Genomic DNA, 72,089 nt, shown 5'->3' with positions numbered 1-72,089 from the left:
GCCGACTGACACCCACCGCTACTTCGATTATTATTATTAATCACATTACTATCCCTATTTTCATAATTATAATTCTACTGTAATAATTGCTGCTGTTATTATAAGTAGTCTTATTATATGAATCATTTATGTCATATACATTGAATGTGTTGTATCTCTGTTATGCTGTTCATTCTGTACACATGACATCTATTGTATTCTGTCCATCCTGGGAGAAGGATCCCTCCTCTGTCGTTCTCCCATAGGTTTCTTCCTTTTTTCTCCCTGTTAAAGGGGTTTTTAGGGGAGTTTTTCCTGTGCTGATGTGAGGGAAGGACAGAGGATGTCGCATGTGCGCAGATTGTAAAGCCCTCTGAGGCAAATTTGTAATTTGTGATTCTGGGCTATACAAAATAAACTGAATTGAATTGAATTGAAAAGTTAGCTCATAAATGTGATTTAATAGGGCTTTCATTTTTACATCCTATCAAAATGTCCTAATAATCTCTGGGTGACAATCGTAGGTTGTCTGATATTAATATAGAGGGAAATTAGTTTGTAACTATGTAACATTTCATTTTAAATTTTATCTGAAATTGGTCCATGAAGGATATTTTGAAGGGCTTTAATTCTGAAATCCTACACGAGAATGTTTTGATATTCTCTAAGTGACACCGTGAGGTGGTTTGCTATTAATCTGAAGTGACATTAGTTTGTAATCATATACCATTTCTTTTTAAATCGAATCTGAAATTACAGGGACGTTAGCTCATGATTGAGATTTTAAAGGGCTTTCATTCTGAAATTCTACATCAGAATGTCCTGATATTCTCTGATGTTGTCTGCTATCAATCCCAAGTGAAACTAGTCATTTAGTGTAACCTTGAAGTTGCTAAATTTGATGTAGTGTACTTACATTTTGAGTTCATACTGGTCTTTGGAAATGTACTCTTTATTAATATATTTAAGCTTTGTTATGTATTCATTTAGTTTCATTTATGTTTTGATTTTTTTTAATTAAATGATCTATCATTGACAAGCTCACTGACTGACTTTTTGAATGAATGAATGTGACATGACCTATCACTATATTTTGAAGTTCTTATACCGTAATACCTAGTTTATACGCGTACCGCAAAACACAGTGAATTACAACATGCAACTGTACTGACAGTCACAGAAATAAACATTATAATCCTATATTTACCTTGCTCAGGACTCGGTCGAAGCCTGGATTATCTACCATCGCTCTCATTATTTGTTTTAACGAGTTCAAGGACAGTGACACCATATTTAACGCTGTTCAAATAAAGGCTGTCAATGTCAAACCGCCTCAGGAAAAACTTCTGTTTACCGCAGACCTCACACCGGAAACTGTTGGGTTCGATAAATCGTCCGGGCGAAATTTGCAGCTAGTCTGCTAACCGCTAGCCAAATTGTATTTGTATCAATGGTTGTAATTTAACAGCTCCACATCAATACCAATATGTGACGATATTCATTGGTAACTGCACATGTAATCTAGAGTTGTTCACGTTTAATTATACAAAGTAACGGTTCTATTTGGCTTCGCTGAGATTTGTTGGAACGTAATAACCAAATATGCCCGGAAGCATTTCACTGGTGCACCTGAGATAACTTGCAGAGAAAAAAACATGGACCAATGTTTGCAATAGTCTACTTTTCCTCTGTTATTCTGCAAGTAAAAGTAGTTGGTATAAAACATGGCTTCCAACACTTTATCCGACTCGGACAAACCATCGGTTTCTAATGTGGAACAAAACAGAAAACGCCTCTGCGATGAGTTTGCTGCAATAACAGGGACGGATAGCGCTGTGGCTCAGTGCTACCTGGCTGAAAACGAGTGGGAGATGGAGGTACAGTACACAAATGAGGCCTGCAGTTTATTACTGATTAGGTCAGCCTCTAGGGCTAAAAAAAAGTGCTAAAACATGTGAACAAATCTTTTATGTATGTCATAAAAATCTTAAGGCAGTTGAACCCTGATGGACATTTCCCATTACCTTTATACCAGAGAGCTCTGAACTCATTCTTTGAGGCTGATTTGGAGAAGGTGTTTGAAGAAGATGTTCCAGATGGTGAGGAGGGCCCCAAACCAAAGAGGCAGAGAGTTGAGGAAAAACCTCCTCGAGACTGGTAAATCTACAGTTTTCCCTCCTTTGACACTGTCCAAGTTACTTTAGTGTGTTCAATAACTCCAAATGAATTAACAGTCTCTGAAAAATTTCCAGTATAGATTTGACTGAAGACAGTCCGGCCTCTACACGCAAACAGTCAGAAGAAGACGACGATAAACTGTCACTTATCTCCTGGAACGTGGACGGACTCGATACAGACAACCTTGGAGAGCGTGCCAGAGGCCTGTGCTCCTTCTTAGTCTTGTAAGCTTGTGTATCCACAATGTTAATCCTTCGTCTGCATCACTTTCTATATTTTATTTAGTCTGTTTATATCAGAGGTCAGCTGCAGAGCAGATGGAAAGATGGCAGATAGCATTTTAAAGGTGAATCTTGTTTTCATGTAGATACACTCCTGACGTGGTGTTCCTACAGGAGCTCATTCCACCTTATGTTCAGTACTTGAAGAAACGGGCTGTCAGCTACCTAATCATAGAAGGTACGTTATGCTCAACAGGCCTTTTTTGCCAATTCCCTTCTTGGCATGTCACAGGACGAAAAGCAGAGCTGCAAATAATACAATTAATAATGGCTGAATTCTATTTAGCTACCTCCTCAACCAGGGTACTGGTCTTGTGCATGCTGGCTCACTGTCACACTGTCTCGGCTTACTGGGACATTTGAATAGAACAGAGCCTGTGCTTTTCTGCTATGATGAGTCAAAATGTCTGCTGTGTAAAACACCTATGATGTAGGTATTTTCACCGGAGATTTGTCTACATTCCTGTTGCAGTGCACTCTACTATTTGTATAACCTGATGGCTGTCTGGTGGTAAACAGTATGTTGAACTAAATACAAAAAGTAATAAACTGAGGCTGAGACTAGAAGTTTAAACTATCATCTGAACTTTTGCTGACCAGGTGGCGAGGATGGTTACTTCACCGGGATGATGCTGAAGAAGACACGGGTCAAATTTTTGGAGAGCGAGATAGTAACTTACCCTACAACTCAAATGATGAGGAATCTGCTTGTAGCTCAGGTTAGTTCAAGGATAGTTCAGTCCAAATACAAAATGCCATGTTCAGCTCACCTTAGTTGTTACAAAGTCGCCTTTTTCCTCTTTGAAATCAGGTGACATTCAAAGGCCAGAAGCTGTGTCTGATGACGTCCCACCTCGAGAGCTGTAAAGGCCAAGCAGAGGAACGGATGAAACAGCTGCGAGTGGTGATGCAGAGGATGAGAGAGGCCCCTGAGGATGTCACCGTCCTGTTCGGAGGGGACACAAACCTGAGGGACACTGAGGTCAGTCATTTGTGTTGGCATAGCAACAATGGTGTTTATGCTTACATTTTTGGTTTTTAATTTCCCTTATACATGTAGTCACACGGTGTCCCTCTTTAAAATGATGGCCCCGGGCTCCATCTCAGGTTGCCAAGGTGGGTCTGCCCTCCGGTGTCTGCGATGTGTGGGAACGACTGGGAAAGCAGGAGCACTGCCGCTACACATGGGACACCAAAACCAACAACAACAAGTCTGTCCCTTACATCAGCCGCTGCCGCTTCGACCGGGTCTACCTCCGCCCGGCCGCCAAGGACGGCGTCCCACGCCTGGCCCCTGACCACATGGCCCTGGTGGGGCTCGAGAAGCTGGACTGTGGACGCTTCACTAGTGATCACTGGGGAATCTATTGTAGCTTCTCTGCTGCGTAGAAATGCACAAAACAACTTGAAACACGCCAGTTAAAAGTTTAAGATCAGCTAGTTTAGTTTTTTTTGGGTCAGTACAAACACATTATCTGTTAAAGAAAATGATCTGCGACTTCTGAGGTGGGTTAATTGTATATTTTATATTTTGATTTGATCAGTTTTATCTTCTAAGTGTCTATTATTGGAGCCTTTGCTTTTTTGAGTTTTTTTGTGTAATGAAATAAATGAAGACAGCACCAATAAATGTTGCAGCACTGTGTATATGTAGTATTGATATCTGAGCACTAGAGAGCACTACAGAGTTCAATTGCAATTGTTAAAAAGGTGACGTTTTCTGATGGCAGTACTGAGTTCAGTATTTACATAAAAAGAAAGAAATATCAGTCTGAATCTGAATAGTGACTCAACTTGATGTTAAGCACTACATCATATTAATTTAAGCTATATGACCCCACAGCAAACTCCTCACAATTGTAGGCAAATTCAAACATTGACAATTTTTCAATTCATTTGCAGCTGATTTAACAGTTTGAAACATGGATCCAAAACCATGAGTGCAGCCCTTATTCATATTATTAATAAAACACCTGTGGTTATCGTGCCCATTCATAAAATATGTGTTGTGAAATAGGCATATTAGATTAATATGATTAACTTGCACCTATAATATACAATTCTCTATTATGACCTCAGTTCTACCCCTGATGTGACCTCCTCCCCACAGTCTCTGCCAGCACATTGTCTAGACGTGTCCCTCTCCTCTCTCTGTGATGCACTCTTCAGATCTGAGAGTATGTTTTCATGTTTGCTCGGCAAACAGACAGCACAGTTCCTGCAGCAGTCACACAGAGTGAAAAAGAGCTGACCTTAGGAGAGGACACAGATGCGACTTTCCCCGGGAGCAGGCGTCATCAGAACAGGCCTCCCTCCCCCGTTTGTTCCCCGCTCGATGGTTCCTGATTAACAAGGACACATGAGCTACGTCTGTCCAGCTCTAATGAATTCACCTAAAGGCATAAACATGTTATCTTTAAAAAAAATCTTAAATCCTAAGGTGATGTCTGGAAATGTCTTATTATGTCCAACTAAGATTCTAAAACCCAATGATATTCACATTTGACAAAGAAATGCACTAAATACTAACATTTGAGAAGCTTGAGCTATGGACATGTTTTTCCTTTTTTTAAATGAAAAATGACAACATAATTAATCATCAAAATAGTGGCATTTTTCTATCTGTTTGATAATTGATTCAATCCTAGTTTTTACTTCAGTTAAAGTGGTACACTTTTTTTGTTTATAGTCCAGAATATCGTACTGCAATTAACTCATAAAAATAGATTAAGGGTCAGCATGGATGGTCAGAGACAAAGACATAGTCTACAATAGAAATAAATTAATTTTAGCTTCAAGCCAGTACAGGGCTTGAAGTTAAGATACATTTATTTCTAGCAGTATGATGAGCAGCAGAGCTGTGTCAGATATCTGAGTAAAATTGTTCTCCATGGTCCTGCACTATTTTGCCCTATTTGTGTACTGAGCAGTTTCCAACGTTGGCATAGAGGAGAACCGCAGCAGGTCATGTATGGTACAGATGGAAGCTGTCCGGGGCCAAAAAAGTGGTCATGTGATCTTTCCATCTGCCTTGAGCAGCATTCCTCTGCCAGAGGCCTATCAACGTTTCCTTCCTCCACAAATCCATAAACATCCGCACCAGAAGTTTCCCTCTGGAAAGGTGTGCAGTAGTCCAAGATCATTTCACGTATTTTTTTCTTTTACAATTTCACTCTGACTAGTGTGTATGGTTTTGTGTTTTTTTAAGCGCAAACAGCATCACAGATGTAATTTTTGAAGCTTTCCTCCAAAAGCGTAGCCCTCAGTGAGATCTAAGGCTTTCATTTGACGCCCGTCAAAATGAATGTTCTTGGTTTTGTGTGGACGTATCCGTGTGCTGGCGGAGAGGCTCTGGGATGAGGTTTGTCCTTTGAGGCGGGGTTGGATGATGATGGATCGGACACAGCTCTGACCCGAGCCCGGAAGAGATCGGTGGGCTGTGTGAAGAGCAGCAGACAAATATTTACTGCAGCTCCTGGTAACAGATGGAGAAATAAAACCTTGTCTTGTCTGTTGTTGTGGCTGAGCTCTCTATCGGTTTTTGTATTTTTTTTATGCATTTGGGGTGTGAGCAGATGGCTGTAGGCTACCTTCCCATTGTATGTGTGTGTGTGTGTGTGTGTGTGTGTGTGTGGTTACATGGACAGAGCACTGTTCACAAGCAGGATCTATCTGGACCATGTCTGTCAGACACTGTCCACACAGACACCCACCCCCACCCTGTACAGATAGTTTGTCACAGGCAGGGCAAGGGCAAGCGTAAGTGGTGCTCTACATCACCACCGCCAGATCCATCACTACCTCACTTCAAAATCGCTGTGACAAACTGCCCCAGAAGCCAGCATTATTTCTGGCGGTACAGTGCTGCTGCTTCTGCTGCATATTTGAGGACTGGCAGTTATTTAGAGGTTTGCAAGATAAGGGGAATACTTCTGAGCAGGGACATTTTGTCTCCCATCACTCTCAAAGGGTTGAGGATGAAGCCAGGTGATATTAAAGGGACTTGTGTTAGGATTTGGGGTGATGTTAGGATGTGGGAGGGAAAAAGGATTTTATGAAATATGTGGCAGCTCATCAAAGATTGTGGGGATTTGAAACGTAATCAGAAACACATTTCTGTGAAAACATCTGTTGAGAAGTCCGTTTCCCTACTGATACCAAATACTTTAGGCTGCTTAAATCCAACAAGGTTGACAGAAAGTTTAGTTAAAGCAAGCAAGGAGAGGAGTTGAATCAGAATTAGACAAATAATCCTGAGCTATAAATTATCAAACAAAAATTGGACTAGAGAGTTGGAGGAGAAGGTTGATCTCATGTTATTGTTGCTAACGATGTTATCTGTAGATTTATATATAACATGAATGTGAAAGTTTTATCAATCTTCTTATCCAACTATTCCAGAAAGCAAATAAGTATATATTAACTATTCCTTTAAGATCAGGTTTGATTTAGCTTTTCTGTTGCAAAGAGTAAGCACTTTAACTCAGATTAAAATTATAGAGTGAAAATCAATCCATACATTTCCATAAAAGGCGTGTTCTAAAAATATATGTAAAAAACAAACAAATAAAGTAAGTTAAAAAAACAGAAACAAAGAATGTGTAACAAAATCTGACAGGTTTTATTTTTTCTCTCTCATAAATAACACTGAACAAGCGTAGTACAGTGATAAATATCAATATTTATACACTGTAAAATTCTCTGTATTACAAAATACAGTATATGTGTAATGCACTTGATACAGATGGGAAGTATTGCATTTCATAGCACCAAACGAGACCCTTAACGTGACCCTTTAAGTTTATGATTTCACATTTTACGCCTCCTTAACAGTCCAGTTGTGTGTGCAGTTACATCCCAGATTCAGGTCTTGTGTGGGTGTCTATGAAATATACTTCCCTTAGGAATCAGTTGTTGCATAACTATATCTAAGTTAAATAGAGCCCACCTAGGAGGAACCAAAGCCTTTACTGTAAAACTGGGCATCTTCCCACAATGTGAAGTTTTCAAAATCCCAGTTGACAGACTAAAAATATTATGAAGTGTGCCCACGGTGGTCGATCAAGTTTCATGTACTTGATTTTAGTATTAAACATGGTATAATGTCCACTTCTTTAACACTTCTGAGCAGAACAGCTTCATCAAATCACACTTTGTTTGGAGGGTAGAGAAACTTCTTTAAAAAATATCCCTGCTGTCAAGTGAAAGCCTTGCGTATTTACAGAAAAATAATTCCCATGCCTTTGAAAAATGAGAAACAGAGAGTTGTGAGTAGATTTTATAAACCTTGCAGGCATAAAATGTACTCATCTCCCTCTACGTAAACTTTCAATTCAAGTAAGAAACTGGAAAATGTGAGTTGGATTCAGAAGATTTTCACGCGACAGAGTGAGAGGTCGATCGCTTAACTTCAATAAGCGACGAGCCGGTTTAGGGACCCTCCAAAGAAGGTGCTATAAATCTGAACAAGCTGTTCTGATCACATTTATTGTGTTTCTTTCACATAATTGGCAGCTCAGAAATTTTCTGTCAGAGGCAGCGGGAGGTAATAGGCAGGTTGAACACTGAAAACACAAACCTGGGAATATTAATACTCAACTTCACAGAGAAACATGGATCAACGAAAAACTCAAACGCAGTTTCAAAAGATAAATAATATTAAAGAGAAGATCTTTAGCTTAGGGAGTAAACCGCTATTCCCAACACTTGGCAACAGGTCTTACTGGTAAGACTGGTCTATCTTGTTTTTTTGCTTTTGACTGTCAAACATTATTGCTGAATTCGGACATGATGGGGCCATTTCAAGACACATTTAGCATGACATTAACTCTACAGCTTTCGAGAGGACTGACTGCATGGAATGTGTATGGCAAACATTAAATCTGGCTTTGAAGAAAGAAAGAAAAAAACATTAGTACGAAAATTAAAAAACAAAATGTTTTGCCAGCATTACAAATATAGGGATATAGATGAATATTTCATATAGGAGCCCTTATAATTCCTCAACCAGACTTTGTCTGAGGAGCAGCATCACAATAATTCATGTAGAAAATAAAAAAATATTATCACATTCATCACCTAGTGTCCATGTTGTGTTTGATTGTCAGCTTCTGAGACACATCACCTTCAACTTTTGACCAACCAAACCCATTTCAAATTGAACTTATCTGTATGAAATATGTTTCTAGTGGACTTAGCCAGAGAACCTACTGCATGAGAGCTTTTTTGTATTATTAAGACTTAAACATAAAAGATGTTCACAGATAATTACTATAATTACCACCACCATTAAGTAATAAAATAAAGGATAAGTCACATGTAACCTCAACTCAGGCGGGGCCAGTGTCATGGCGTCTGATAAGCATTATCAAATTATGGCACATGAAAAATAACAGCCTCTTTATCTCATCTATCTTACTCTTCTATAATGTAAGTAAAACTTTATATAAACACAGACTCAGGTTTGTGTTATTTTGATGCATGAGAGCATTTCTGATTAGTTTGGTTTCAGCACAGAAATAGGACATTCATGCCATTTTGTCACCGTTTTTTGTCATATTGCACAGAATTGTCAAAACTACCATCTTAAGCAAAACCTATGTGATGAAACTAATGAATAATCTCACGGCCAAAATAAAAATTTAAAATAAAACAATTGTAAAATCGCATCAAAATGAATTATAAACATCGACAGGAAAGCTTGACATCTCAGTTTAAGATCAGTGTGGTAATCTTTCTGTAGCAGAACATGTGGTGCGGTGCTACAGAGGAGCTGATCACACCGCACTTCAACTTTCCTGGCAGAATCATTCCTGAGTTTCCTGCTGTGAAATCTGCTCTCCTCCCCAGCTGTTCTTATTAAAACTGCAGAAGCGCCAAAAAATGATCTCCAGGCAGAAGAGGCTGATTCAGCTGATGTGGTCCTAAGCCAGCAGAAATCACATAGTAACACTCGATGAGAGCTTTCCTACTCTCTCCATAGTCCAAAAATAAGACACTTTAAAAAATGAACTGGACTAAAAATGCCAAATATTTCAAAAATATTAATAAGGCCCTTATTATTTGTACTGTGAATAAGCTATGGATGAAGAAAACTAATCGGATGTAGTATGAAAGAAAGGTGCATAGGTTGGCATTCTTTTGACACTGAAATGGAAAAACAATTCCTTGGTTCTGTAGAAAGCTCCAGATTGCACATTCATAGTGTTAGCAGGCCGGTAATGCCTAGCTATTGTTTTTAACGACTCACTTACTCACTCAGCCACCTATTATATCTCTTAACATCATCATTTCATTGACATCTCTTGTAAGAATAGGTTAAGAAGTACCTTAATCAAAAAAGAAAACGCCCAAGATGATGTACCACAAAACCACTTCCATCAGCGCCGTTTCTTCATAAGGTGAAGGTCCCACACTTCTAAATCGCCGCACCTACTAAAGACGTACGCTTTCGGGGTTTTCACTCAAGGGTGGCCAGAGTATGTTTTTGGAAAATGATAAACCACGCCACCAACACATTTCAGACACCGTCTGAACAATTTAGGGAGCAAGTCGCACAAGCTTCTACGTCATGGGTCGATTCGTGTTCACACCACATTAATGCAGTTTCCACTGCCTGCTGTCGCCCTCTTGCTGCAGTAGGTGAAGCCGCTGTGATTGGTGGAGGAGCCATTCATGTGTGATGACTTTAGCTCCATCTGGCAGGCGGCGATGGCTGCGTTGAGCTCTACCTGTGCCCGGTGCACAACGTAGAACATCAGGCCGATGCTGATGACGATCTGAAGGGGAGAGGAGGAGGAAGTCACAATCAAAATGCAGCAGTTTTTTTGAGGCTTATATTTTTTGTTGTGATGGTCAAATTAACTCCATAATATTCCCTGGTGTTTTGAATATTTTCTGGATTGAAAAAATTGCTCCCCTAATAAGAGTTCAATGAGGCAAGACAGAAAATATTTGATATACCTGCATTCACAATATATTGCAGTGCATTACAATCACACTTTTGGTATAAAAAAATTAACATAGTTTCTACACAAAACATTGTTGGGTATGAATGCACCGATCCGGCATCTTCTCTCCATATACCAGTTCTAGTTGGTCATATCAGGGTCTGCCAAGACTGCTACCCAATCTGACACCAATGTTCTCTTATTTGCCAAAAATAATATCTGTAGGCTACACGGCACTGCATCAAACTCAATCGTTTTAATTTAAATCCTAGTTTGACATTTTGGCAAATAAACTCAAATGAGAAGCACATTACCACTCATATATCGGTTTGACGAATATGAAGGTACATGCCTAAAGACGGTTAGCTTAGCACAAAGACTGGAAAATGGGGAAACAGCTTCCCTGGCCAAGATTCTGACTATTTTGTTTGTTTCTGTATTGTTCATTGAATAAATATAATTTTGTATTTGTTTCCCACAACCAGTGTTAGAAAAAGCTTTTGTGTGATTTAGGTCAGTTGTCAATTTGGAGCAACAGCTTTGATTTCTGCATGAGACACCGTTACCTTGTTAATCTTTAACTGACACTTGACCTCTGACCCCTGTGAACTTGTCAAATGTTGAATGAAGAATCCACCTTTGATGTCTTAGCACTTGTGAAGATTAAATGAAGTTGAACAGGTGTTGTAGATGTGGTGACCGCTTCAAATGACCTTTGGGTGAGCTTAACAGAGGTATGGGCATATTTTGCATAACTACATGAGGCTTAGCATTCCGCTAGACGTTTACATAACTGAAGACTTAAGGGAGGAGCAGATGCCAATGCTTGTGCACTAGGATAAGGTTGGACAGGCAAAGTAGACTGTATGTATTTTGAATATAAGGGCGGAAAAAAAACAATGCTCCACCTGCATAACATGTCACTTATTTTGAGGGTAAAACCCAAGACACTCTACACTGACTTTTTAAAACCAAACCAGGGTTGTTTTAGGACATTTATAAAATGATTATCTTCACATTTAATGTATTATCACCATCAGCTCACCTGCAGGCTGAACACAAAGTAGCCACTGACGCTCTGCTCGGCGATGACGTCTTCCATGGTGCGAAGCGTGGTGCCCAGGTAAGAGTTGAGAAGCTGAGTGGGCAACAAACCCACAGAGGAGGCCACCAGGTAGTTTGGCAAGGACACGTCTGTGATCTTAAAATAAAAGAAACATCTTACAAACTTAGAGAAAGGATATTAGCACCAAACAAGTACGTATTATGTATTTAAGACTAGGGTTGAAGTTCAGTAGCATTTCCTGCGCAGTTTCAGCTGAATGTAATGATGAATTTGCTTTTTTAATCCAAGTCCTTGCACGCCATTTGTTGAATATGTCTAGGTTAACTTTCATCAAAGAAAAATAACACAAGATAGAAATTATATTTTAGAACTTGATATTAAAATAGGTAAAACTAAAGCTTATTGACTACCTCCATGTTTTGTCGTTTCAAATTTGCTAATAATATTAGAGAGGAGATAAAAGTTTCAACAAGAGTCTAGAGATTTGAAGTTTAAAAAAACACTGAAACCAGATCAAAGATGGATATCTGAACCAAACACTATTTGATTTATATTGTAGCCATTTTTAACCAACCTGCTCTTTAACATATGCAAGACATTTGTACTAAGTGTGTAAACCATTTACTTAAACATTTAAGAATGAAATATATGTACTTATAGAAACTATAATAAAGGGTGGATGACCATCCTGATTTGAGTGCAGCCACGTCATATTAATTCACACTTTAACAAAAGGAATTGCCCTGTAGATAAAATCCAGTAGCCAATAATCATCCTAAATAATGATAAGACTTAAAATACCACACCTTTTGGAGAAAAAAAAAAAAGATCACAGCTACAATGTCATTTTAGGGAAAAGCTGATGCAAATGTATTCATATTGAGCAAAACAAATAAAATCTGCAGGTAAAAGTACTATCTTGTGTATTTTCCCTAAACTACGACGTATCTCAGTACAACCATCTGAACATAAACAGGGGTCTGCGTAGATGTCACCCTTGAAGAAGTGATGACATAAGCCAACGTGTGAGGATGTGACCTTGTCACTGTGACTACACTGTGGCAGATAGCGGTGTGTCAAGGTCTGTGGTGTTTTGCTGCAAGACACTGCCTGTCCAAAAATGATATTATTCAAGATCCAGCAAAAAAGTGTCTGTTCGCAGTTCTAAATCCTGAACCCTCTCCTGTTATCACAGTAGCCTGGATTACATTTCATAGGACACTGAGGAAATCAAAACCTGGTTAATCAAGATAATGATATCAAATTGTTTATCATAAACACGTTTAGTTGAGCATTTTTTCCTACACACGCTCGTGCATAAGGCCTTTCTCCTTGAAAGATGAGCACTGATGTGTCTACACCCTTTGTCGACACAATCAAAGCGCCTTCACGTGATCTCAGCGACATGACATGTGAGCTTATGAGAGCTGCAGACAAAGAAAAGGAATGCATTCTCTCTCAGCCATCATTCTCCAGTAGTGGCACAAATATTCCCTGAAGTCTCCTACCAGCCAGGCATCTTGAGTATGCAGCTGTATTATATACGACCAGGGAAGGGCTGTTTAGCCTGTATTTTTAAAACCATTCAGAGAATTCTCCCTGAACCTGCTACTCGTTTGTGCAAGCCTGTGTATCAAGATAAACTGCAAATTCAAATTAAAAAAAAAAACACCCCATCCTAGGCTTGACCTGATTTATTCAGAGCAGCGGCAATGCAGGTCTGAGTTTGTGCTCGTAAACAAAACAGGAAGTAGAGTGTCTTGACTGCACAGAAAATTTCAGGATTGCTACTATGATGTTGTTTCCCTTTCTGTCCCTGGACTTACACTGGGTTTACCCTTTTGAGTGAAGGGTGAAGAACAGGGTGTAACTAAAGGCTGCACAAACATGTTGCCTGTAGTTAGGGTCCACACATGAAGAATCACATGGGGAATTTCCCCATCAGCTCATTATGACGGCAGAGGGATGGAGCCGGGCCAGTGAGAAGTAATACAATGTTTAAAAATGCACATAGGGACTTGAATATTTCAACATTGTCCTCAAAGGATTCACAAACTTTTTTCCTGAGCTGTCCCATTGTTTTGCTTACTACTGCAGCCTTGGTGTCGTTTTAGGTTACCCGCTATAATGTAGCACCATCCACTTCAGCAGAAAGAAGTGGGGTGGGGGTATGGTGAAATGTAGCCTCATCTACAGAAAGTGCTTACCAAGGTCAGAGCAGACTAGGGCTGTAAAGTCCTAGTCGACTGGTCGACTTATTGGTCGATACGTTCTGGGTCGACCAATCAGATTTTTTGCCGTGTTAATTTCATGAAGTCGTCATCAGGAGGAAAGTACCAAGTGCTAATGGGGGTGTTTTCAGAGCCCTGTTCCACAGGAAACAGCCTGTCTTCAGAGAACACCCCCCTTGTTTTCACTGTGTTGGATTAGCCCAACCCACTAGAGAGGTAGATTGAAGAAGGTCCATGTTATTCAACGTCCGGTGGTTTAATTGCTGAATATTTATTTTTATTTTGAGCGTTTCATTTTAAGTTTCATCGAATGTAAAATTTGCAAACAACAGTTTGCATATCACAGCTCGACTACAAACATGTATCATCTAAAAACGGTAATATTTCAATATTATAGCCTATTAATATCATATTAAACATATTTCAATATTTTAGTCTAATAATCGTTTATTCGTTTTATAACTGCAGGATCCCTCCGATACACCAGACCAGCTGATGTTATCCTCCTCATCATCCAAACGCAGACATGATATCACAGAAGGAACTGTCAATTTCATTGCTCAGGATATGAGGCCCATTGGTGTCGTGGAAGACCAAGGTTTTAAGAACCTGTTAAAAGTTTTAAGAACCTGTTAAAGGTTTTAAGAACCTGTTAAAGGTTTTAAGAACCTGTTAAAAGTTTTAAGAACCTGTTAAAGGTTTTAAGAACCTGTTGAAGGTTTTAAGAACCTGTTAAAAGTTTTAAGAACCTGTTAAAGGTTTTAAGAACCTGTTAAAAGTTTTAAGAACCTGTTAAAGGTTTTAAGAACCTGTTAAAAGTTTTAAGAACCTGTTAAAGGGTTTAAGAACCTGTTAAAAGTGTTGGAACCTGGATATTCAGCGCCAGACAATCATGCACTAACCGCAACATACGAGGGACTCAAAGATTTAGATGCTTTATTTTTGATACATGATCTGGGATGTTTAATAAAGATAATTTTCCCTGAATTGCCTTTTGCGTTTAATTGCCTTCTTGTGCTGATATCAGTATATATTTTCGGTAATCATGGGCTATTATATTGCGCAGATGCACGTGATGCCTCCCCCCCCAGCCAGCTCAGGTCTAGCTCACGGTTTGTTTCACCTTTTATTGTGTAGAATAAGATACAATATAAAGATACAATTTCAGCTAGGCTAAATAACAAGCAATCGGGTAGGATAAATTACGAGGTGTACAGTCAGGAGACTGAGCTGGGTTGGAAACCCTTGCAAGCTGGGATGTAAAAATGTAGCAGAGGAGGCAGGCAAACGGGGGGGATTCAGCTTATTGGCCTGCTTCTGTCAGGATCAGCTAAACTCCCCACTGAAGGCTCCATTCTGACCTTCACTTCTCCAGCAGGAAAAAAACTGAGGTTTGTGTGTGAGGAGAGTCACACAACCTCAGTCCCACTGGCCTTGAATGATGGTTTACATGTTAAACCTGCAATAACTGATTGTTTTGGCAGCTTGGAGGCAGCAGAAAATAGTTGAGAACACAACATTGACATCATGTTCTAATTTGTCACTTAACTTGTGAGCAAACATTTGCTAATTTACACATCCAGGAGTTACAGAGGAGCTACAATAATACTTGAGTGTTTTCTGGCCACCTACCAAGTCTAATACCCTACTTTTATTTCTGGATCTGTAGCTGCTAAATGCTCGATGCTATGAGAGTGGGGAGAGTGAGTGAAATGAGGCCAGACCTTTGTCCAGAAAGCAGGTGCATTAGTAAAAAATGGTTCAAAGAGAGCAATCTCAAAAGTTATCTCAATGAGTCAAACACAGACAGGCTGCACTTTCAAAGACAAACAGCTGTCATAAAATGAAACTAACCAACAGCATTTAACAAATTTGAACTGGCATACAACCAAACATGACCCACTTTTCTAGCAGCCATCCTTTTTCACAAGTGTTTGTTTGTTTTTCCCTGTAGACAATGACCCAGAGCAAGCAGAAGCAAAAAAAGTGTTTTAAAAGGCTGTCAATTGGCCAGCTTTTTATTTTGACCCTGGCAAACTGATTGTGGAGTACCCATAATGCCAGTGACAGTGGTAGCAGGTGGGCAACACAATGTAAACTGGCTGTCCCTTTGACTTTGACGCCTCGTTTTCACCTCCGCAAAATGGAACAGTAAGTTGACTGCTGTGACTACTGTTAAAGCTACACCCGTGACCTTGCATAAGTGAGACACTGCAACCTTTGCACAGAGAGCTATGTGCCAGCTATGGAGCGCAAAGCATGAGCATATGACAAACAGAAGACTTTTAAGTTTTACCGGTGAACTGCCGACTGTAGCCTCGGCCAAATACAGAAGAAGCATTTTTAACTTCACAAACTTCGTTTAGCTTGGAGCTCAAATTGAATCCTAAATTCAATTCGCAGCAGTATTTTTGATGTACCCTCACACACACCTGCTTGAAAAACAACTTGTGGAAGAATTACTTTCTTAAATTCTCAATTTAAAATGTCAACACCTTAACAGTGGAAGAATGAACTTCATTCATTCAGACTCATCTTTCCTTCAAATTAACTAGAAAATGAATGATCTCCAGTTTCCAACAGCACTTCCGCAGGTCAGCTCCTGAATCATGCTAGACTCCCCGCTCACTGTTCAACTCTACTGCCACAGCCCCAGCCCCCGGGCATCTGATTTTAAGATTCTTCTCAAATACCAAACTATTGGTCAATGTGCAACACAAACGTTTACTGCCTACAATGCCTCTTTTTCCTACAGTCAGCTGATTCCTGGGACTATCTCAACTCGCTGTTGTCTAATGACTATTTACACTTATCTGAAAGTTTTGTCTTGGTCATAAATTCTGAGCAACTTGCTCCAGTGTCAACCGCTTGGAGCTACAACGAATAATCAATGAATAGATCAGCTTGTTGACAAAAAATGAATTGGCGACTATTTTCATCAATGTGTTAATGCTTTGGATTTGATGCTGTTGTTTGTCCCAGGTGATAGCAAATAGAACATCTTTTGAACAGTTTGTCGACTACAACAAGAAATCTGAATACATCTCAATGAGCTGTGGGAAATTGTAACAGGATTTAGTTTTACTATTTTAAAGAAAATATTATGGGGATGAATCAATAATGACTACTGTTAAAGCTACACCCATGACCTTGCATAAGTGAGACACTGCAACCTTTGCACAGAGAGCTATGTGCCAGCTATGGAGCGCAAAGCATGAGCATATGACAAACAGAAGACTTTTAAGTTTTACCGGTGAACTGCCGACTGTAGCCCTACAACTGTCATTAATGCAAATTCAGGACAAAACCATTTCTAACATGTAGCAGGGCCCTTAGGATGTTTGTTTGTACAATACTATTTAATCAGGATTTTGAACATTAATAATTGTACAGATGAACACACTGTTCTCTTTACAATAACGCATAACAAAAAGATTTTGGAAAAGGCAGGCCAACATGCTAGCATACAACAATAAGAGTAAGGCGCCCTGCAATGACACCAAACTAATTTTCCCTGTAATAATTATTACACTTGTGAAACACTTTAACAGTTACATAATTATGAATAAAGTTTCTAATATTTTGCACCCCTATGCTTGTAAATAGGGGTAGACAAACATTAGTAACAGCTTACAACATGATGAAATCAAATGTAAAAGTTCTACCAGCTATAGCCTCAAAATCTACCAGAGACGGGTCAAAACATCTGATAGTCAGAAATATTTTGAAAGAGTTGAATAAAGTGAGTGTTTATTGTAGGGTGGTTATGAGTGTGTACGGAGAGCTGTCATAAGCCAAAGCCAAATACCCAATACTCAAGAAATGACTAAGTAAATCAGTCACTCTAGAAATTCTAGTAGTTCTACAACTTGCAATTACTGTGCTTGTGAATCTCCCTTACGTCATCGTATCTTTCGCATTCCAGCCTCAGGCCTGTACATCAACTCCTCATGCTTGAAGCTATAAATGCCTTTCAAGCGGCCATCTTCGCATTCATTTCTGGATGTTTGTGTTACTGTGGTTTCTGCCTTCAACGCTATTCTGATTCTCTTCTTGCCAAATATTTTTCCATAAACACAGTGCAATGTTAAAAACAGCATAAGTTAAGGAGAATTGAACTGTCTCGATTCAATCACTTACACCAAGTCTATGAATCCAGCTGCTTTCTTTTAAACAGTGTATTCTGCTTTGGAAATGAGATGTTGTTTAAGTAGGATCAATTCCAATTTAACTGGAATAAATGGATCATTGTCCTTTTTGCTGAAACAAAGCTAGTTATATTTTACTAACTTTAAAGTAATACACTGGTTGAGAGTCAATTTCACCAGCCTTATAATTCAACTGAAAAATATGTACTTGCATAAAGATAAAATAAAAAAGCCTGCACACACGCAGATTTTGTAATCACATTTTTTTAGATGGACGTTTAATCACAGTCTGATCTTCCGTCAGATAGAAATGTTAGATTTGTATGGATGTATATAATCACGTGCACATTAACAAACAACACAGAGGATACAAGCTGGTAACCGCATGAAAGTTCCTGTTGTGCAAAACTACTGCTTGGGAGTTATTGCAACTCCAGTGCATTGAAGGTTTAACTATTTAAGCTTTATTTTCCTCATCTTTGCAGCCTTATTATTTCAATATTTTGTTTGAACAACCGTATGAATATTTTTTAGGAGACAAGCTAATGTAAGATAATTAGGTTATGTGAAGGGAAGTGAGGCACTTATAGCTCCATGTGAGAGATATTGTATGATCTGGTGCGAGACAGTGATTAGTGCTTTTTCTGCAGCAGTATCGCTTGAAACACACAGGAGATCTAAGCCTGATTGGCTACATAACATCAAGTTCACCCTCAGGTTGGTATTCTCCATTAATCATTCAATTACAGCTGGCATAACATTTTTCGTGTTGCATGACCTCCCAGCTGATTTCCTACAATATAGTAACACAGCCCTCAAGGCTTTTACCAATTGGAGGTATCAATGAGTTGACTGAGACGGGTAATCAGCGAATATAAATTATTCATGTGATGTATGAAGGTCAAGGGCCTCAGGTTAAGTGAAGGAGTGCAGCTTAAAGCAATATCCTGATAGTGCTTAGCTTTATAATGTAGGTCACATGGTGTTTGTTGCCTTGACCAATTACTTCAGATTTACCTGAAAAATGATGTCCATCTTTTAGTCGAAACCATTGTTCCACATATTAAAACCCAAACTAGGACTTTAAATGTGATACTGATAGTTGGAACTGATAAAATAATTTCTGTCCTGAGGCGACAATAGAATCCATTTCATTGAAGCACTTCCTCATTCCACAAGAAGAATTTACATTCTCTGGAGACTGGTAGCAGGTCACATATTATGTTCAATATCTAAAATTCATCACAACAACATCTAAACACAATACTCTTGGTCTCTTCCTTGTGGCTGATTTCCAGCTAATTATGATTTATCCTTGTGGTAGATTGGCCTAGAAATAAGAGCAGCATTTACTTCTAAAATCAAAAAGGTCACAGGTTTGGTTCTCATGACTGCAATGATTTGTTGAAGAGTTCTCAAGTAGGTTAATGCGATCCCCTCCTGGCTGTTTCCGTGCTGTGCACTTTCTGCTTAAACCCATATGAGTTTACAATGGACACTCTATGACTGTCTAATGTCCTTCAAAACTGAAAAGAAAAAGCTGGTAATAGTGTTTTCATACTCACCGAGAAAACTGCATTTTGGAGCCCAAATGGTATAGGGGTGAGTCTCGCTAAGGCCACAACTTTGAGTCCACTTCCTCCTTCCACCACTCGAATGACAGCACTGAGCTGTTCACTGTTCCCAACCTTGTTCAGCACCCAGTCAGTCAATAAACGTTTGCACACCAGGTGTGCCACAAAGGTCCCTATTAAAACTCCCACCATAACTAGTCCCATGCCCAGCACAAAGCCGTAGAGGTAGCCAGCTGCCACATTAAGAACAATGTATCCCCATCCACATGGGAACGAAACGATAATCAAACCAACTATAAACAGCAAGGCTCCGACGAGGCTGTCCAAGCTCTCCACCCAAAGCAGGAGGTCCTTGAGGTATTGCCGAACGAGTGCAACCGAGGAGAAGCATACAGCCGTTAGGATGCATGCCAGCAGGGCGCTCTTGAAGCAAAAGGTGGTGATACAGCATGGGTGTCTGAACTCTCCGCTGTTGCTGAAGGTCATTCCTCCTGTGTCACTGATAACCTCAGGGTCTCCATCTGCCTTCCCTATGCCGGCCCCTGTCTCGTCAAAGGCGCTGCATATCAGGATGTCAATCTTGCCACACTCATCCGAGGCGGTCTTCTGCAGATAGCGGTTCAGCTGAATCTGCGCCTTACCCATTGCTTGCTTGACAAGCTTGGAGAAAAGCTGCACAGTCGTGGACCCCGACATGGACATGTTGGCCCTAAATTAAGCTCTGGGAACCAACAGAAAGGCTGAGATGAGATGTCCGATCTGGAGATGGCTGTGACGTTTGAGGTTTCCAGACAGTCTTTTAATTCCGGCGCAGGTCCATGTCTGGCAATATCAATGTGTTGAGCTTCAACAGAGGCATGTGTCCATGAACGTTAAGAGGGGGGCTTCAGCAGTGGGAACCCACTGCTATGCAACTCTGAGAGCAACCGTGAAGTGAGACATACAGATGAAATCCGTCACTCTCCTTGGCCATTACATGAATTATCCAATTACCAGTGTTTATCTTGGATACACTAGCTGGACAACGTGCCAGTCCAAACACTTAAACGTGCCAGTGTTGTGGTCTCTGTGTGAAACACTCGCCATATTCAGAGTTGTAACCCCTCAGCTCAGGACAGTGGCGAGTCAGTGGAGGGATGGAGATGCCAGGACAGGAAAGCTGTGGGTACAGGGACAAAACTATACAGTTATTCTTTGGTGCAGGAACATCAACTTGTCTTACTCCTCCAGCAGCGCCATACAGCGGACGTGAACGCACTAGCATGAATCACTGCAAGGCTCACTTACTTCTGTCGCTAGCTAACGCTACATGCCGTTAGCTCGCTGCGTTATTAAAGTCCACCGCTGCATTTCAGAGACGGACCCGCCGAGAGCCTCCTCCTGTATAACAAAGCCACAAATAACACGCAGGAGTCGGTCAAACAGTTTACTCTTTCTCCGGAGGCTGGCTGTTGTTGTTTCTATCGTCTCCTTCCTTGCACACTAGAAACTGCTGCTGTTGACGCCGTTAAAGCTATTCATACACCACTGTTTGTGTCCCAGAATGCCAAGTGAGCCCACCACACGTGACCGACCCTTTGACTGTCTCGTCCAATCAGAGCGCTCTGGTAACATCGCGAGATTTCCGCGGCGTTTCATGACAAATTATGTTTGTTTTGGATCAATTATCAATTGTGGTTGGATTCTGCTGCCAGCTACTTCTACCACATAAGCAGAAAAGGCTGCTATGATGTCAGGATGTGGGACTGCAATGATTTAGATTAGATAAATAAATAGGGCATTAAAAAAATCCAACCACACATCCAGCTCAAGAATGAGAAGCAGTTTATAAAGAGATAAAGATAAATAGGTTTTTATTGTCATTGTAGTGATACAACGAAATTCCGCAGCTCTCAGCTAGCCAGCAGCAGTGTATAATAATAATATACAAGAATTAATCAATTAGGAAGCAGCGGTGTAAGATATTTTATTTATTTATAAAAGTAGCAATACCTCAATATACAATTATACTAAATACACCTATACCTCAAAATTATTTTTAATATAGCTTGTAGAAGTGGAGCTCTTATGATTTTTCATACTGTGGGGTTGTTTACCCTTTAACAAAGCATCATTTTTTTAATGCATGTATAATGTGTAATGTTTTATTGTTAACTTGTGAGATAAAAGTATTAAAAAGTAAAGTAAAGAAATATAGGCTTCATATTTACTTTACCTGTGAGAAAGGATATATATTTGTAAATTATGCTGACAATTAGCAGTCTTAAAAGAAGTACACACATACTTTTCCCCAATAAAAGTAATGCCACAACGTCCAAATACTCCATTACAAGAAAAGGTCTTGCAGCCAAAAAGTACACATTATATAGATTCACTATATTATCATATAGTTTATATTATTGGATTATAGTGACAAATTAACATGTAGGCAGCATTGTAGTTTTATAGGTGGATGAGATGGAGCAAATTTAACTGTTAATGTAGGCTACTGTTGGGTTGTTTAGTACATCATAATCTATAGGCTACTCATTTGTTGATCAGCTAAACCATAGCTTTGAAAGAACTTGTGTTATTCTAAAATATAGTAAAGCAGAAGTATAAAGTAGCATAAAATAGAAATGCAAAGTAATGAACTAGCATCTCAGAATAATTGGCTTCTTAAGAACAGTACTTTGCAATGTAGGCCTTTTTAGATCCATTCTAACATGGGAGACAAGTTGTATGTATAATCATTTATGAAATCATATCACATTCACAAAATTGAATTCATACATTTTTTATTTAAAAGAAACAGGATTTGTAGTATGCAACAGAGTGTGAATTGATATTCTCATGTATTTTTTGAAAGCATAGAGTATAATATATTAGCCTGAGGGGTATTCCCTTTCTTGGCATGCTCACCATAAATTCATAATGAGAGGAGTGAAGCAGACAATATGTGCATTCATGCATCTTCCACCACTCACCGCCTGGCTCTCCCCAGCTGTGGGTAAATAAAGTTATTTTGTGGTAGTCCTCAAAGAACTTTCTGTCGCCTCCACTTCATTCAAAGGCTTTCATTTTGAATTCATATGTAGATGTGGATATATTTCATTCAATGGTTCACATTCAAAGATTTGACTTGTAGACTTAGTTAGTTTAGTTTGTCAATAAGGTGATGAATGCTGTGCTGTTGTAGCCTAACACTCCACTAGATGGAACTGTTATACAATTTTACTACACATCCAAGTAGCTTGCAGGGTTTATTTATGAGTTGGATTACTCCGCATTTATGTAGAAACATTTAGCACTTGGCAATCTGATGCAATTCACCAGCAGGTTTTATTGTTTCACAAGTTAGGCTATTTTGTTTGTTTCTTTGGTGTCTCTCACTAAAGTGTATTATCCTAATTTACTCTTCCAAATTGATGAAGGTTTGTAAAAAGCTATTTGTAATGCTTTTTATGGTGTTGTAAATGTTACAACTTCATCAAATAAGTCAATATGAAAATAAATAAGGTAACAAATGCCATGGCAATTAAAATCCAACCAGGGGAACTTTCAGGAGCAGCAAGTTTAAATGTGGAAACCCTGAGAGTTACAGTTAGTTTTTATCGTTCTATTTAAAAAGATGGCAGAAATGATTGCTGTTTCACATTTTATATGAGTACTTTTTGCCTGGCCGTTGTATTTTTTAACAAAAGTTTCTATACTTTTTTGCTATATCAAGCATTCTTTTCTGGGCCCTTTATGCTATATGTGCTTCTCATTTAACTGTAGCTATATGTTATACGGTAGACATATAAATTGATCAGAATCAGAATCAGCTTTATTGGCCATGTATGCGTAAGCATACAAGGAATTTGACTCCGGTTTCTTACAATCACTAATACAAAGAAACAGACAAATAAAACAAAACAAAAATACAAGGAGATCCAAGAGGAACAAAGGGTAAACATTTAACTATTATGTACAACATGTCAATAAAAATGCAGAAGTATATGCATGAACACAAAAACAGCCATGTTATCTGTCACAGTAAACAAATGCTATAATTCAGTGATCTGTCAGAGGAAGGTTATTATCCTATGCACCACAATGTTATAGTGCAAAACAGAATTTGCATTTGATTGACACTTTGCTTGCTCCAACAGAGATACAGGTCTGGACTCATCATAGCAGCAGCTGTCAAGTATGACAGGGACAGCCAGTAAATAACAGGAAGAGTAGTGGTGTAGCTTTCAAAATAAAGAGAAAAAGATTCAGTAAAAGTGTCGGTGTGTATAGAAGCAATGCAAAGAATAGCCTCAAAAGTACCCAAAGAACAATATAGATCATATTAGACGGAAAAACGTGAGGAGCGAGGAGATCAACCTACTTATGTCATTGTATTATACGAAGCAATAATGAATGGTTAAATTGTGAAACAATAATCCGGAAGTTGTGAGCTTTATTCCGGCTGACTTGACCGCCTCAGATCTCTGGACGGTGTTAAGCAGTCGCTCTTTCTGACCACTGGCTTTGATCAGATAAGAGGTTCAAGCGGACACATTACTCAAGCTACATTTTGGAAGATGGATTGTTCAGAAGAGGTTCAGTCTGTGTCTGAAGAGCCCAGAGCTCAAATGGAGCTTAAAAAAGGAATGTCGATTTTCATTGATGTAAGTACTGTAAAACATTTTTAATCATTACTTTTTGTAAAAAAAACAAAACAAACGTATTTCATCTCCACAGTTGTTGCAAAAACTTGAGCATGATGCAAGGCTTGTTTGATAAAAAAATCAAACAACAAAAAAATCTGGGAAGCATGATAGTTGTTTTTTTTGCTACTACAGGCAATAGATTAATATCTAGATTAATATCTAGATAATATATATATATATATATATATATATATATATATATACATACATATAATATATGTATATATATCTGGGAATAATATATTCCCAGATTTTTTTGTTGTTTGATTTTTTTATTGCATTGGAAGAAAGAGGTGCTTTTACTTTTTAAATTTATGTTTCAGTGATTTAAGTAGATATTTTGGATTACCAAAGTTAACGTATCCCCAAATGCAAGCAGGGAAGAGAAGGTTCTTTTTTTATAGATTTAATTAATTTGACAAGGCTGACCTTTTAATTTGGCGTTATGATGTCAGGATTACAAAGGCTTGCAATCCATTTTTTTTATTAGCGTTCAAAACTAAATACCAAGTTAATAAAATCTTAAAAGTCTTCTTGGTTTGACAAGAGTCATGGTGTTATTCATACTGATAAATCTAGCTAAATTAGACAAAACGTAATATTGATAAACAGAACTTTTTGAACCTAAAAATGTTTTTTAAAGTGTTTAAGAGTAGTTAAATATTCCCACACTTGTAGATCTCCTTCAGATTATCATCATTTGAATATTAAAACACATATTATATGAATATCATTACAGCTAATGATCCATTCTAATGTGCTTTCCTTCCCCTGTATCACGGCCCTGCTTTCTGCCTTGGCACCACCTAATTATATTCCTCCCCATTCCTCCACTCTCTCATTTGCTTGTGATTTCTTAACGATGAACCTGTTGGCTGCCTTCAGTGTTTGACAGAGACAGAGGATGATGCACAGATGGGAACCAAGAGTTATTACAGGGGGAATTCGCCATATAACAACAAAGGTCTCACTGATGTTGAATAGGTGCATGCTTCCATTGTTTCTGGACATCTCCTAAAGCTTTTGCCTCGGTCAGGTGTGAGTCATTACAACACACTGACTCCAACCAGTAGTTTCAGCCTGCAGCAGGTTAGATGTGATTTGTCTCCATGTGTGCGTTTCTTTATGATTTTGATGCTACTGTGGTGCCAGATTCCCCCTTAAGGAAAAAGGCCTCTCAGACTTCTATTCTTAGTTGAATTTATTCATTTTACTCATTAGATGTAATTGATTACTTAGAATCAGATGAGATGAGATGAGATGAGACCCAGCTGAAGTTTTCAGTGTGAGCTGGTATCTGAATGACCGAATCCAATCAGCCCACAATTTCCAATTGATTTCCAATATTGTAATTTGCATGAAAGTCAAACATGAGTTAATAAGAACAGAAAGAGCAATTGTTTGGAAAGCAGATAAAAAGAGGGCTAAATCTAACGATTATTTTTCATCATTGATTAATCTGACGATTCAGTGTTTGCTCTATAAAACATCAGAAAGCTAAAACATCCTATTAAATGAGCTTAAAGCCCAAGGTGATGTCATGAATTGTCTTAATTTTTCTATGAACCAGCAGCCCAGAAGCAAAATATATTTATTTGACTATAATTTGAGACAAGAAAAAAATTATAATCAATAAAATTTATTAATCACTTATCAATATGTGTTGAAGGCATGGAGAGATGATTCATTTTTCCAACTTTATACATTTTCGCCCTTGTTTATGTGTGTGTGTTATTTGTCAACAGGGAGGCAAGGCTGCTGCATACAATTACCTTACAGAGACAAATGTAGTTGCAATTCATTTAATTGATTGATTTTAAAAATTAGAGATTGACAAGAGATGACTAAATCTTACATCTCAGATAGAGTGAGATTGAGTTTATACGTTGGGGAAGGCAGAAGAGGCAACACAGTCTGATTAGCAGGAAAATTAGAACAAATTATGTAAGAGAGAACACACAACAGACTGCCAAGAGCTAGAAGAAGGTGGGTGGACAAATTACGAATATTTTTATCCCTTTGTAGAACAGCGTTTAAATCCTTAGGCTAGGAAAATCCAAACATAGAAGAAAATCATTTTAAAATTTAGATCTTGTACATTCATTGTTATGCTGTCGGTATTAGCCTACAGCAGTACCCTATGTGTAACAAGACACATGTTCTAATTCTTCTCCACCAGTACAAACCTGACAAGAAGAGAAAATGGGCTGTGCTATTTTGAGGTGGTTTCGAGCCTTTTTAAGCTGATGTGGTCATTGCCACTCTGCCTTTCATCTCATCTGGACTCTGGGACAGCACTATCAATAATTTAATGGCACACTGCTTTTGAGAGTGTGATCGATGATTCCCAACCCCAACCCCCCACCTCTCACTCACACATACACACTTTTTGACCTTTGATGATATCCCTCTTTTCTCCTTTTCTCTTTACAGATTTTACGGAGAGCTGATAAAAACGGTAAATATTTCACCAAAAGCTCCCTCCAGACTCTCTCTCTCACACACACACACACACACACACACACACACACACACACACACACACACACACACACACACACACACACACACACACACACACACACACACACACACACACACACACACACACACACACACACAAACACACACACACATTGTCTTTGGCATCACTTCAATCTTTCTTTCTCGTGTGTGAAAACCTACTTTCTCAATGAAATTCTGATCATGACTCTCTGCTGATACTCGTTCAGTTTCCATGGAAACAGGAAACTGACCATGCCCACTGAGATTCAGTATTAGAGCATTGATGAAGACAAACGTTGAATAAAATTGAACCAGTTCAACATTCTTATCATGGCAGTTCACGCTTAATGACTTAGAGGTGCTCAGCTGGAGGTCCACGGCTAATTCTGCTATTGTTTCACCTCCACCATCTTGTGCAGCTTTATCCTAATGTATAAACATACAAAATAGTTCATGTTGTTGTTTACTAGGTCAGCATAGTCTGGATTCAGGAAACTTCCATCATTTATTGCACACCGGCCATGCACTTTGATTAACTCTGTCTCTCTGATGTATGTGTGCAGTCAAAAATAAGATAAACTGCCTTTACATTACAGTAATAACATTTTTAAATACTTGCTATAAATCATAAAGATAACATATATTTTTATGTTCTAAAAACTTTTTCCCCAAATTCCTGTTTATACGAAACTTCCTGGAGTCTCTACTGGTTGTCTGGCAACTGTTCCCTAACAAGAAGTAGTCTGGAAATGATCAACACCTGAAACAGTGAATTATTGTTTTTACACTTTACTTTTCCCGGATTGCACATACAAGATATAATGTCTTAATAAGTGAGCTTTAGAGGTAGTGATAGACAGATTTTTTTTTACCTTTGGACAGAGGCAAGCTAGCTCTTTCCCACTGTTTCCAGTGTTTATGCTAAGCTAAGCTAACTGGCTGCTGGCTGTGGCTTCATATTAAGTGTACAGAGGTTGGCATTAATCTTCTCAACTACCAGCAAGAAAGTCAAGTAAAAAGTAAAATATTTATATTTCTTACAAATCATTTTTTTAATTATTTGTTTTTCTGCAACATATTTGTGTTATTTTATATTTTATCACCAGATTTTCAGAGGACTACATTCTACCATTGTCTAAGTCAAGTCTCATGTTTGAGATGAAGTTTCACATAATTTCCAACTGAGTTTATTTTCTTAATCATTGATATTATTGATTTGTAAGACCAATACATCAGATTTGGGATTTTATTTGTTTCATTGTCAGACACATCTTCAATATAACCATGATTAGAATGATATAAAATCATGCACAAATTTAACACTGTAAGAAATTATTTAGGGACCCACTTAAAGCACCACCTGTGGGTCCAGGGGACCATCTCTGATGGCATAAAGTGTTCATAATTATCATTATAGTTTAATAAGGAACACTTGTATTAACACTTAATATCCTAAAATCATGTTGTCATAAAAACAAAAACAGGATTGTTTTCTCTATTCCAATTTTTATTCAAATAAAAATAAAATTGCTGCCTCAACAAATACAAATACTAGGCTCTCTGACATCCCTTATATACAGCTTATTTAAATATATAGTTTATTTCATTAATGGCACTGAAATTCAAATACAAGCATAGATAAACACATCAGAAATAACTATTTATCCAAAGGAGACAAATGCCTCAATGGATCACTTAATCTTAATGCACAGTCTGCCTAGGCATGTTTGTGGTTTGGACATTATGTACACTTTGAGGGTACCTAATGGGTTTTTATGGGATGAAAACCATAATCCCAAAATTCAAAAATGTCTTTCATTTGCCTTTTCATTTATAACCAGAAAGAGGGTAACTAACAACAATATGCAAATTTATTTTAAGAACATCTGTCAAAATGCATATATCCTACAGATTTGCAATGGGACACCATTTGTTTGTATGACTGCACATGATTGTTTATTTTTGTGTCACGTTAATGCATGTTGTAGAATATAACCCTGCTGACACATGGGGTACGTTCACTGCTGGTATCAACAGTCAAAACCACATCAATTTAAGTGTTTTTTATTAAGGAACAAACTGAAATCTTGTTTCGTTTAACATTTTGACGGAGACCCTGCATGACATAAAAAAAATATTTTCTCTACAAGCAAAATGTGGCTAATCAGAATTCATTATTCTCATGGCATGATATGTTTCATTATTCATTAAATGTCCGTCCCTCGCTGTGAATGATTCGAGGTCTTGTCATGCAGCAAAATAAGAAGTCATCCCACATGTTTGTTTTTAGTGTTGTGCAAACAGCACCAAATTGTATGTCAGGTCCTTTCCAAGATCATTTTGCTGAGCTCATCGAGTGAGTCACAGTGAACATGATTTGTGTACATTTGCCTTTGATCATCTCTCTTGCTCACATAGACATGTCATGTCACACAAACAAACATAAACTCCTTTTGCTAGAACTGTGTGGAGAAAATACGTTGCCAGTGGTTGAATAAATTCATTTTGCTGCAGGATATTCAGTTTGGGGCTCCTCATTTTTAAACTGTTTATTTTCACCTCATGAATATTTCAGTGTTGTTTACACAAACTATGGGACTTAAATTATTAATCTAAAGTTAGTATACTTATTTTCTTAAGGAATGATGATGAATTAAATCTGTGCTACTGACAACCTTTAAATCTCTTCACCTCATACATTTTATTTTTTTATGTCCAACAGACACAACCAGAATGCTCATTTGACCCACAACACGTTGTAGGATTGAGGAATCATTTATAAAATGGCCACCTCATCTCACAGGATGTTGCAGTCTTGACAGAGCAGTACTGACATTGTGTTGACAAGATGCATTTGTGCTCCGTCCCCAGATGATGGAAAGCTGTCCTTTGATGAATTCAAAGCCTACTTCTCTGATGGTGTCTTGACATCTGAGGAATTGAAGGAGCTCTTCCACACAATTGACACTCACAACACAGAGTAAGTCCATTCATTACTCACTTATTATTGTATTCCATGGAGGACATAATTAAGATGTGGATGATGGAGGAGAGGTAGATGATGATGCTTTTTGGAAACAATGGAACTGTAGTGGCAGCTTTCGTCCATTTGGTCTGCAAGGTATCTTTGTTTTTACACATGTTCCATTGATTACATTCAACTTTCTTGTGAAACCTAGTGTGCTCACATCCAGGAAGCAGAGGAAACTTAGAATATATGAGGACAAAGATGTCTCTTTCCTAAAACTGCTATAAAGATACTATATATTAATATTACAGTCCACTTTCACTGAGCTTTAACCAACATCAGTCCTGATCAAAGCTTCCAAATATTCATAGATTTTAAGAAAGTAATCCCTTTAACTCGTTATTCTTTAGTCAATGATTTCATTTAAATTTGTCCAGATCCCATGATTTCCTCAGGTACCACACATGTCAAGGTAAATTACAGCAGTATGTGTAAAGACTGTGTCCAAAACTGTTCCCTCTTTCATTATTTCCTTTAACACTCTTTAAGATTTTAGACACTCCTTTTGCAGCACCACTGAGAGGTTTTGCTTTGTGTTATAATTTTAATGCTGCTCAGGTTAAAATCTGATGGTTAAATTAACTTTAAATATATCAAATTTGGGTTGAACATTCAGTACAGTCACTACTGACCAGTTTAAATGTTTATAGAAACCCTCTTCTCTGCCGTATTTGTATGAGTTCAGTCTGTATTTGTGACCATATTCAGAAAGCTAACACTGTAATTTCAAAAGAATATATTACTTTTTTAATGATTATTGCAGGCATATATCGTATCTATGTTTCAAGTTGTTCATCAGCAGTATTTCTTTTTTAGGTGAGTAGGACTATCAACCTGGATGTATATATATGAGACATGACAGTAAAAAAGATTAAAAAAAATTGTCTTTATTGAATGCAAGCAGTTTTTAGCTCACTTTCAATTCCACCAGTTAAGTTTATTAAATTAAGTCACACTTTGAAATATTGAATTCTGCTCTTGATGGTTGTTACATGGAGATTAAATGCTTCTGGTAACGGACTGAGTTGGAAGTGAAGTCAGTAGTTAACTTTCCAGCGTTGATGTCATCTCGGCCTGACATCTCAGTGAAAGTGATGTCATCATCATAGAGGATGTGACATGGCGGACTTTACACCTCCTTAGCGCAGATGTTAGAATTTTCTACCTCACAGGAATGGTCATTTAAAGCTCCACCTGTGGATTCAGGTTACAGATTAAACAAAACAAGAACGTAAAAAAACAGTTAATCTGGACAAATAAATATTCTTAAAAGAAATCGATTTAAAACTATATACATTTGTGTGACCGTGTTCCTTCTACGTAGATCTCAATCAAAGTGTGTAAACCAATAATCATTATACCAATGCTCCACTTCAAACGTTTTTTTTCTTCCCGTTTGAGGACCATGTGAAGTCAGTGTCGTCGCTCCGCTGCCATTTGTCTTCCTAAAAGATGAAGCTTCATTTAAGAACATTTGTTTTATTAGACATTTGAATTTTGCCAATAGGGCTGGCTCAAGCCTGTTTGGGCAATAAGACAACCAAACTGCCCTTGTCCCCAGTGCATAGACTCAGTTAAGGGAATAGATCTTCTCATGTAACTCTAAGAAAGAAAATTAATCAACCTAATTCCCAAAATGTCAAACTATTCCTTTAACATCACAGAAAGCATCAAAAAAGTAACTTGAGTTAAACTCAAGGGTTCAGTCAAGTTTTGCTCTGATGGAAATGGTGTATAAAACCAGTTAAAAAAGATCGAACAGTGCTACTGAATAAAACATCAAACATCAAAGGTCTTCACATTTGTAATTAGGCCGCTTTGTGTCAGTGGGGAGCATCGACAAAAGGTCAGCTCTGACTTTGAATCAAGTAGCTGTTAATTTTCTCACACACAGAGGATCTATACAGTAACAACATCCCTCTGTCTCTCTGTAAAGTCACTGACCTCAACTGCACCATGTCCCGCAGTATTAAGCCATTCAGGCAATGACAGCTTTGTTAATGCTGCAATAGGCTGATTACATTTTGACTGTTGAGCATTGAGGCTGTTTCCCAAGACAAAAAAAGAGTGATGGGGCCAAGTTCACTTTAATAATTGAATAGTTTGCATGCGTACGTTGCTCTACAAACCCCTCTGGGCGATTACTTATGATGATACTGTTTAACTTTAACTTGTCTCCTTGTTGAGCCAAAACACGGAATGGGAATCTTCTGTAAAAGCTGTTGATGAGCAGCCTTACACTGTTTGACATTTGAGGTAATAAAATAACTGCCTCCAAAGAATGTCTGCAGCAGATGTATTATTGCCAATGATAAATTTAAGTGAACTTGTACTTAAGGGTAGATTTTTTATTTTTTGTGGTAAACTGGTATGAGTAGTCTAAGTCTATGAAAAACAAGTGAAGATTCTTGGTCAAAGACAGAACCACTTGCCTTTCCTTTCCCTTTACAGACCTTTACTTGTATTTACATATATTTCAGTGAGACAAGCTCCAAATGATAACTGTTACACACTAAAAAGTAAATATGATCTTTCAATGTGTAATGCACAGTGGTTTGTTCAAAGAGAAGCATTCAATTACACGAAACCATCAGATAAACAGCTTCAGGCTTTAACATCACCCCAGCATCTCTAGACAACTTACATTTTTCAGAATACAGAAACTTCTTCAAATGTGTTTTTAATCCGTTACTATCACAGGACAGAAGAATTGCTACAATTATGCGATTTAAGGTTGCTTAAGTAATGTCAAAGTCCACCTATTTCATTTAAAAAGTAAGTTAATGTAACTTCTAGTTTAATAAATTCTTTATTTAAGGTTGCTCAATACCTTAGTTCCTGGTGAGAAGCTAGACAAATATTTATCTGTAGAATTCTAAGAAACCTGTAAAACCTGAACCTGTGAATGTGGCTGGAATGAAGTCTGCTTTAATTAAGATCATTTGTGTGTTTTTTAATCACAAGTGACATCCATCCAAACATCCATCCTTTATCTGTAACCATATATACTATTCAGATTGTGTGGGGGGAGAGCCCATATGTCAGTGTGGAGAACATGCAAAGTGTGGAGAACATGCAAACTCCATACAGGAGGGCCAGCTAGCAGGTATGAACCTGGGCCCCTAGTGACAAAATATCCTTTTTTTATTAACTAGTATAGGTCAAGCTGCAGAAACCTCCTACATTTCACATAATTCAACTTAATATTTTTTCATCATCATCAGAGATATTTTCAGGAAATACATCATGTCCATGAGAGTCCCTGCAGGCAGAGTACAAACCACTTTGCAGAAAGATAAGTGAAGTGTAAGTGTAAAGAAACGACTGAGTGTGATTTTAAAACTATGAAGTTTATCTTCATAAAGATGCTTTGGTACTCAGTTCAGTAAAGTCTGTCAGCATCTTCCACATTCAGCTGTGGCGGCTGCTGATGATTAATAGTAGCAGCATGATGGTTGTCATTTATGTCATCAGAGGCGAAGGATTTTGTTTGACTTCATTAACATTGTTTGATTATTGAATTTACTCGAGGCAGTGAGTCGATGGCGTTTTGTCCTTCATTGGTATAATTAAACAGTGTTTTGCAACAAGATAATGAAACGCTTTGAGCCCCAGCAGCTGAAGGTTTATAAAGACTGCGTTTCCTCTCCCTCAATAACTCACTACTTGCTCCTCCAAGTGCAACTTTATCAGATCATCTCAACAAAGGTAAGACATTTATTTAAAAGTTTAAAATCCTAAAACAATTTACCGCAACAGTTCCAGGCAATTCTGTAATCATGTTTTAGTATTAATTCTGACATTTACTTTCCCAAGACTTTGAGTGTCACACGCACTCTCTTATTACTGCTGGTCACTAGAGTTGACAGATATAAAAAACAAGTAATAATGGAAGCCCTGATAATATTATAGGTATCACACATATTCTATAATGTCTGTCTGTCATTGTAGCCTGATTTGCTATTAAGTGAGTCTTGAGTGCATATTTCATATTGTACTCTTATGCTTCGTCAGTCTACAAACATGCAAATGTAATGTTTTCTGGCTACAAACATGCAGTGTGGTGTATTTACTTTACTATTTTATATTTTTACACAGATGGTATCAGTTCTTTATATTGCTGTGATTTTCCTAACCAGCAGATTGCTGATTGTAAGAAAAATCTATCCAAATACTTCTGTATAAAAATAAAAAAAAACATAAACTGACATGTTTAAAGTTAACTGCTGATAATGTGTTATTTCTGTTTACAGATGATGTCTGAAAACGGTTAGTCCTACAAACATTTGCCCTTTTTTATAGTTTTACTAGTCCGAAAATGCGTTGTAATTTTAATGTTTTATACTTAGAAATTTTAGAATACAAATATCTGTAAATAATCCCTACATTTTACTGTGATTTTCTAAAAACAGACGTATAATCTCTGTCCAAAAATATGGAAATTAATTCCCAATCTTTTTTTGAACTTCCATTCAAGTTTTGATTACAAGTATGTGCATGTTGTGTAGGATTGTAACAGAAACATTCTGATTTTTCTTCTGCTGAATACAACAGGTCATAGCCTCTTAAACACACAATCAAATTACAAATACCTACAGGAAATTTAGTTATATGTGATGCTTACAAAAATATGATATACTTTTGTAGAATGTAGGCTGCAATTTTCAAAATAATATTGCTTCCAGCTTGGCAGCTTATACATACTCTGGTGATTCATCCATAAGCAGGATTGACTTAAAGGACATTTTATATAGACTTGCATTGGTTTGGATGTTAAGTCTATCAATACCAATGAGCTGCAAACACAGAGAGCCCCCTCCACCATCAGCTGTAAACTGGTTAAATCAGAGTTCATTTAAACAAGTTCTAATCCAAGACTGGATCAATTCTAGACTGTTTCTAATATGACACTTGTTTTGTAGGGGACCCCTGTCTGTATAAGAGATGTCCGTCTGTTTGGGGAGTGCCAGGTGAATGTACAACATTTTACTCAAAAAAAGAAGAACCAGGAAATGATCAAAAACAGGAGGAAAGTCTCAGGTAACAGATTTCAGATTACAGATTACAGAGGATTACAAGTAATGTCATGAGACACATGGCAACTTTGACAACCTGGCAGGGTACTAATTGAAATTAGTGGAGAAGGTCAGGTGACTGCAAGGCGAAAATGGGAACAGGTGAGGTTGAGAAGAAACATGGAAACACACACAAATATATTTCCAACAAAATTGAAGACAGAAAAATAGTATTCCAAAAATTCTTTGTCTAGATGAACTGCCTGTTTATTTTGTTGTTTTTTCCAACCTGTGTCCACAGACATATTTCAGTGACCTTACCTGTAAGTCAGAAGGATCTTACATCTGCACTAACTACCTGTAACGGCCGCCATAACATCCTCCATGATGATAACATCACTTCCACCTAGATGTCAGGCCTCGATGACATCAACACTTGGATGTTTATTGCTAATTTGAATCTACTTCCGATGAACAGAAGCATTTCTTTTCAATGTAAAAACGGTCTTCAACCAGAAGTCAATATTTCAGTCTGCAGACTTTCATTTAACTTTACTGGTGAAATTGAAAGTGACCTGAAAATGCTGGCATCCAATAAAGACTAAAAATGAAATAATTTTTTTACTGTCATTTCTCACATATCGGTACAAACTGGTCAGCTGTTACTGTATCAAATGTTCAACCCATATGTTAAATATTTAACATTAATTTTACCTTCAAATTTTCACCTGAGCAGCTTTGAAGTTATGAAAGTCCTTTTACTGAAATGGCAGTATCATTTATGTGTAAATGAATTAAAATTGCACACCCTAGACATCTCTACACCCATAAATAATGTTGCAAACCCACCAAAATCTTAATAACGAGTGTTACTGTTGGGAATGGTAAATGTGATTTTGGTCACAGCCTCTTTCTGATGAGCTGCATTATTTTATGCACATTTCTCTGTAATTTACCCTGACATTTGTGGTTTCTGAGAAACCAGGGGATCTCCACAAATTTAAACTAAACGTATCCACTAATTAACTCTTTAACTAATTGTTTATGTATTTTAACATTGTAACGGTTGTTTGAATTGTCTGCATCTCTTCTTTTCATTTTATACATGAAAGGTGCTGTATGTATTACTATCTTGGTTTTGTGGTAATTATTGTTATTGTTGTTGTCATTGATAAATGTGCATCTATATGGTGTACAAAAGAGATTTTACTGATTGGGACAAGTCTTGGTAGCCAGCGCTCGATCCCAGAAGACACAAGGTTAACATTGAGAATTCAAACAACAACACTTGCTACGGTTTAGGCATCAAAACAATTTAGTTAGGTTTAGGGAAAACATCATGGTTGGACTTAATAACTACATGAACTGGTACGGAAAAAAACGTAACTTTGGGATGCGAACACCGGTCTTGAACATCAGTCTCCTGGCTGAAAGTCCTGTGTTTGTTTGACCCTGGAGGGGGTAGGGTCAAACCATGAAAAGGCCTGTGTTCTGCTAAGTTCCTTTTCTAGAATGAGAGATTCTTTTGTAATCAAAAGAGTATATACTGTAGACTACATAAATACACTAGTCTTTCTTGCAGTGTCTTCAAATGGCTACTCCTGCATCAGAGTTCTTTATGGTGTTATAAACACACTGTGGTGTGCCTCAGGAATCGACATTAGGGTCTTTAATGTTTTCATAAAGATGTTTTTCATTGCTGATGTGATCAGGAGGATAATTCCACAATTTAGTAATACAGCTGATTGGTTGTGGTCAACAACATAATTAGATGCACAAACAAATATTATTTGCACCTTCAGCTGACATATTGTCATTAACACAGCTACCGTTCTGCTCTCTGCTAAATCACAGAGAACTTAAATGAACTCTGTGTTTAACCAAAACAAACATTAATTTCATAGATGGCAAAGTTGTTAGGAAGTAATTTGGGAGTCTCAAATTGAATCCTGTATTGATTAAAGCTGCAAGGTCTGCGTGACAGGCTGGCGAGGCTGCTCAGGTTGATGTTGCACTCTGAAAGACTATTCAATACTTCAGATAAAAAAACAAACAGATATTGCATGTAGCTTGGAAAGTGCAGACAGCTTAATTTGAACATGACTAATTTGTAGTTGCAGTCACACATTTGGACAAGCATGTTTCTCATCTTCAGTTACAATATGAAGTGACTCACTTGTGTTTGGTCCATTATAGATAATTAACCTAAAAACCGCCAAGATTCAAGTCACATAAATTAGACATTTCACCGAGTAGCTCATTTTAGTGTCTAACCCTGGTTTACCTCCTCTATCCTCTATGACTGTTAGTGTTTTCTCCTATTTGGACTTATTTATGCTTCAGCACTTTCTTCCCTGTAAACGACAGCTACAGTTTATGTGGAATATAATTTAAACCTGTGTAATTCCCCAACCACCTTCATAGTAACAAGGAATACAATGTCTCTTGAAGCAATCCATACAGGCAATACAATGACTAACTTTCCACTTTAAAATGCTCTCTTCACCTTCACCTTTTTTGTTTCTTTCTCATGCATGGACATTTATAACAAACAGACAAACAAATCTTGAAGGGTTTCCTGCTATGGATTCACTGTCTGGCAAAGCAACTCAATTATTCAATTATTCATGACATATTTTATTTGTCATCATACATTGATTCACCAAATCTGTCCAGCAAACTTTTTGTAGAGATAAAGGATCAATCTGTCACTTCTTTTAACCTAAGAAACTTTTGTTTTTGAGGTATTATTTTCATTTAAATGTCTCTTTCTCATTTTTTGTTTTACAGCAATGTGGACACCGATGAACTGTGTGGTAAGTTGATCCTTCACCTACATTAAAACAACTTTTAATATCAGTAATAAGCTGTACTGTTCTAGATTTATCTTGCTAACCTCACAGTCAGGACCACAGTATAAGGAAAGAACGATGTAAGATTTTGTCACATGCGCTGTGACCAAACCCCTACAGGCTGTGTGACTGAGCTGTCACACAGTGCTGCTCTAACAAAACACCTACAGCCCTGTCCAAGTTGTTTAACTCATGAAATGTTTTCTCCTTTATGTTGTCGTTCTGCTGTGAAGACTATTTCTCACAGCACCTCAGTGAATATGAGAATGTTCTCGCTGCCTTAGAAGACCTGAATATGTCCATACTGAAGGCGATGGACAAAACAAAGAAGGTAAGATGATAGAAATGAAAACATCATTGGAAATATAAATCTGCTTTTCTCAACAAAACACAGCAGCTACTACTTTATCTCTAACATTTATTAATTAATATCTGTAATTATATCTGTATTCAGGTATCTTCCAGGCATACACTGGAGGATATTTTAGAAATTGACTGCTTCAATTTCTACATTACATTGTTTTCTTTTTCGAATCATCCCCATATGTATATGCATAAATTGAGCTGCTCCAAAAATATACAAAGTAGTTAGTGTTAGCAGTGTGTGTATGATTGTGCTATTTGTATTTCTGTTAAGAGCAAATTATCTGCTCGTATTTTCATTTTAATTTACATCCCTGTGACACACTCATACACAGACCCAAACCTCCACACAGTGAACATCACACTGACATCTCATGCAGCGCACATAATGATAATAATAAGAGATGTTTGATTTACTCACAGCATGGCCTAAACTCCATGTCTCAAATCTCTCCCAGCATGCTCCTCTGCTGCCCCACTGGCTTCCTCAGATCTCCCATTAGTCAGATTTCCATAACAGAGACAAAAAGGATGAGCCAGGACTCATTCATACTACTAATTAACCCTCAGAACAAAGCATGTTATGATTCTTTTTGTACATGTAGCCAACATAGACAAATAATTAAATTGGTTTTGGCTGCATATTACCAAACAAATAATCCTTTGGATGATGCCTTGGAAACGCCTCATGTCTTAATCCTACTGTAGAGCTGTGGCAGAAGCTGAGTACCTTTTAGATTATCGGACAGATGAAGAGGGATTACGAAGGAGAGAAAGGCAAACAGATGGGGATGAATGTAAATGATTTGAAGGGACGATGGTAGGATGAGGAAGAGAGCTTCTTTTTCTTTCTGCCACCCTCTCTTTCTCTGCAGTATCTCATCTGGCACATATGACACAAACTGTGAGGCTCAAATCGCCCCTCTGATCTGCACTGAAGCAGACACTTCTCGTTCTTCTTCTGAAAGGGAGAGTGGGAGTCAAACTGTCCAATTGCTGGTGGTAGTTATTTATTAGCGCAGAGAGATGTAACACATGATGACATCCAACTTCAACACCTAAGAACTGTGGGGACAAAGATAAATGTCAATGTCAATGTTTTTTTGGTTTGTTAAAAGTTTGGACACTTAATGAACAGAAAAAATATATCATTGAGGGGAGATTTTAAGAAAAATTCCATGCGTCTTCATTTCTGCAAAGGAAATGACACATATAGACACTTCTGTAATCCCTTTGCAATCTTTCATAGAATCTTTCATCAACTTGTGCCGACCTGTGATGAGGTGCCAAAACTAAATTGCATCTCCAATCATTTTCTGTTCTCCGGGAGAATAGTTGAGAGCGGGCAGTGAGACAGCAGGAGAGAAAGAAGAGAAACAGTCATCATCTTGCTGCGGATTTGAGAATTACTTCTCACAAATCAGTTTTTTATTTCATCGACACATTCTTTACTCTTGTTCCCTCACAGATATAGAGAATGAGATGGATATTTGAGTTCAAATGAAATCAAATTACTGTGCTCGAATTGGACAGAATTGAGGAGTTATTGACCAAGGCAATAACTTTGAAAACAAATTACAACACTAGACTGTGAACAAACTGCTAATGTCCCCCTGGCGTATACTCTTTTGAGCCTGCCTCATGGTTTCCCTTCTACAATGCCATAAATTATTTGACCTAGTATGTGTCTTGTCGAGAAAAAAAGGAACGTATGGCAAGCTGCATTTATCTGTTAGCCAGTATTGGCTTAGCAAAGAGGACAACAGATGCTGCCTTTGTAAAGCTCAGCCATCCCTGTTATGAACTGTGTATGTGTTTGAGTGGGTGGTCTCTGGCTGTGGATGTGTGAGAGGGGGCTGGCTGCATGTTTTCTGAGGTGTCCCTTTTTTTTTGCGTTGGAAAATTGTTAGTGTGTATTTGTGTGAACCCACGTATGCGCAAGCTAATGTGCTTGATTGTGTGTGCGCTTTTGTGTCATTAAACATCCATGCACATGTGCGGGGGAGCTATAACAAGATTGTGCATCTAAATCAAAGCCCGTCATGTATGCAGGGTTTCATTTTGCACAGATACTCTTGTAAAAGCTATTTACTGGCTTCCCGTACCAAACCTCTTCTAGCAGCGGGAGGAAGTGCTGTGAACTTCACAGTGTATTGTAGTATGAGGTGTTTTTTTCATAATGCAAAAGGTTTCTTAATTATAAAGATAAAATAAAATATTAACAGCTAGTACTTTGGTTGGATGGTAAAAGGCACATATGCAATCTGCACCAGGAGCTATTGGCAAGTTATATTTCCTGAACTGGGTTTGACACATAACTAAATTAAAGTTGCACAACATAAACTAGTTCTTAATGTTGAGATACGCTCATGCTAATGGAATATAGTCAACCCATCTGACCTGACACTCAAAATGCTGTTTAATGACAATATGAAGTGGGGATTTTTTTTTATTGTTTCACAAGTACAGACAATGTATTTCTAACTACAAATCATAAAACAGTAAACAGGCACTGCATTAGTTAACTGAAAAGGGGATAATTTCCCAATGTTGTGTTCTCAACTTTTTAGAGACAAAAAAAACAGCTATCACTGGTTAAAGTTTAAGGGTGCATCCTGATATAGCAAATCACCAGCCTATAATTTCTTAGAATGTAGGGAGGATTTTACACACAAACTGAGTATTGAATTTATTAATAGCTGGAGAAACTCAGTCCACGTTCTTTTGTTCTGGCACTTTGAGGTGATCAGTAAGAAATGCTTTAAAATTCTAATCAGCTTCTTTTTGACATAATTTGACGATGATTTGCAATCAGGACTTTAAAAATACTAAGGTAAAGTCATTTTGCAGTGGTTGAGGTATGATTGCATGGAAAGGTGGAGGATAAGTAGTCATAGCCCAGACTATAAGGATTAAATAGTTAGCTTTTTAGCAGCAGTGCATCACCTCCAACAAAGAACTCATTTGACCTTTTGTACAACTGAAAATAAAAGATCAATGAAAAGGCAAAAAGGAAAATTGCGGGCCTTAAACTGTTTAAAATGACTCCAGATTGGTGAGGTGGACACACACACTCACACATACACAAAGGAACAGATCATAGGTGGTAATCTATGCTCAGATGGCAGACAGGAGACTGACCTTTAGCAGTTTTGTTGTGACTCACTCTCACTCGCTTGTGTGCATGTGTGTGCTGATAGTCAGAATGTCAGGGATCAAACAATAATTATAACCAATAGCGGTTCTGAGTTTTTAAATCAAACACAGAAGAAACCAGAGAGGTTTTCAATTTTTCTTCCTGTAAAAAACATAGTTATGGTTGTTTATTCTCACATTTTAGGACTAGCTGTTAAATCTTTCATCTGTTTTGCTGAAAATACTTTTCCCATTGACCTCATTAGCAGGTCTAATGATCTGCTGTATGTTCTGGAGAAGAGCTCAGCTCAACATACTATAATTAGGATATGTGTGAGCAATTCCAAAGTCTGATAAATGAATCCAGCTTTTAAAATCAAGCCATCTTCATTGTACTTTTAAACTAATAATTACACTGAAATATATTTTCCTGTCTCCACCTCATTCTCTATCTGTCACACAAACATAAATCATTCTCTAATCTTCACTAACAATCATTGTTTGTCGAGTGTACAAACAGTCACTGTGCTCAAACCTGCTGGAGCTGGCGTGCAAACAGCAAACTCTGTTGTACCGGGCATCAATCACTCTCCTTTGATTAGATCCAAAACAGCACTCAGCCCTCCTGGTCCACATGTTGCAAATGATGCCTCCCGAAAATAACATTCAGTTTGAATTTTTTCCCCCAATCAGTTAACTGAACAAACAAAACAAATAATTAATGTACCCCTGATTTACAAATGACACATTATACATCTGCCTGAACTAATAACTGCTGTGAAGTATTTGAGTGTCTGTAATACCTTTCCTGCAAAAAAAATACTATTAATTATTTGCTCAAATTATTAAATTTGGTGTTTTTCTAGTTTCTATTTCATACTATTTCTTATAGGGCTAAAGTGGGGATATTAATGATATCCAGTGTGATTTAAATGCTAAAGTTAAGTTGCTAGGTTTCAGTTGTACAGACACATATATGATTCATTAATAAATGAATGAATGAATGACTTGTAAATTTGTATTAAAATGGATTAAACTCACACTCCCTTCCTGTTTTACCTGTAAATAAAATTAACTCATTAAATGCTCCCCACCCTTCATTCGTGCATATAAGTTAGTGCTATTTTATTCCCTATTTAACTTAAATCTTTCTGTTGTCTTCTTATCATCCATCTAAGATTGATCAAATTCAAGTTAAGAGTCAGGCTTCAGGAGATGTGAGTTGTAAACCCTCAGATTGTTCATGTTCTTCTGCCTCTTTTCTCTCTCCTGCAGCCTTTTTTTGTCATCGTTTCTGAATGATTGATCTTTTAAGCATCTTTTCATTAGCAGAAGAAGTCTGGACGTTGAGTGACTCCAGACTGGCATGTGAAACTTGTCGCTGCCCTCCTTGCTCAATCATCCTTTCTTTTTATCATGCCTCCCACTCTAAATCTCCTCCATCTCCTTCCTCTTGATTGACAGGATTATCAGGAGTCCACCCACCTGGAGCAGTTTGTGACCCGTTTCTTGCTGAAGGAGACAACCAATCAGCTGCATTCACTTCAAAGCTCTCTTGAGTGTGCCATGGAAACCACAGCCGAGCAGACTCGACAGGAGAGGCAAGAACAAATCTTTCACACACTTACAATTAGTCCTTAAAACACGGACAAATTATATTGTACAATGGCACATATAATTACAGTTATCACATCTAGTGTGACCATTTTGTCCAAACCACGCACACTAATTTACATCCCACATTTTAGATTTAAGTGATGCTTTCATTTAAGGTGCTGTGCAACAACACAGGTTCCTACCCTGTATTTGTGAAGACCAACTGCTATTCTCTGTAATCCAGCAGTTATCTATAATCCTTTATTTATTTGATCACTCCATAAACTTCCTATGGGAATTATATAAATATAGGGAAATAATTAAAAAGGGATTTTTAAGACTTGAGAGAAATATAACATGGAGGCCAATAAAACGCAATCAACTACAAAAAAAGATGGTTTCAATGTTCTGAAATCAAAATGACTTCAAAGGATATTGGGGAAAGTAGTAAATCACTGCAGTTTGAAATAATAGAGGGATCTTTTCACGTAAGTCCCTTTTACAGAGAGATTCCTCAAAACTGCTGTAAAGAAGATTTGTGCCTTTATGCCAGCTGTGCGTTTTCACACTGAACCAAACAACAGTAGCATAATGCCGCCACAGTGTGTGATTTTAGGAAGAAGAAGAGGCGTGACATGGAACATAACAGCGCCTAGTGCCTGTGTGTATGTGTGTGTGTCCCGCCATGCCGGCAGTCCCTTTCACACAAACATGGATTCGTCTCTGTTACCTACGGTCAGAACAACTCTGTCACCCAATTCTGTGTTCATGTTTTTACTACAGAGTGGCGAGGCTGAATGGTGGTGCAACATTCACACCTTGAACAGGCTGTTTGAAAGGGGCTTTTAATGAATTCACCTCAAGCTGCAATGTTTATTATAAGGAATTGGATTTGTGTAATGAAAGGGTGACATTCATAGTGACGAACTGTGTGTGAATTATCAACAACTCTGCAGTTCCACTCAACTCTTCAGAGCGTTTTAGCATCTTTCAACTTTGTTTTGGTTTATGAACCTACCACTATAATGTTTTGTGTCACTCTCACGGCTCTCATCAGCCTTATTTTAAGTCATATCAGGCAGCTAGCAAACAGACAACGGAAGCAACTAACTAGTGAAGCATTTAGCAGCTAAAGAGTCACATAATTCCCTCAGGAGATTACGGAGGCCAAACCACTTTCTGCCATCAACCTGTAGCGAACACACACATGATTTTAAATCAATCCTAATGTGACTCTGTCTCTGCTTCAGTATGACAGATGTTTTGTTTACAGCATAAAAATGTGACTTTTTTTGTACACAAGACCTACAGTGTTTGTGGATCCAAACACGTAAATAAACTGGGTCAACAATGATAACATGACCTTAATTGAGGGGTTATGATTTTATTATTAGCATGTTTATAAATGATCTGTCTGATAATAAACACCCAGCCGCTGGCTGTGTGGACAGTTGATGATTAAACCTGAGACACTTGTTTTGAGGCAGTCTCTCTGGGTCAGTTTGTCTGTGTGTGTGTGTGTGTGTGTGTGTGTGTGTGTGTGTGTGTGTGTGTGTGTGTGTGTGTGTGTGTGTGTGTGTGTGTGTGTGTGTGTGTGTGTGTGTGTGTGTGTGTGTGTGTGTGTAGGTGCATGCAGTACTCGATCAGGCTGTTTCCTCATTCAGAATTCAGATGTGCTGGGTTCATTAGTGACTATGACTCACCAGTGTGGTGCACCAGGTTTCATGTACGTTTATGGTTTATGCTGTTTAAAGGACAGGTGATGACGCACCATCCTTTTGCGTCACCTCACCTGTCTGTGTTCAAACTTAAATTGCAGCCTCGACAACCAGGCTGTGATTTGCTGTCAACTTCTTCCAGTTTGACATGTTTATGCTTGATTTCAGTTTGAAAGGCTCGTTGTGTCCCTTTTCTCCCCATATTTAAATGTATTCTCAGAGGCACAACATGATGTGCTTGGAGACTCCCAGCGACTCTTCCCTTCTTTCCTTCCTTCCTGTCCTCTCCTCGCCTCCTCTAAATGTTTCTTTCTCTCCATCTCGCTCTCAAGTCAAAGTGTGACTGTCCCTTGCTCCCATAGCAGCTTCTTCTCCTCGAGCATCTGTCTCTGAATTGCCACACTTCAATAATTCCCCTATGTATCTGAGTGCTATCACTCTGTTCTTCCAAACATCTAGAGGACCTGGTTGTTTCTCTGGTGGCTTTAAATTGGTTTATGTGGTCAGTTTATTTTTTATGTGTGAAGAGGCCACATAGTTTGCTCCAACAGCTCTTAACCTCCTCTTCCTCCCTCTTGGTTCATATAAAGGAAGGAACATGAGGAGGCAAAGGCTGCTGATCTTTGCTCGATTTCTGATCTCAGATGGGTTTGAGCAATTAAAGTTTCTGCATAGCCAAGAATACAGTATGACTCACTGGAAAACAGAGGGGGGACCTGTCACCGGTTGCTCCTGCTCCATACATCAAGCATACACACACATTGAACTCGTGGGTTAATTATGCATTCTGCATTTCTCCCAGATGTAGGAGGGGCCCTAAAAATCTATTATAAGGGGTGTCATATGAAGCAACCATGTATATTCTACAAAAAGAGATCATTCTGAAACAGATGACTGTCATTTTAGTATTTTAGAAAACACATAGTCACAGATCTTCCCATTTAGATTTTAGTTACCTTACTCTTTATGAGATTTACTGTATAGTTAAAGCTAAAAAGCCAAGTTCTGAATAAAAACTAGTGGATTAAAGGGATGGTTTAACATTTAGAGCGTTAGATGAGAAGATTCATACCACCATTAGCGTAGCTTAAGCCTCAGCTAAATTCAAAAACATGAATTATTTAACAACGTAAGCCGAAATTGTACAAACATCAGTGTGAAGTCTGAAAAATGTTGAAGAGCTTTGCTTAATAAAAAGTAATGATCACAAAGCACACGTTCTGCTCTTTGAAGTGCACAAAACTCACACACACATATAAACATGAGCATGTGTATTCACCTGCACACACATACATCACCAAAGACACCCTTAGGTCTTCTCAAAATATGGAACCAAACTTCTTGACAGCACAAAGATAAATTCTAGGTGATGTCACCCTGCGGCTGCATGTACCTTGTCACTGGCATTAGCATCACTGTCGGACCAACACAATATACAAATATAACCTAAGCCTGGACAACTTCCGGCCTGAGCTGAGGCATAACTTACAACTATTTATTTTATTCAAGTTGAAATATGCTTAGCAAATATTTGCTAATGTAAATGTCCAGAACAGAAATCTGAACATTGGATAAAGCCAGGTTCAAATTCTTATTTTATTTTGTTTTTACAGAATTCATTTTGAATATCTCTTTGTATCACTACATACATTTGAAAATACTGTCAACGGCCATTAAAAAACCCCAATATTCACCATGTTTTTAGTAATATGATGTTCCATAGACAGGGGCTGCATGGTGGTGTAGTGGTTATCACTGTCGCCTCACAGCAAGAGGGGCCCGGGTTCAATTCCCGGGCTGGACAACCTTCTGTGTGGAGTTTGCATGTTCTCCCCGTGTCAGTGTGGGTTCTCTCCGGGTTCTCCGGCTTCCTCCCACAGTCCAAAGACTGAAGATTGAATTGAAGACTCTAAATTGCCCGTAGGTGTGGATGTGAGTGTGAATGTTTGTCTGTCTCTATATGTCAGCCCTGCGACAGACTGGCGACCTGTCCTCGGTGTACCCTGCCTTCGCCCATTGACAGCTGAGATCGGCTCCAGCACCCCTGCGACCCTTAACTGGATAAGCAGGTTACGGAAAATGGAATGGATGGATGTTCCATAGATCAGGCTTTTAATGATACAGAACAAATCCTCTGTGAAACCTTCAGAATAGGATTGAAAATGGAAGGTTTGGTGTATGTAAGTGATATTGAAATGGATATTTCTGGCTCAGAGTCTGAGAAAAAAAACTAATTTAGACAAAATGGCCATTAATTATATGTTTTGTAAAATCCCATACATTTTGTAAGACTCTACAGATGAATAGGAAACAAAGTTGTGAGGGCCTGGTTGGGTTTGGACCCCAGAGCAGAGATAGGACACCAGTGTAGGAAAGAGTTTATTAACAAAGTTATCAAAAAACACGAAGGGGGCAGTTGAGGCAGGAGGCTGGCTGGCTCGCAACAAACACACCAGTCTAGAGGAGCGAGCACATGGAGGCACGGAGGCACCAGAGCAAACGAAAAGGGGAGGTGGAGAGACTCACCAAAACAAAAAGCACAAATGAGAACAAGATCTCAAAAAACACACAAAGGCAAGCTCTACCGAAAGGAAACAGAATTATCTGACACTGAGGTGGAGTTGAAGCCAAGTTTATGTAGTCTCAGGCTGATGACTTGATTGAGAACCGATTTGTCTGATCAGCAGCCAGCCACGCCCTCCTGCCAGAAGAAGGGGAGAAAAGAAAAAAGGGAGGGGAAGGAGAACAACAACAAAATACAACTAGGGACAAAACCAAAACCTAACACAAAATATTCGAAATTTCTGAAATGTTTGAAAATGCAAATGAGGCAAAAAGACAGAGTATTAAAATAAACACCTCAATGCATATTTTGGATGTTTTCTTTCTACTAGTCTGAAAGAAGAAAAATAGGCCAAATTCTTAAAATTAATCAGTCCATGAAAAACAATGTTTTCCCCTGGGATGCCTTTCCCTAAATGGCATTTGCCGTCTTGGCACAAATGAGTTCATACAATAAACTATTCAAATTTCACCTCCTACTTGTGTTAAATTTTATGTAGTTAATTAAATAACAAAGTCAATGTCATCATGTGTTAATTTTGAGAGTCAGCAAAGCCCAAATCCAAGCCAAACATTTTGTGGGACCCATCTTCCATGTGTTGTGTGCGGTGCACCACAAAAACTGTCATGAAATCACAACAATGTTAAAAGAAGATATGCTGAAATATTAATTTCTCCTTGTTCTGACTCCAGACAGGGCCCGCTGAAGCCAGAGGTTTTGTCCATCCAGTGGTCAGGTCGTCGCTCCAATCGCAGGCTTCAGAGGAACAGCAGCCTCTCTCCTAACAACCCTCTCCTCAGCCTCGTCAATTCAGGTGGGTTTATATGTTCTGCTGTTTAATGATGAGTTTGTATAAATAATTGGAGCATCCCGTTGTGTTTCATACTGCAGTGCTCCACTCTTGAGTTATGTTGTCTTGTAGCTACCAGCAGCAGAAAAAGCTGCTTGACCAGAGTCAGAGTGTCCCAACAGGAAGCAGGGCAGAGGGAGGGGAGGGAGGTGGAGTTTATGTGTGAGAGAAAAACTGGAGTGAGAGACAGAGAGAGATTGAAGTGGACAGTTGTGTTCTCATGATCTCCTGGGTGTTGATCCAAAGACATTGAATGCTCCGGCTCTCAGGTGGAGGTTTGAGGTTTGGAGATGTATGACCTCAATCTCAAATCACCATCTGCTGTGAATGTGAATACACTTTTAGCGTAAGTAAGATAATCACTGAACACAAACTCTAGTCATGATATACATTCATACTAGCAGCTACAGTGTAGAGTTAGATAATCTGCCAAGCACTCCCTGGTTTGTGAGAAACAAGCGCACCACCAGCCTGCAGTTTGTTGTGCATGTTTGACTCGTGATGCGTCTCTCTCATGCAGGGCTGCCCACAGGCGACATGATATTTCTTGAATAGTGGGCAGTGAGAGAAGCAATAAACTTGAATGAATACAATAATTACCAAACAGTCCTTTACTCCCAGTAAGAGCTGTCACACTGAAATAATAATGATGCTATAATTCAAATTCATCTTTAACTTTGTTTATTGTGCATTATGTCTCCTTTTTTGGCAAATGAGTAACTCTCAAAATACAAGTGTAGGGACAGAGAGAGACTGTAACAGGAGGCGCTGGATTATTTACACAATGTTATCATAGGTGTAAAATCACGATGTCATAAATATTTCACTTTTAAAATCACAGTTTTGATAACTAAATGCAAACAACTCTGTATTTCATAGGATTATGACTTTTCATAATAAGAGAAATGTTTTTAATATTTAAGTTTTAGTTTTGTATTTAACTGCAGTATTTGGGGGATTTGAGGCCTTATAAACTTGAGTTTTTACTGTGGGGGATTATTAAATTGTATTATTCTATATTTTCAAAAATACAATTGCTTAAGATTTTACAATGATATCCAATACACTTTAGTTATATATAATTAAAATGATTACATTAAAAACCCAAATTTTAATTAGTTCTGTTAGATGCATTCAAAAATCTTAATGAGAAGACAATTTAACTTTGTAATCAGATTAATTTCTTGCCTTGTCGTTGTATGTATGTAACTGTTGTTTGCACACAGTCAGTTTTCCGTTAAACCTCCTTTGTGACATCGCCAATGGTTGCTGGTAGACTTGAGCAGCAGCTGCAAAGCGTTAAGCATCACAGCGATTCTATTGATTGGCATGTTTTTGCACTGCATTACATGTAAGGACACCTTAAAATGCCTCTTGGGACACCGTCACCATTTTAGAGGTATTCAGGTCAAATAAACAATGGAGGAAAATGTGTTTAAAACATAGTCGATGTATACAGCAGCAACCTTCCCCCTTCACCTAGTTGTTCACTCTTTCTGTCTGAAACCTATCCTGTCTGTGTCTCTAGGTGTTTATGAAGAAGACGGCCAGTGGATGATCCAAGTCAACAGACTGCAGAGGCTCATTGACCGTCTAGAAAAAAAGGTGATTTCCTTTTTTTCAAACTTCTCCTTACACCTCCTCTCTCCATCCTGGCCATCTGGTCTTTACGTCGCTCTCTCTGATAAACCACAAATGATGACAAGTGGACTCACAACAATGTCAACATATAAACTCAACCCAAGAACACCCTCCTACGTAAGAACACAAACACATATGCAGTCTATAGTATAACTGCACACAAACTCTCACAGCTGCTATCTGCGTGCATTGAACGCGGCATAAAATCTGAGATCTGATTTGAAATGTTTGATTTTAAGTTCTCGTCTAATTTATTTGTATTTTGGATCCTTTGTGGATTTTGCACTCATGAATGGTAAATCAAGTTATGTATACTTTTTTATCCTGTCTTCTAATCTTTCCTATTGTTCCTTGTAAATTGATGGCTTTTGTACTTCTGTGTACTCATATAAAACATGCAAGCATGTTTAGGTGAACAGGTTTTACTTAACCAGTGGCAATTTACAATGGTTGCAAGTAGACATTGGTTTAGTTAAAATTAGCAATATACAACATTTAGTATATTAATAAAGCAACAATAATATTCATATCTTGTATTACGCACCTTTAAGGGCTCACAAGCCAAGCCTGTTTTTAACAGGAGGTGTGCAAGATGTGCAAATTCAGAAATATTTGCTGTTAAATTAGCAAAGTGTGTCACTATCATCATATTTCATCATCGTATATTTGTTCTGCAGGAGATCCGTCTGGAGCCCGTTGAAGAGGAGGTCTTGGAGAGCAAATCGGTGTGTTTTCTGACTTAAATCTACTTTTCTGCTGTTTGTGACCACTCTGCGTCTCTCTGTTCTCACATCGGGGAATTTTACTGAAAGGGAGGCCACACTGAAAATACCACTAAGCGGTTGTCATAGCAACAGCAGGGCTGAAACTTGACAGAAGCATATTCCCTTTTTCCCTGCACTGACTGCCTTTATCTTTAATCTTTGTGTTAAAGGCTCAGTATTAGACGGTGTGATTAGAGTGTCTGTATTCCTGTGTGTCCTAAAGTTTATATATTTACAGTAACACTATAGAAACAGGACATTAGTGCAAGCTTATTTTGTGTATAAACCTTCTGGCAAATGTAATGGCCCCTTGTGCTTTTTTAGCTATGCTTACACAGCGTGCAGGTGTTTGTGTGCGTGTTGTCATTCCCTGTTTAACCCCAGCATCAACATGCCAAAGACTGTTACTGCTCAAGATTATATCAATCCCTTCAGGGATCTCTATGGCTGATGACACAGCCGACCAACAGAAACACTATCAGGAGGATCTCTCTCCAGTGTCTCCCATCAGACACATGATTTAGACATGTTAATTTAAGAAAATATGACCATGGTGAGTCCAATAAATTTAATTTGGATTAAAGGAGTGTCACATTTGGAGAAAAGGATGAGGAGGCAGCAGGAGCAATGCGATTATTTAATAAAGAAAAAGGGCTTACAAGCTAAATGTCTAGAGGCATGCAGGAAACAAGCCGCTAATCCCCAAACAGATCACAAGAAATAAACTCAAGCAGGAAGAGAAAACTATCACCACGAAAAAATGGTGAAACATTATACATAAGGAACTACCAGTAACTGACAATGAAACATGACTAAATACACAACAAGAGCAGAGTGATTAAAAACAGGTGGAACAAATCAAGGCAGAGAAGACCATCACAAAGCTGGGAAACACACAAAAGCAGGAAGTAAAACAAGACAAACTAAAAGAGGCTACAAACTTTGGCAAAAAAACAAGGACCATGACAAAGTAATTTTTTGATTTGTGTCTGGCACACACTGATGAGAGATCTTTTATTCAACATCTGCCCTCAGATTCAGTTCTAAAACAAAGAGTTTTATGAATTGATTTTATTCTTAAATGAGTTGTGTAAAAATCACTTCTCAGCAGCTTCATCTTATTATACCAAAGCAGCAGCTGCAACTCAAAATTATTTCATCATTGTTATAAATCTTCCAATTGCTTGATTAATGTCTTAATTGTTTCGTCTATAAAATTAAAGAAATAAAATTGTGACAATGAAGAGATTTAAATTTCTTGTTTTTACCATTCATCAGTCCAAAAAACAAAAGAGATTGAGTTTGATTTTTTATAAAAGAGAAAAAAGGTGATAATTCCATAATTTCACATCCACCCTTTTTTAACATCACTATTTCATGTCACACTATGTGTACCAGAAGTATCATAGCACAGTAGCAGAAATGAAACCATGCATATGAATATTACATGTAACTGTCATGTCTCATCATGCGCACGTCTCAGCAATGTGTGAATTGGGATGTAAATGGGGAATAAATGTGCTGCAGAGAGAAGGACTGTGTGACTCTGGTGGTGTGAGTGCATGTGTCCCCCTGTGTGTGTGTGTGTGTGTGTGTGTGTGTGTGTGTGTGTGTGTGTGTGTGTGTGTGTGTGTGTGTGTGTGTGTGTGTGTGTGTGTGTGTGTGTGTGTGTGTCTCCTAAATTAGCCACTGAGAGAAATCTTGAGGCGTTTTATCGCTCACACACAGACACATAATTAACACACACATACTCACACCTTAGGCCGACGGGAAGACCATTCACTTCCTGTTCCCATCAGCCACTCTGCCTCTGTCAACAATGCTTCATCAGCCATGGTGATGATTAGCAAGCTTTCTATTGTCACGATTATAGCAGGTTTTCCTGGTCCTTGTTTCCTTGCTGTTCACACCTTTGTTCAACAAGATTCAGATGCTTAAATTTTTCCTTTTTCCTTTTTCAAAGTGTAAGATAAGAGTGTAAAGGAGTGAGCGGGTGAATAACCCGGCCAGAAGATTTCTGAACGTCCCCCAGCTCCTTCACCCGCTCTCTCTCCACCAGAAGCAAATCCTGACCTCATGACATTGCGTGCCTTCACATGATTGTGTGTTCGTGTTTTGTCTTCACAGCACATCCTGATAGTCCAGAGGCAGCTCTCGGTGCTGGAGGAGGAGCTGGAGGAGTTTCGTTTGGCTCTCAGACAGTACATGGAGTGTGCCTGCGCCCAGACTGGATGCCTACAGTCAGTTCAGATTCTCTTTGTTCACTTTGTATCAGGGATTTAAAACATATATTTGTTTTGTTGCTAGTTTTTCATATTTTTGCAAAAGGTTATATAAAGAGCAGTATGGGAATAAAAGACACATCCAAAAGAAAAAGTAAAAAAACAGTCCGCACAAAGCAGGAAATGTAACATTTAACATTTAGTTGCGGTATTATTTGCACACACACGACTGCACACATCTATTCATGTTCATGTTCATCCTGCTGCTGCTCTTCTGGAGGTTTCTTCCTTTTTTTGGCTGGGGTTTGTACCGATCTGATCTGGGTGTCTAATGACAGATGTTTGATTGTAAAGCCTTCAGAGGAACATTTATGAATTTAGGATATGTGTAATGTAGTAGACTTGACTTTACAAGCAAGTTCACAATATTTGTTTAAAAGATAATTCTAATGAAGTAGTGACACTTTAGATATTCAGTTTTGTTCTTATCATGTGCATTTGCTTTCCTGGTTTAATTTGGATAGTTTTGATATATTTCAGTGCTTTATATTCCTTCACATAGATATGAAACAAAATACATATATTTAGTGGAGCCTTGAGCAATGATGATTCTGTCACAAATACTGATCCTAAGGGCAGGAGTGACCTTATTCAGACATATTCAATATATTGCATGCTCTGCCCATACAGTAATTTTGTGGATGTTTATTGAAATTCAAATAGAGATGCTCAGTTGTCATTCCTTTATTTTATTTCTGGAAACAAAGATAAAAGGTATGCCCCTTTAATACCAAGATGTCTGTAATCTTTAAGGAATTAATTCACTCACAGAAACAACACATATCTTTGTGAATTGAATTATATCATCCCCTCTGAAGCTGAGGTTTTGATATGAATTACATAAAGAATGTAGAGTGCAGGCTCTCTAAATGGTTCATTTCTATCAAAATTTCCCTGAGAAATCTTCATGAGATCATAAGCACATTGAATAAATCATGAAGCTCTAAAATAGAAACATCAGTGAAATGGCTATAATTTTTGGCCTGAAGACATGGTCTGGCTTTAGTTTAGCATCAGACCAAAACACATTTGTTCGGTAGATTAAAGAATGTTTTCGATGTCTTTTTCTCCATTTCAAACATTAGAAAAAACTCTCACATTAAAACTCACTTTGGTTTCAGATCAAATCCAGCAGCCCAGAAGACAGCATTCCATTTACATGCTTTGTCACGGCCATTTCTCTAAATTAAAACCAGATTAAAACCTCTGACACAAAACTATATAATTATAATTTGAGGATGAAGACACATAAAATATTATTTGTTAGATTCACATTGCCTGCTCCCCGTCAGAGTGAAAATAAAAGCAGACAGACAGGCTGTGCTGAGGGACACGATGTAGCACACTAATTAGTGATTGCATGACTTGTGCTCTCTCCTCTTTTGCATTTGGCAGCATCGCAGTTCAGCGGCTGGCAAATGAATCACGGTTCATTCTCTATGAATTCTGGGAGCATAACAACGTGTGGAAGAAGTAAGTATTTGCCCGCACCATATGCATCATGACTAATGCACCGTGGCCTCATCAAATAAAACCCGAAATTATGTTCTTTGCTCAGCTTGAACTCACTGAGAGAAGGTCTGTTCACACTGCGTATAGTGACAGTGTTCTCTGTGGGACTTTATTGAAACTGATGGGCAAAGATGCAGAGAGGAATAATGATACCAACTTCCATTGAGATACTGTGGTCAAAATTCATCAGGTGTCTTTATAAATCTTGATGATTTGCATTTTTTCTTAACATGTGAATTTAAATTTTGCTTCTGAGGTCTAGTTAGTCTGGTCTGTTTAGTAAACATTCAAAATGAACCAACAATCAATGATACCAACATACATGTACTGAGCTGCTGGGACTTTCAGGATGAATTATCAAATTCAGAGGGGAAAGACAAAATAATGTAAATACTCTAATGGAGAAATAACATTTTCTTAAAGAGACAAGTTCTGCCTCTTTCGATGACCCCCATTGAACTTTATACAGGAAAAAATAGGTACAGTAGTCATCGGTGAGAGACAAATATTCTTTTTTGATCCTGTTTGAATTATGACATGAACAACACATTTGATGTTTGCCAATTTAAAAGATAATTTTGCAAGTCAAGAAAGTTCTAGTTTGTCTTAAGATGGTCGTAGTATAATTTAGTTTTGTGTGAAACCGACCAGTGAAATATATCAATTGTCTCACACAATGTACGTCACCGACACTATCTAGCAGGGTAACTTAGCTATAACCATGCACACATGTAACGTTATCTTACCTGATGTGGTTTATCCAGTCACTATTTTTATCAGAAGAACAAGGAAAAAATCTGTTGTTGTAGATTCAGATACAAAACACACAGGCTTTGTAGCTTCAGCAAGTCAGCCAGTGATGTCACTTTTGCGACTTTTGGATGTGTAGTCGTTCTAATTACATGATTTCCCAGTCTTTGACAAAATATGACTTTCCTGACGTGTAAAATGAGTTTATGTATCAAGGCTGCCACAGCGGCTTGGGTTCGGATCCAACCTGTGGCCCTTAGCTGCATGTTTTCCCTTCTCTCTAAGAGTAACTAATCACAAAAATAATAAGTCAATTGACAAACGTCATGTGTGTCCTTCATGGCGCAACTTTAACAGGATTAGAAAATTGTTTTCCTCTCGACTTTGACTACAGAACATATTTTTATCCGAAATAAGGTCCTACGTTGGTCCACTGGAAAAGAGCGGGACATTGCTTCTCTTTAATTCTCTTAATTTAAGTTATCCCAACTCACAAGGAAATGCAGTATAGTGCACAGAATAGTCCCACCCACCCATTCCTCTCAACAATACATTTCAAATGTCAAATAGCATATCATAGAAAATATACAAAATAAACAGAACATACACATGGAAATAGTATGTTGATAAAGCTCATTTAAAATGTCTTACATATAGGTCCCTATTAGTCAAAAAATATTTTACTCTTATAGTTAATTAGACTTTCTCCAGCTTTAAAAATAAATCAACCAGCTGGTGTGAGAAGCGGATCCACTTAATTAGGATAAAACAACAGGCTAGCAGGCAAATAGATGATGTTGTAAATATTTGTAGACCAAGCAGCAATTTCAGACTTATTACTCATGGAGAGAGTGCTTTAACTCCAGTGTTTTAATAAGAAATACAAACTCTGCTACAAATGTTGGTCAAATTGGACTGAATTGCTGTTATGCCATTTTTTTATATTTTTATATTCCTCTATGTGTGTGTGTTAATTAATTATTTCAGCTTTTTTGCATGTTTTATGTTTACAAACCAACTGGCTACAAATTGCCTCTTGAGGTAAAATAGTTAAGTATTGTAAAAAACAACTTTAATTGAAGAATTATTTTTTAACTTTTTTGGAGGTTTTAATTAGTTGTTTGTTGCTGAAGACATCTATATGCCTCATCAGTAAGTGAGTCTTCCTCTGTACAGTCACCTGCAGACCAACTACAGTAAGACATTCCAGAGGGGGAATGTGGACTTCCTGGAAACTCCTGAGAGCATAACCACCATGCTGGTTCCTGGTAAGTTCACTTATTAGAGCTCCTGCTGGTTCTCCACTCACATCACACTCAAACCCATCACATCCAATACGATCAAGATAACTTTCACCTGAATGATCTTACACTTCTCAAGGGGAAACTCTTAACCCTCAGCTGCCCTCTAGTTTGTTTATCATCAATCATGAAGATTACCCTCAAACCCTCAGAACTTGGTTTAAAATTCTAGTCACGATGCCAAAATGTACAAAAATATAGAAGTTGTGCTGTGAGATTTTTGATTTGAGTATTTCACATTGTAAATGTGATAAAGAATGTATGATGTCGATATGTATTGAGCTTGATGGTTCACTCTAAACCTAGGAAACAGTCTGACCAGAAAAATAATTTATAAAAGAAGAAAAATCTCAAAACAAGTTTCAACTTTCTTAACTACTGAAGCTTTCAACCACACCTCATGGCCTTCCTCGGCATGAGGCTGATTAGTTATAATGGAAAAATAATTATTTATATGACTTAATTTATGATATCAAATTCCACAAGAAATTGATCTTGTATTGAGTTTGCTGTTGTTTTTACTCTTTTGTTTGGAGGATTTTTGTTTGTTTGTTATGGTTTGTTCATGCTCGTGTTAGACTGTCACTCATTTTCTTTCATAATAACTCTGCTTTTGTCCATGTTCTGCCATTTCCTCCAACACACCAGCAATTGTCTTTGTTTTATTTTTCCTGCATTATTACATCAAATTGATCTTGATTCTGTCTCAGATGCAGTGCTGAATACATTTGTCACAGATTACATTGACACACAAATGCACAAAATACACACAGCCACAGGAGAGTGTGCCCAGTGTCTCATTGATTGGAGTCATTTTTAAGGGTCAGTTCATTTCTTCTTCTGCGTCTCCTCCACAGCCTCATGGTGGGTCCTCAACAACAACTGAAAGTGGACGAGCACCCTTCACAGATCGTCACTGATGGGGGCAGAGAGCTACCTGTCACCACATCAGGAAGTCCATAGCAGTATACACACACATACACACACACACACACACACACACACACACACACACACACACACACACACACACACACACACACTAACTCAACACACACTCGTGAAGTCATGGTGATTAGTATTAAAGACCTCCATGTCCCTTCATAGTTATAGGTGGTAGTCTGAAATAGTCCATGCGTATCTGTCTTGTTTACACTCCTAGACGACGCTCTGACGTCCTTAAAGCAATGACCTCATCAGATGGAGACCCATCTGATGATCTGGCATCATCACTGTGTTTGACGTGACATCATCTGCAGCCCGGGGTAGATCCCCGGGCGATGATGTGTGTGTCTATGTGTGTGTGTGTGTGTTATGTGTGTATGTGTGTGTGTCTGTGTGTGTGTGTGTGTGTGTGTGTGTGTGTGTGTGTGTGTGTGTGTGTGTGTGTGTGTGTGTGTGTGTGTGTGTGTGTGTGTGTGTGTGTGTGTGTGTGTGTGTGTGTTTGTTTATTTGTGTGAGGGAGAGAGAGAGAGAGGGAAGGACGGTTACTTGTATCAATTGTAGCAGCTCTGGCGAGCTCATTAAAACATTATTCTGTTGTTTCTGTATTAAATGTGTCCAATAAGATAATCATAAATAAAGACAATATATTGTTGTGTATCACGTGTTTACACCTGGTTATTGGTTTGTTTGTCTATTAGTCTGCTCACACCAAATACAAAAAATAACACATCAAGGAACAGAGTTTTATGGTTATCCAGATATGGAAGTATTACGGATGGATACTTTCCTAATACCACTTGTCTGTTTGCAGAATCAAAACAGTGATTTCATTAGAAATTATAATGATGAATAATAATGCATTTTAATGTAAGAGAAGTTGACAACATGTCATTGTTGGTCTGCTCCCTTCTGTGTGTATCCTGATATACAGTACATCTTGTGAGGCCATATCACACGCTAACTAAAGTGCGTTTATATTTAACACTGGCACCACCATGTGGGCACATAGCAGTACTGCAGGTATGAAAGAACAGGCAGCTGAGAATTATTTTGGACAGGAAATATGAACACCAATAAGCATCAGCTACATATTTTGTATAACAGGTTTATCAATATTCTCATTACTTTTATAGACCAAGTAGTCACATAAAATCAGTTAAACAAATCTGCAAGACAACAACGAAATGAAAAATGTTTTGCCAACACAGGTGTTATCAATTGTTCTGGCTGATTAGACGTTGAGTCTGCTTGAAGTACAGTGGAGCTTTGCTGGGAATTACCTGATTACCTACGAACACTATCTACCAATCAGAATGATGATAAGATACGATGTCCCACCTAATCAAGTGCAGCTTATTCTCGTTCACACAGTCCAGAGTCCAATTAGTCAACATAAGTGAAAACAACTGTGTAGGTGGACTATGGATGTGTTGATGCTGATCACTGGTTAGTGATTCATTATAAGAAAATGAAGGGTAATCTGAAGAAACTACGTGAGTTTCTTAGCCTTTTAAACCCAGGACAAAATATTCCTCTCGATGGAGGTATTTTATTATTAAGAGTACATTATGTTAGCTTGAGACTCATAAACAGCAACTGCAATGTTCATGATAATTTATTCTAATAGCTAAGCTTCTGGTCACTAGACCTTCATCAGGGCAAATGCTTTAGCTTATATTGATATGTTTTAGAGCAGTGTTTTCTCATATACATATACACATACACATAAGAAAGTAGTTTTTGATCTGTTCTGGGGTGGGAGGGGAGAAAAACTGAAAAATAACATGCACATTGTATTATTGCATTCTTTGTGCTTCTGAGAATAAAAATAATTTTTGGAATGTGATGTATTTGTGTAAAAAAGACTGCATAGTACTTCAGTACTATCTGCAAGTAGAAGTACTCTTTGGTAAAACTGTCCCCTTACAAAGTATAATTAATTAAGATATAATTTGAATTATTGAATTATTATTAATGACACACTGTAAGCAGCAATTTAGCTGGTCCAGTTTTAGTGCTTTTACTTGTAATACTATATAATGTTGCATTGTTTTATCTATAGTAATGTATCACATTTCATGAGATTATCTTTTTTTATCTATGGCTTTCAAATAAATTTAGTGGAGTAAAAATGTACCAAATATTTCCCTCTGAGATGTAGCTTTAAATGGAAACCCTCAAGAAAGGTATCTCTAAATTACTTAAATACATCCCTTTTGCTTGTATGCAGGCCTATGTCTTTAAATGTGGCAAGTCTGGAACATCACAGCCAATGAGCAAACTGTACAATACAGGCAGTTTTTGCATTTTATTGATAAATTATCATTTTTAAAAAGACCCACGAGCCATCTTCTGCTTTCACCTCTCACTACAGGTTTCCAAGTACTGAATTTGAACTATATACAAAGAGTTTGTTTTTAACATTATGTTCTGCTTCATCATCATCATCATCATCATCACATTCAAAACAAGGTTAGAAGTTTGAGCTGTGCCCACTGGTCAAAGTGAAGAGACAGGAAGCTGAGTTAGCCTATAGCGATGCTAGCTAGCACAGAGTTCACCGGAGGTCAGAGAGCAGTGACTATAAGCAGAGGAAGGAAGAGGAGGGTTTACATTCTAACTCACAGGCAGAAGGAGCAAAGACAAGAGCATCATAAGCTTCAGTTACCTCTCTGAAAACTGACAAAAACACCACCTCAGTGACAGAGTATAAACAATTTAACATGCAAACATGAGTCACCATGTTCTGGGGTCATTTTCCAACATTGAAAAGGCAACGGAAGCGTAGTGAAAAACAAACACAGGGAAGTACGGTTCAAAATAACTCAAATAAAAGAGTTATTGCTGTACTGAGTTAAAAGCTGCATGGCACCAAAAATTAACACTTTGATATAAAAAAAAGAAGCTCCTGTTGATCTTTTGCTCTTCTTGACTAATACTGGGCAGCAAAGTTGGCACAAATGGGTATTTAAGGATTTCTTTTAAAAATTGATCATTTAGAGAGTTAAAATCATATTGCAATACTATGTCAGTGTACACACACAAGGTAAATGGTTACGATACAGTATGGGTATGCAGCTTTCTGTAGCTGGAGTTTATCTAGCAGCAAAACAACACATACAATTGCATATAATCGTAGTGCAATGGGTAAACTGTTTTTAGGAGGTTGTCTCATTTTGGTCTGGTCAGTAACAAAATAAATCAAGTGCTTAACAAAAACAACAAAAAAGGTCCAGAAAGACCAAATCCAACCAGTTTGCTAGCTCTTTTTTTTATTATTATTATTATTATTATTCAAAATGTTGTCATCCTTCAAGGAAAATCACATTTTTTTAAGTTGATTCTGTATTTTGGAGGATTTGGGCAAAACCTGGGCAGGATTTGAGTCCTTGTGGACTAGTAGGTGGACTGATTTTCATACATTAGGTTTCTTCAGCGAGTCTAAACTCTCTAAAACATTCCAGACACAACCAACAACACTCAAGATACATCTCCAACATACACATCTTCAACACACTCCCGTCCAGACGCTCTGCAGGCATTCCCCTCTGCTGAACATGACCAGTTTGAAATCTGGATGGAGGAAAAAAAAAAAAAAAAGTGTGGTTTGTTCTTCCAGCCATGCCAAATCTGCTCTAGGCGAAGCTGTTCTCCGGGTAGCTGACTTTGATAGCACCCCAGTAGCAGGCTCGTATCAGACAGATGAGACCCAGCAGGTAGGCCAACGCCCAGGACACGTAGGTGGCGTTGTAACGATTGGCAAAAGCCCGAGTCCCAACCTGTTAATACAGAAAGAAGAAGCAAAGGTTGGTGAAATATCAACACCAAGAATATATCCTTTTATCTTGCAGGAGAGAGATTAATAAATTACATTTGTATTATCAATCAGTCTCCATCATTCCTTCACTTCATCAGAAAAGTGCCAGAAAAATTACCAAGTTGTTAAAGTCTGTAGGGACTCTGATATACTGTGAAAAACTGAACAAGATGGTGCGGTTTGTAAAAAAATATATAGTTTTTGTTTTATGCTACCAACTTTTTTGATCCCCTGACTTCTCATTTATCACCACCATGCACTTGACTTTTTTGGTTTCGAGTTAAATATATGTCAACTATTGGATGGAATTTTTGTCAAATTTGCTTCACACATTCATGTTTCCTCTCAGAATGAATTTTAATAACTTTGATATTCTGACTTTTATCCAGAGTTGTCATCAGGTCAAATGTTTAAATTGTCCAATACTTTGATTTATGCCTGCTTGATTTTATACCTGCAGAAGTTGTTACAGTCCCATTATCCTCAGCTGTACTTTGTGATAAATGCTACTTAGCCAATATTAGCACAGTAACATTCTAAACTAAGATGGTTGACATGGTGATCATTATACCTGCTAAACATCAACATGTTAACATTATCATAGAGAGGGTTCATCCCTAAATTTCCAGGGTCCTCATTGTAAGAGATTGGTTAGGACTAACTTCAGTTCAAATTGCAAAATTACCAAAGGCTGATGGACATTTCAAATCCATTCATACACTCTGGAGAAATCAATGCTTAAAGTCAATAAAACTGTCCATCCACACATGTAAGGGTGTAGGTTTTAATGAGTGCTACATCAGTTGGCTATAAGCTGTAGATGAGTGATTTCTACATGTTGATCCAGGGAAACATACATTGAAAATTTGACCAATGAATATTGCTGAAAATTTTAAATCATTTGAAAGTTCTTTGTAATGTGTAATGTGTTAAGAGGATATTACACTGGGGAACAAAGGACCCTGGATAGATAGCATGTTACTGTGTTAACATTAGCATCCAGCTTTAGGACAGCCAGTAGCTGCTTACGTGGCTGTAGACTCTTGTCTTGTTTCAAAATTTCTCCATTCACCCTTATTATATCTCTCTTTCTATGATGTTTTGCTTTTAAAATGTTATTGCTATTTGTAACTTCTATTTTGTGGCGCTTGAGTTTGTCACTATCCTGCCTGTTTGATATTTCCTGCCAAATTACTTTATTGTGAAGCCCAACGTTTATTTTGAAAGCGTTACACATATAAAAACAATTAACACAAAGACAAAGACAGTACTTACCGTTAAACCCACTCCAATGAAAATGCAGATCATTCCTATAGTTATATAAGCACAACAGCGCCTCCTAGGGAGCGCACTGCCAACAGAGGATCTGAAGGAAGAGATTGATAAAAGAAACAGAATCCAGTCATACATTTTAGATACTTGTATGTTTTAGAAACTGATCCTGTGAGAGAAAACATTTAATGTTTGTATGTGGTTAAGGTTGAAAGCATACATTTTAAACATTTTGTGTTGCAGTTAAAATAGTTTCACTTCGATATTGACTGATGAGACTTCATCCCATTTACTCAGTGATCTCACTTTACAGCAGCCAAAAATCTCTCTCTTCCTCTTTTACATTACAAATGAAAGCGCCTGAGTCCGGTCACATGTGCAACACATATCCCAAAATCCACACTGCATACCAACACATGCACAAGTTGACTCACTCTAAGCACAAGGCTGGCATACATGTTTTTTTTTGCTTCACCCTTTCTTTACTTTCCTTCCCCTCACTGCTCTCACATGCCTCTCATGTGACGGGACTCAAGCATTCTTCAGGAATCCTTAGTATTCAGATGGCTTAAGGGGAGCCTGATCACCTGATTTCTTACCTCCTCTTACTCCTTATTCTACTTACGCGTTTCCACTTTGTTCAACTCACTGTTCACAATTATGCCACCTGACCATCTCATTCATTTGACATGTGACCATATATGTAGCAGACCTCTATTCAAAGGATGTTTTTAAAAGATTTAAGAGCTGAACATCACTTGCAAAACAAGAAATAACGAGGCAAACAGACTGGATCGACAGTGCTTCAGCCTGACTAACAAAAAACGCCTGACTACAACACTTCACATGCATAATTGGGGGATTTTCCTCTGTGAAGTGCTACTATACCAAAAAGTATCAGTTCCTTATAAACATCAAGGTTAAAAAATCCTAACAACTCCCTGTAACTTTATCTGTCACTGTTTTGACTTATTTTGCAAGGGCAAAGGGAGTTTGTAGAGAGTTACGGACTAAGAAAAAATAAGTGTGCAAAGAAAGAGAAAAAAAGACCTAAACAGATTTATTTGGTTGATGGACTCCCACACAAGAACAGGCTAGAAGGGATAAAAAAAAAAAAGTCCATTGTATGTTTATTACCCTTTACCTTCATCACTTCTGATCTGAACGGTTGGATTATCAGAAAAGACTTGTTGTTGTTAAATTGAGTTTCTGAAGCAGGGCCATTTTTTGTTTGTAAAACTTGTTTAAAACTAAAACACTGCAGCTTTTTTTTTTTTATGACTGGAGATTAAGTAATGTATACATAAACAGAGGAAAATATAATATTTAAAAAGAGAGAGTGTCAAAATATGAAATAAAATACATGAAAGATGGCAAAAAAGGTACAGAGACAAAGATTGAGAGGTACGCCGTGGTGTAGAAAAAGATGCAGAAATAAGAGACAGAGATTGAGGCAAAGACAGCAGCTTGTTATGTCGTCTCAGCATCACTGTAGATAAAGTCCCTATCATCCCTTTCAGACAAACCTCTTGATGCCCTCCCACCACATCTCAACTCTGTGAACCTCCTGCACCATTACCATTAGATGTATCGAGGCCAGGCTCTAATTCCTGTCACACGTCCAGATTATCCCGCATCACCTCCCCTCTCCTTCCAAGAACTACAAAGTCCAGACCTCCAAAGCTCGGCGACCATAGAGTAAGCTAAACTAAACTTCTCCAGCAACAAGAGCTGAGAGTGAAACATATTTATACCATATTTCATACCAAACCATAGCCCTACATATCTGAGAGTTGATGCAAATAAAGATGTGTTAAGTCAATGATTTCAGTCTTTTAAAGCCTTCTCCTTCCTCTAATGTAGAATATGTAAGACCACACCTAACATTTGCATTTTAAGCCCATTCTCTGCAAACATTTAGACTTTACATGAAAAATTAACCATTTAAAGAACCACGTTTACTGCACTGAGAATATCAGATTTATTTTGGCAGCCATAAGCATCCGTTCCTTTCTGTTCAATATAATTGACACTCTTTGCAACTTCGCAGTGGACATCCAAGTCGACATTAATATTTATTACAATGTTACATTGAAACTATGCAATTTTAATGTTGCTATATACTAGATTGGGAGCTAACGGTGCTAAAAGTGCTAACAGCGCAAACTACAGCGAAAGGGATTTTGCTGCTGTAATCGATGTATAAGAGCAGAGCAGAGCAGTGGCCAGGCTATGTCAATAAACCAAGGAGAAGCTATGTAACTTTGACAAAAATCAATGCTGACTTGATATTTTTTACACTTAAGAATGTTTCAAGAGTCTGCTAAATGATCGTACCACACGGAAATGAAATGAAAACCATTGGCTTCCTGCAAAGGTAAGAAAAAATCATCAAAAACCGAAAGTGATCAGCTAAGTGTACATGAGTTGAAGCTCAAACGTGAAAACACACTGGAACAGTGATATACTTCTCCACCTTTGTGTACTGAGTTAAATGGATGTTTGATGGACTCACATTTTTTTGCAGTGGGGACACTTGGCTAGCGTGTTAAACCGAAGCTCCATCCACTGTGAGGAAACAGAAGAAGTAGCACTGTTTAGTTACATTACAGGAGCATCCGCACGAGCACATGTGAAGACATAAATACAATAACACACTATTATACGACTGTACTTTCAGAACAATCAACACAAGATCTACTGGGAATGATTTTACATGATCAGTTATGATGGTTTGCAGCTTGTGAATCTATTCATTATGTCTGAATTGGAGAAAATGAGAAACAGTAGGCTTGATTAGCATTACAATTACTCATAAATATACAATAGTTTCATTAAGGGTTTTGATGTTAAAAGCAGTGTTACGAAAATGTTTAGCCATCACAAATCAGCATAATTTAAGGTCCTATTGACACAAGTTTAATATGTGACTTGACATCTGGCTTGAGAGAAGGAATGAAAAACTCAGTAGAAATTCACGCCAAACCTTCTTGATTTAAACCAGTTTTTTAACACTTAAATCATATACAAATTACTCTTTAACTAAAGTGCTCTTCAAAGCCAGATGTCTACAAAGTCATATTATCACCAGTGTAAATAAGGCCGCAGATTGAACTGGAGCAGGTTAGGCTGTTGTTAATATGTCCACCAGTGTGACCAGCTTTCTCAACCTCTTGTTGTTCTGGGGCAGAGCCATCGCTGGAGAGACCAGACATTGGCTGGGATGTGCTGGCGTCCTCACTGCCCTACAGACAGCGCAAGCAACAATGTGCACACATTTAGAAGATAATACCACTGATTTCGACATGCGAGTCGCTGTCATCCTGACTCGACACCTCAGGTTCTTCACCTTCTCCCTTCAATGAGACACCTCGCGGTTCCTTTTATTAATGTGTAACATGGCAAATAGAGGCATAAGATATTTAAACCTTTATGTAAGTGAAAACATGTCAAAAATACTGATCATCAACACACGATGCAGGAAGACAATTTCAGTTAGGATGGGAGTAATCTGCAAAAAGGCTGCAACCTCACGGCCATCAAGTGGGATCGTTAATGAGCCAGGCGAGGAAAGGAAACGTGCAGCAAACGCATGTCAGCAACTTGCAAACATCATATTCTGTTTTAATTTCAACGAAGATAAAAGGTCAAAAGGAGAAGAATATCTTAGAAGCTCTTATGTGTGCTTTGGACTAACTTGAATAAACCATAATACAAAGCCTGGACAACTGTGCAACTATTCTATAATACTGTAGAAAATCCCCTGTTTCCATTACTAATAGTGGTTTGGCTATCAATATCTTTAATATGACCGTACCAACAACAGCACAGCAACACAATTCTGCATGAAAAACTCTGCGATTGGTTTGGATATTGTTTGTCTTGGTGGGTTTACGTACAAGAAAGGTGTTGCCACAGTGACCGCAGACCACCCTCATCCCCTCAGGTTGGATGGGAAGTGCCGGCTGGGCGGGCTGCTCCTCTGGGATAACCATCACTGGGCTCAGGTTGATTATCCGTCTGCTGTCGAAGGAAGAAAGAGATGAACAAGATTATGATTACAACCTATCGAAGACAGGACTGTAAATGTTTTGATGACATGAAAGGTCCTGAAAGTTGGCTTTTGTTTGGCTTCGTAAAAGAAGTAAACATACTGACTGAACGTGACTGGCGGCTACCTACCAGTTTGGTCGAGGACATCCTATCCTCCTGGACGTGTCTTTACAGATGAGCAGGCAGTTACAGGGACACCTCACATATTTCTTCCCTGTTGGAGGGTTCTTGATGGGCTGGAAGGCAACATATCAAAATCAATGTAATACAAAACACAAAAACAAAGCTGTCGAAGAGGAGAGCGGTTGGTTTAAAATCTTGTAGAGCTGACACAGCGGAGCCGTTCGGACCTAACAGGGTGTAAAAAATGCTCTGCAAAATCAATAGCTTTGCATTAATCTGTGAAAAATATACATTAGCTCACCCATCAGCTTCATGTGTCCAAATAATGCCATCTGACATGCTGTATTTCACTAATAAAGCTTCTGTATTCAATACTGTGTGCTGTTTTTGTCTACATACATGGGACCCGTCAATGGCAGGAACTGTTATAACAATGATAAAGTTTAATCATGAAACACATATCAGAACCAGAGATTACAAATAGATTTTTAAATAATATGTATTTCATTTATTCCTAAAACAAACTGCAAACACACATAAATACACATTTGCAAACAAATTTGATTAAGGTTAAACAATAATAGATAAATATATTTTTTCAGAAGCAATTTAAAATGTTGTGCTTGTCTGGAATTAGGCTTTATTGAGAAATGTTTAAATTAGTAGTAAAGAGTAGATCGCAGGATGCTTGATGCACATCAGCTGAAATAAGATACAACAACTGAAGCTCGCTATTATCTGCATTCTGTTTGGGTCCAGTGTAATAGAACCGATGACACCGATGACACTTTCAAGTTATATGCAGCACTTATCACTGGACTGATTGATCGATGTGCCAGATGTCTACATTAACATCTGGTACGGCTCTAAAAGGTGGACATTGCCACGATGAAAAATCGTCAGAATTCAAAGCAAGTGGTTTCTCTCGATCGCCTGACAAATTCCATGTTTTATAATGCAAAAGGATTCTGCGCAAAAACACAGAAAAAACACAATGTCTTTACTCAACTTGACAGTTGAACTAATACGACTCAACACCAAACATAATCAATAAAGCTGTCACCGGCCTCAACGATGGCCTCCACTTACTGTAGCTTCATTGCAGACTGTGCACTTGACCACGTGCTGATGCAGCTTTCCATCCAGGTTTATGAGCGACTGACATACGCGGCAGTTGATGACAGGCACACCGCCGGCGTCGGGGCTTGCGATGGCTGTGTAGGGAGGAGGTAGTTCGGCTTTGAAAAGAGGAGGAGGGCAAAGCACACAACACACGGCCAGCTGTTAACTGCATGCATCGATGTTACATCAGACATTAAAAAGACCAAATCACATTAGAAATTAAACAAGAACTTAATTGAATGACAGAATGTCATTGGTTGATAAAGGCCACAAGATGCAGCTGAAAGCTGTGGAAGAGATCAAGTAAGTGGCATTTAAGCTAAGATTTTCTTTTCTTTTAATAATATGCATATTAACGGATGATGAAAATAATGTTTAGTTGCAGCCCTCATTACAAAATAAGCTACCCTAAACAATATACAATACAAAAACAAACTTCTGATGCATCTGAAGGCATATAACATACAAGTTATTCAGTAATGCCTCTCTTACTAACTATTAAACCTTGTGTGTGGTTGGCAAACCTGCTGCACTGTATTCAAACCCATGACAGGCTGCGTACAACTCTGATTGCTAAACATGTGACTCGTCCCTCTTTGTCGGGAGCCGAGCACCACTCTGTATGTTTAAGACAGAAACAATGGGCCCTTTTAGATCCCAACGTGTCAACACGTCAGTAATATGTGACACAATCAATTCATAAATATATGAAAATAATTTCGTACTTCATTTCTGATAGAATCCAACTGTTTGTGACCTTAAAAAAAAAAATCTTAAAGATGTAGCACCTGACCATATTTCATACATAGGGGTTTTATGACTTTGGTGCATCAGTTGGATGGGCAGCTATTAAAATGTCTCTGCTAACGAGGCCAATAAGCTCCTAAATATATTGGCTGAGAAATGAAGAAAAGCCAGGCAACTAATTTGTGTTTTACAAACAAGTGTAATTAACATAATCAAATGGCCAGACTTAAAAAAATATCCTCTTAATGTCTGAAAGAACTACTGTGAACTAACTACTCATGCCAGTCAAATGAACTCTGCACTTTTTAATCCCACATTAACCTGTGTTACTACTATACATTCCATGTGTTTTTCTGGGTTTTAATCTTTAATACATTTAATCCATAGATTTGCCACAGTGACTACCTTTACAAGCATACTTTACATACTTAAATACTTATATCATACTTAAATCTCCATTTAAACATTTAATTCAACCTTTAACATTAAATTAATTTATTGATTTGTTGTTGTAATTCACTCCTGAAAAAATATCTGATCATCTAAAAGCAAACGATGGAAATAATAATTTGATGTGGCCATAAACAAATGACCAATAACTGCAATAAAGTATACCTCTTGTGATATTATAATCTGTGTTAAACCGGTCTCCAGTCTACTAACCAAGCACATAGGAGGCATCTAATCTGTCAAATGACTCATTTCCTTCACTCTGAATGAGATAATGGGACGAGTCAAGAGGTTAAAGTGCTCAGCTCTGAGATTCAGAGACGCTGGACAGTTGACACCATGGGGACAGATGGGACACACCATCTACCATTGGGGAAACGTGACTAGAAATACATCCAAAGAATGCCAAAGACTGGACACTCCTACTGTGGACGGGCAGCACATGGTGATCCATTTCTTCTGTGCCAAGTTCATCAAAAATGTATGAAATAAAATCCTAAACACAGTCAGCACTTCTCTCTGTAATTTACCACCAGGTCCTAATCTCAGGAGAGGCCTGTTTCTACTCGCTTCTCTCTCTGCTGTGAAGTTCTCCTAATGTACGTCTGGAACTGCATATAGAAGCTATAGGTTTCCACTGGCTGTCCTCAGAGCCAGAGGTAAGATGAGAGAACGCTCTACTACAACCCCCAGCAGCACCACCACAATATTCAGCCACCGTTAAGTCCTGCCTAGCTGGTGCCATCGGTGGTTATGTGATTTGTGGTTTGTGTTAAAAAATGGCTGACTGAGAAGGATGTTTTCTCATTCTTTATTCTGCCTCCTGTTCCTCATCTTTAAAGGGGACAGGATAAAGCTCTATATTTTTGTTATTGTCAACAAACCCCATGAAAAGATTAAAACCAACAATAAATTAGTCCGTCTCAGTATTTTCTGTCTCACTTAGCCCATAAGCCAGTGCTAAAGACGTAAATCATTAAAAACAGGCCACAAACTAAAGTAACATTTCCTTTAAAAGACTCTTAACTGCATCAAACGTCTGGGCACTGTAGTTTCTAGCAAATGTTACTCAAATTGGATTAAGGTGTTTATTTGTTGGGGACTATTCTCAATTCGCAGATTAATACACATTTTGAGCTCCGCTGTAGGGGTGAAGCTTATGGCCTTAAAATAATGTCATAATACTTAGATAAATATTTGCTAAACATGTAATTATAGTAGACAAATGTCTTTTACGAGTCTTTCCTTGTACACTATCACATGGCACACCTTTGACTCTAAATAAACTACAGTGCCTGTTCACTCACTGCAACAATGGGGCTCACTGATGTGTTTTAAAGAATAAATAAGATGTGTAAGGCTTTAGATAAACAGACAATACTTAGTAGAATCAACTAAGTAATTGGATTTGGTATTCTCGTTGGATTTGTTGACATTAAAAAAAATTGAAAAATCACCATCATTTCCCTTGAAATCTAGCACTTGGCTGACAAGCTGACTGTACTTTATAAAAATAGATATTGCAGATTTTTGACTCCTCCCTTGAATGACTTTGCTTTGAACACTCTTGAATATACTTTGCTAACATTGCTGGTTTAAAAATGTGTATTTTAACAGCTTTACATCAGTGAAGCCCTACCTCTGAGTAAAAATATTCAGAGGTAGCAATGAATTAAAACACTGTCACGGTGTGAACAGCCTTTCGTTGCAGTCAATTTATTCTGCCATTCAATCGCAAAAACCTCAAGCAGGTGACAACAAAATCAAGCACAGTGCCAGTCTAACCACTCAGATGCAGCCAAGGTCATTGGTCTCCGCCCCTCACCACCACGAACTGTGAATACAGCAAACAGTGAATCTCTGCCTGATACAGATGCATAAAAACTGACGACTCTGATCACCAGGTCAAGGAATCGTAGTTCTTCAGTGTCAGATTTGAAAGATATTAAGGAAACCAATCCAGCAAAGATTGCAGTCACTTTCATATAATAACACATTTCACTCAATCCTAATCACAGCTCACTCTTGCTCTGTTTCCTAGATGAAGCTGTTTATTAGTCAAACCATCGCAGTGATTGTGTTAGTTTTGGTTTCTTTGACTCTGATTAATTCATTTAGCAAATTGGCTGATAGAGGGATTCAACAAAACCCAGAGAAACCCAGAATTAGTCATAATCCAGACTGCAGAGAAGGAGGGAGGAGAAACTGGGCCATGAAATATGCTGACATTCATTTAAGCTTTTACTAAGTCAGTGCTGTAACATCGACACAGGCTGTCAGTTCACAGGTTATTACAGTCCAGCATTAAAGTCTTTATGAATAATCCGATGGTGAAATATGAACTCTGCAAGATTAGAGTGCGCCAGAACAACAAAATATTATTTTTTTTAAACCCTGTGTTGTGCTTGATATTAGCCGTTTGTCCTGAAATTCTCTGCAAAGAGTATTACGCAGTCAATGAATCCATTCATTTGCAGGAGAACAACCAGACATGGCAAAGAAACAAAAAGGTACAATAAGAGGGAACTTTAGGGCACAGTGTCTGAAGCTAAATGTACTCATGTTTCTACAAAACATAATCCGTTAATATGAGAGTCTGATGTGGATGTTTTTGTATAAACACTGACAGGGAACTTTTACAGTCTAAAAAAATAGCATGTCTTTTTGTGTATGTCTCCAACTTCAAATGGGATTTAATCTTCTGCTACATAAATTAAGAATCAGACTACATTCAGGGCAAAGGCCAGTCCTGACAGCAGCTTCCAGACTGAGTGGACTGAGGATTTACGAGCAGTAATTGCCCGGGTCATTCAGTCCTGCATGCATCATGGTGCTGTAACCTACATTCAGCTGTTTACTAAGCAAAAAGTGGACACTGTGTCAGTTTCCTGGCTGTTCGTGCACATGCCTTGTACTGTAGTGAAGATGCTAGAATATATTCATACTGTCTTGGCAAGATCAAGGCTAAATATTTGTTGTTTGCAGTCTATTTTTGCATGCAAATGAGCTAACTGACAGCTACATTTAACACATTAGGACATTTTGTCATGCTATGGGTTCGATCCCATCCATGAAGAAACACATCTGGGCCTTTTTGTCCATTTTTGAAGCTAGGACAAAAGGCTGCTCGGCTGCCTTCATCTGCAGTGGGTCAGATGAAGGCAACATTGAAGCCCAACAACATTGAAGCCCACCTCAAACCAGGCCTCATCACGACTCACAGGCCACCTCATTTAATGGGGAAGACCCAAAACATGACAGGCCCCCATCGAGCCTCGATGTGAGCATTTCTGCAGTAAAAAACAAATGTTGCTGTAATTGTAGGCCCCTCTTTCCTAACCCACTGCTCCAGTTCTCACAGTGCAAGCTCCACCTTTTTCCTCAGCTGCAGTTTTATTTACGCACAAACTCGATACGCCTATAAATGATTCAGCATGCAGGCAGAGGAGGAGGAGGGAGTCGTGTCTACATGTCGTGTGTTTACCTCGGGGACTTGAATCCTGCAGGTACGGAGGAGCAGTGGGGGTCTCGTTCTCCGAGTTGGGACCGGACAGCAGCGGAGATCGCTCGTCCATGCCGTCGGAGGCCATGTCGTCG

The 72,089-nt window shown here is 38.2% G+C and overlaps 5 protein-coding genes across 5 annotated transcripts in view; 2 read left to right on the top strand and 3 right to left on the bottom strand.

Moving 5' to 3' along the window:
• acot13 (acyl-CoA thioesterase 13) overlaps positions 1 to 1,339 on the bottom strand; it is a 5,399-nt gene extending 4,060 nt beyond the window's left edge. The window contains exon 1 of the mRNA XM_054605947.1: positions 1,187 to 1,339. Within this exon, the coding sequence (XP_054461922.1) occupies positions 1,187 to 1,270 (84 nt within the window). The 5' untranslated portion in view covers positions 1,271 to 1,339. The remainder of the gene's footprint in view (positions 1 to 1,186) is intronic.
• A 61-nt stretch (positions 1,340 to 1,400) lies between these two features.
• Positions 1,401 to 4,069, top strand: tdp2b (tyrosyl-DNA phosphodiesterase 2b). Its single transcript, XM_054606361.1, has 7 exons — positions 1,401 to 1,856; positions 2,015 to 2,136; positions 2,232 to 2,381; positions 2,525 to 2,616; positions 3,039 to 3,157; positions 3,250 to 3,420; positions 3,546 to 4,069. The coding sequence occupies exons 1-7, from the start codon at positions 1,704 to 1,706 to the stop codon at positions 3,825 to 3,827; spliced, it is 1,089 nt and encodes a 362-aa protein (XP_054462336.1). The 5' UTR covers positions 1,401 to 1,703; the 3' UTR covers positions 3,828 to 4,069.
• A 2,988-nt stretch (positions 4,070 to 7,057) lies between these two features.
• Positions 7,058 to 20,936, bottom strand: tmem64 (transmembrane protein 64). Its single transcript, XM_054606096.1, has 4 exons — positions 20,694 to 20,936; positions 19,398 to 20,565; positions 11,433 to 11,588; positions 7,058 to 10,216 (listed from the first exon to the last, which is right to left on the bottom strand). Exons 2-4 carry the CDS (start codon positions 20,106 to 20,108, stop codon positions 10,025 to 10,027), a joined length of 1,059 nt encoding a protein of 352 aa, XP_054462071.1. The 5' UTR covers positions 20,109 to 20,565; positions 20,694 to 20,936; the 3' UTR covers positions 7,058 to 10,024.
• Positions 20,937 to 23,959: 3,023 nt separating this feature from the next.
• necab1 (N-terminal EF-hand calcium binding protein 1) lies at positions 23,960 to 56,849 on the top strand. Its single transcript, XM_054606656.1, has 13 exons — positions 23,960 to 24,046; positions 26,522 to 26,546; positions 29,465 to 29,573; positions 37,427 to 37,452; positions 37,722 to 37,819; positions 42,451 to 42,587; positions 47,556 to 47,677; positions 49,242 to 49,318; positions 50,032 to 50,079; positions 52,246 to 52,358; positions 53,796 to 53,873; positions 55,839 to 55,930; positions 56,821 to 56,849. Exons 1-13 carry the CDS (start codon positions 23,960 to 23,962, stop codon positions 56,847 to 56,849), a joined length of 1,041 nt encoding a protein of 346 aa, XP_054462631.1.
• Positions 56,850 to 59,234: 2,385 nt separating this feature from the next.
• pip4p2 (phosphatidylinositol-4,5-bisphosphate 4-phosphatase 2) overlaps positions 59,235 to 72,089 on the bottom strand; it is a 13,309-nt gene continuing 454 nt past the window's right edge. Inside the window, exons 1-7 of the mRNA XM_054606213.1 lie at positions 71,977 to 72,089; positions 67,263 to 67,411; positions 66,180 to 66,286; positions 65,897 to 66,020; positions 64,513 to 64,565; positions 62,001 to 62,091; positions 59,235 to 60,687 (exon numbers count right to left, since the gene is read on the bottom strand). The exon at positions 71,977 to 72,089 is cut by the window's right edge and continues 454 nt beyond it. Coding sequence (XP_054462188.1) covers positions 60,544 to 60,687; positions 62,001 to 62,091; positions 64,513 to 64,565; positions 65,897 to 66,020; positions 66,180 to 66,286; positions 67,263 to 67,411; positions 71,977 to 72,082 — 774 coding nt within the window. The 5' untranslated portion in view covers positions 72,083 to 72,089 and the 3' untranslated portion in view covers positions 59,235 to 60,543. The remainder of the gene's footprint in view (positions 60,688 to 62,000; positions 62,092 to 64,512; positions 64,566 to 65,896; positions 66,021 to 66,179; positions 66,287 to 67,262; positions 67,412 to 71,976) is intronic.

Source organism: Anoplopoma fimbria, chromosome 10 (assembly GCF_027596085.1).
Source record: "Anoplopoma fimbria isolate UVic2021 breed Golden Eagle Sablefish chromosome 10, Afim_UVic_2022, whole genome shotgun sequence".
NCBI classification, from domain to species: domain Eukaryota; kingdom Metazoa; phylum Chordata; class Actinopteri; order Perciformes; family Anoplopomatidae; genus Anoplopoma; species Anoplopoma fimbria.
This window is presented reverse-complemented; position numbering and strand designations above follow the sequence as displayed.

Bases quoted from the DNA above. Each gene is read 5' to 3' on its own strand.
- tmem64 (XM_054606096.1), bottom strand. From the start codon at position 20,108: ATGTCCATGTCGGGGTCCACGACTGTGCAGCTTTTCTCCAAGCTTGTC. The intron at 11,589-19,397 runs GTGAGTATGAAA...TTTTATTTTAAG, and splicing joins TCCAAAATGCAGTTTTCTCG to ATCACAGACGTGTCCTTGCC. The intron at 10,217-11,432 runs GTGAGCTGATGG...TCTCCCCTTCAG, and splicing joins ACTTTGTGTTCAGCCTGCAG to ATCGTCATCAGCATCGGCCT.
- tdp2b (XM_054606361.1), top strand. From the start codon at position 1,704: ATGGCTTCCAACACTTTATCCGACTCGGACAAACCATCGGTTTCTAAT. The intron at 2,137-2,231 runs GTAAATCTACAG...AAAAATTTCCAG, and splicing joins GAAAAACCTCCTCGAGACTG to TATAGATTTGACTGAAGACA. The intron at 3,158-3,249 runs GTTAGTTCAAGG...CTTTGAAATCAG, and splicing joins GGAATCTGCTTGTAGCTCAG to GTGACATTCAAAGGCCAGAA.
- necab1 (XM_054606656.1), top strand. From the start codon at position 23,960: ATGGATTGTTCAGAAGAGGTTCAGTCTGTGTCTGAAGAGCCCAGAGCT. The intron at 37,453-37,721 runs GTAAGTTGATCC...TCTGCTGTGAAG, and splicing joins GGACACCGATGAACTGTGTG to ACTATTTCTCACAGCACCTC. The intron at 47,678-49,241 runs GTGGGTTTATAT...CTGTGTCTCTAG, and splicing joins CCTCAGCCTCGTCAATTCAG to GTGTTTATGAAGAAGACGGC.